The following is a 72,089-nucleotide window of genomic DNA, read 5'->3' on the forward strand; positions in this document are numbered from 1 at the left end:
TGTACATAGCTGCAATTAAACATCTTGTAATGATTTTTGTCCAGTGGAGCAAGATTAGTAAAGTTGTTGTCTAATCATTTATAGTTTTAGTAAGTATTGAGTTTCATTTCAATATCATTAACATTTTAGTTCTCTGCATTCTGGTCCCTAAATGATGCTAGAATAAAGCTATTCAGGTAAACCTGAACAAATTCAGATATCTCTGCATGTGCACTTGTGTTTATAGCTTTCACCCGTTTTTTTTTTAATGCCACAGGGAGCCATTAATAGGGCTAAAATAACATGGAATCTTTTCTTTTGATGTTTCCACTATGTAGGAGGTGAAATGCTGTCAGAAGACAAGATTTCATATTATGTAGGCCACTTTTTAGGGTGTCCCTGAAGCAAGAAAAAAGGCTGTGAATTCCAGAAACTGAAAGATATATATTAGACCCCAGCAACATCCAGTTCTTTATTTAGTCCTCGCATTCTTGCTTCCAGTGAAGTCAATGGTACTTCCTGCGGTCATTAACTTTAGCTGTGACAAGATTAGGCCAACAGTAGCTATTAATGGCTTGAGTTGTTTGCAATATTATTGGGAAATAACCTAGGATGTAAATTTGAAGATCTCAGTGTTTAGAATGAATTCTTATCTTGATAACTAATAAATCTCAATAGTGTAGTGAGTAGTCAATAGTGTTTGACTTTTGAACAGTTCCTTACCTAAGAAATACAGTTCCAGGATTTGCACACCAAAGTTTGCTGTATCTTAGCGTGTATTTTTGTAGAATGCTCTAGTTAAAGTTGAATTACAGCTTCCGTTGTAACATCCCTCATTTCCTCCAAACATGGCTGGACTGATTTTGTTGTCTTGGTCTTTTCTTTGGCAGATTTCACATATGCACAGAAAAATGTAGAATTAGCTGTGCCGTTTGTTTAGCGCAGTCTAACATGGCTGTTACTGGGATCACTATGAAGCACATTAGCTCAGTCTGAATTTACAGGGTTTCATTCCATTTTAAATTATAAGCTCAAGGGGACAGAATTAGGGTGGAGTTTTCAACCTTATCATTGACTTTTCTGACTTCTAAGTGCTTAATTTTGCAACCTTAGCACGGAATGTTTACCAGCCATGCACCATATATGTATCATATATGTTTTCTAACAGCAATGAATGATGGTCAGCTGGAGCATAAGGGAGTATACAACAAGCAAAGGTCATGATGCAGCTAGCAATGTATGCATTCAACTTCTATTGATTTGCACAGTTGGGACCAAGTCTTGGTGTAGTTTAGAGATCCTTAACCTATTTGCTGAGAAATGTGCTGGCTTCTTTATCTTCTGAGGGTCATCTGGCAGTATATATTACATTAAAATGTGTTCAACAAATGTTGTTTTGTTCAAGATTTCAATTTAACTTTAAGTGGAAGTTCCTTCTATAACCACGCTGATATTTAAATGCCCTCCGATTTTGATATAAAAGGCTGATTTTAAACACGCAGATGAAGCTTTGTATATGCAGGTGTAAGTGGGATCTTTTTTCCAGAATTGCGGAGAGGCAATTTCCCCTATATAGCTTTGGCACTCATTTTTATGCATGGAAATGTGGAAAAAAGATCTGTATTTTCAAGCTTATTTGTAATATGCCTCCATTTGGTTCAGAAATGTCTAGTAGTCACCTCCTATGCTAAGCAAAAATCACTATGAATGTGCATATAATTTCTTTAGCCTTAAAGGTAACTTATTTTGTAATTAAAACAGAAAAGTAATGTAATACTGTGATGCTTCTTGGGGTCCCCAGTATGGTGAATCACTTAGTTACCGCCCCTCTTCCCACCTCCAATAAGAGACATATTTGCTTATACTTAACTGGGTTTCATCTCCCTAACACTACCAGTCTGTTAGCTGGCCAAACAATCTCCGGGCTATGCCAGCCCTTACTTTGCCTTACAGGTTAATAATACTTCAATAACAATAACTTCAGTATCTGGAAAGATAATGGATCAAATAATTAAGCAATCAATTTGTAAACACCTAGAAGATAATAAGGTGATACATAACAGTCAGCACTGATCTGTCAAGAACAAATCTTGTCAAACCAACCTAATAGCTTTCTTTGTCAGGGTAACAAGCCTTGTGAATAGGGGGAAGCGGTAGACGTGGTATATCTTGACTTTTTTTAAGGCTTTTGATAGTGTCTCATATGACCTTCTCATAAACAAACTAGGGAAATACAACCTAGATGTTGCTAATTTATGGTGTGTACGTAACTGGTTGGAAAACCATTCCCAAAGAGTAGGAAGAGGGCTTGAAAGGGGGGTGGATAGCTTAGTGGTTTGCACATTGCCTGTTAAACCCAGAGTTGTGAGTTCAATTCTTGAGGGGTCCATTTAGGGATCTGGGGCAAAAATCTGTCTGGAGATTGGTCTTGCTTTGAGCAGGGGGTTGGACTAGATGACTTCCTGAGGTCCCTTCCAACTCTGATATTCTAAGGGAAGGAGATTTAGGGCACAAGTGTTTATGTGGAGTTTACAAAGAGGATGATGGCTTCAAGACTTGCTCCCACTCACCCACTGAAAGCCCCTCATCTAGCGCCCATAGGTAGGAAGGGGACAAGGCTGACCTTGGCATCATACCTTAGTGAAACTAAAGCAATTCAGAGCTGAGCCCATGACAAAACAATATATGTTGGCCCAACAAAATAAAGTTGATCCAGAAACACTGGACAAACAGCAGTTTTGTTCATGAGTTCCCAGACATTTAGGTACTTCAGCATAGACACAACTCTAGTTTTTTCAATGTGCATCAAATCTATGTAAACCTAGGAACATCATACTTAACATGATGTTCAAGGGGAAAGGCCTACAAAGGCCTGTACGGTAGCATGTGATGAGAGGTGAGGTATATTCAACAGAGGTACATCAGGACTTTTTTTCTCTTTGCTTCTTTCTCACTGAAATAAATAGCCATATGCATTTCAATGGAAGTTTTCCTAAAAAGAGATGCAACATGTGGCCCTGGGGAATATGCAGGTTAACAAAAGGCCCACGAATTGACAGTTGCTGCCATCGTAGTGCACAACTCTGTGAAACAGGCCTAGTCCATTTTTTCTCTATATTATATTTATTGACATGTCATTTGACCCTTTTTTGGTTTTGTTGCTTGAAATATTCATGGTAAACATGACGGAAATTAGTCTGATCTCCTGAATAATCTCCAGCCTTCTCATAAAATATTATTTCTATAGGTTCCAGTATGAGAAATTCTGGTGAGTTAATGCGGTTGCAATACTCTAATGCACTCAACGGCCAAAGCAAAAATAAAATGAGGATCTTTGAAACACGGGTTGGGGTAATAGTAAGAATAACTGAAAGTAATCTTGCCAGTCCGTTACTATTTTCTTCCTTTTTGAGTCTAAGCCCTTTTTATTCACAAACCTGACTCAAAGCAGATGGATCTGTCAAAGATCACTCTCACAGGTGAGCTGAATTGAGCTGATTAGCTGCTAAGAGCTAACAGCTGTAAAGCGAAGCATTGAGGAAATTGTTGGAGACCAGGCCCTACAAAAAGATGAGATTTCCATCAAACACCAAAAAGAAAAACATAGAACTGCTCTGAGAAGTTGTACTATAGAAATGTTAAAGAAAAAGTTTTTAAAATCTTAGAAACTACTTGAACCCCTCTTTATGAATGTATTATATCTTCATGCTGCAAAGAGTTGGAAATTTTCTTTAAAAAAATACATCAGGTTCTGTTGTTATTAACAAACTATCCGCTTTAGAGATCCAGTATTGCTGTTTCTGGGGATTTTGCTGTTTCTGAGCAGTATCTACTTTCAAGTCCACAGAAAGGTCTTAAATTTGATTTGCTGCTTTATGCTTTATAAACATAAAGGGTCCTGTACAAAGTATGGAACACTTACTTTCCTAAATTGCAACAAAAACTTAAACCTTGGAACTTTACCTAGCATTTTAGGATGTGAAAACTACTTCATGGAAAGGGAAACTGGTCTGACATATGGAAGTAGAGGGTAGCTCCTTCCTGTGAATGTCACTGAAAGGACATGGCAAAGGATGGATACAGCAGTTCTCAAACTACGGGTTGGAACCCCAAAGTGGGTTGTGACCCTGTTTTAATGGGGTCAGCAGGGATGGCGTTAGACTTGCTGGGGCCCAGGGCCTACGTCCAAGCCCAAGCCCCACCAACTTGGACTGCAAGGCTCAGGCTTCCGCTCCAGTCCTGGGCAGCGAGGCTCAGGCTTCGGCTTCAGCCCTGGGTGGTGGGGCTCAGGATACAGGCCCCCCAATCTTGGGGCTGTGTACTCATTTTTGTTGTCAGAAGGGGGTTGCAGTGCAATGAACTTTGAGAACCTTTAATACACAGCTATCAGAATGAGATGCTACCCAGGCACAACGAAAAATAAGCTGCATGAAACATGAACAGAAAGCTAAGGAACACTGATATAATAGCCAACATGTGTAAAAACCTTACGGCCAGGATTATCCTCAAGAATATTTAGGGCCAGATCCAATCTCGCTTATACCAGTTTTCTCTGAGGTAGCTCCATTTAGTTCAGTAGCGTTATTCATGATTTTCACAAGTGTAAGGAAGGAAGGAATTGGGCTCAGCGTTTAATCATGAAATGGCAGCCCTAGCAGAGAGAAAATGTGATATCCTTTGCTAATAAAAGAGTTCCAAATCACAAATAAGTTGTTTTCCTATTCATGTTTATATTACTATAAATTGTGGACAAAAAATAAGTAATTTTTTTTAACTGTGTGATTGCAGAATCAGTGCAGTGTGGCTGTTGCCGAAGTAGCAAAGTTGTGTGACGTGGCTGCAGAAGTAGGAGGGTTGTGACTCAGTAGAGTAGTGGTTTCAAACTGTGGGTTGCAACCCAGAATTGGTCGCGGAATGGAAGGCACTGAATCACTGCGGCTCTCGTCAGCATTGCTGACCAGGCAGTTAAAAGTCCCATAAGTGGTGCTGCCCAGCTAAGGCAGGCTAGTCCCTACCTGTTCCAACACTGCAGAAGCAGCCAGCAGCAGGTCTGGCTCCTAGGCGGGGGGACCACAGGGCTCTGTACACTTCCCTCGCCTCGAGCCCTGGCTTCACATTCCCATTGGCCGGTTTGTGGCCAATGGAAGCTGGGGGCGGGACGGTGCCGGCAGGTGAGAGGCATATGGAGCCACTTGTGCACTTCTGCCTAGGAGCCAGACCTGCTGCTGGCTGCTTCTGGGGTGCAGCACGGTCCGCGGTGCCTGCACCCCTGCTACGCTGCTGACCAGGAGCCGCCCAAGATAAGCCTGTGCCCCAGCCCCATGCCCCAATCCCCTGCCACAACCCTGAGCCCCCCTAAAACCCAGAGCCCCTTCCTGCACCCCAAACCTCTCATCCCAGCCCCACCCCAGAGCCTGCACCCCCAGCCCAGAGCTCTGACCCCATCCCTCACCCCAACCCTCTGCCCCAGCCCTGAATACCCCCCAAACCTGGAGCCCCCTCTTCCACCCCAAACCTCTCAGCCCTGGCCCCACCCCACAGCCCTCACCCCTGCACTCCAAACCTCTGTTCCAGCCCTGAGCCTCTCCCACACCCCAAACCCTCATCCCCAGCTCCACTGAGTCATGGGCATCAACAATTTTCTTCAATTGGGTTGCCAGAAAAAAAGTTTGAAAACCACTGCAATAGAGCATAGCTGCTGAATAAGGACAACTTTCCATAACTGGACGTCGTTTTGGCATGTTAGTACCTTTTGCAGACATCATGGAAGACCTTGGCTCCAAAATAGATTATAGTTATTGTAGGTGGTTGTGCTCTGAAGAGTTCTCAGGAATGACCTGAATGTCATTTGGAGAGAGAGTAGAAAGAGCATTATTAAAATGATCAGACTACTTTAACGTAGGACCCAAGCTCAGGCCTCACAGCTGTACTTCATTTTCAACTCCCGCTATCCTTTTCTTTCATAGTTAAGTTCAGGGATGAAATCTGGGAGTTACTTTCACAGGCATGAGGTGGCTGGCAGGTATACTTGCAAGCTGTGGTAGTAGAAGCTTTCCTTCACTGCTGTGGCAATGCATCACAGTTATGACCTACAATAGTCCCTTAATTCAGGCCTTTGGCCTTTCTTGAGCAAAGGCTGTCAGTCAGTCAATCTGTTTTTATGAAATGCCCAAATGGGGAATAAAATGATACATGCAAATTCATTTTCATTTATGAACTAAAACAGGATTTGAACTCATTTCTTCAAAATTGAATGATTAGCCCACTGAGGCACTGAGATGTATGTCAAATATCCTGGGTTCTTCTGAAAATAAAAGGAGCCTTGCCTGGAATCATATATTGAAGTGATTTCTTCACAAAAGGCACCTACAAGATCCTAAATCCTAATCCACTTTGAAATCAATTTAAAATCCACTTTACTTGAAGTTTAAGGATCTAATTCATGTTCACACACAAATTTTATTTACTATGAAATACCTAGCTAGCCCTTTAGCTATTACATCTGAAAATCAGAATAGATGTGAGGCTCAGGTTAAGAAGTAAAGTCTTATTTCCTTCTGAGCAGCTCTACCTTGTGCTATTCCTGTCAAAAACATGCACACTGGGCCCAATCCTTGCACTCAGCCTGACTAAATAGACTGTGGGCAATGAAATTACACAAGGGGTTGGAATGGCCTGATTTCTTCTCCCCACTCCATGAGCAGGGTGCTGAGTACCCAAGCCCTATGTGTTATGTACATTGATGTTCATATCTTATATACTTTATTTTATATTTTATGTAATTTTTAATTTATACAAAACAATGGAAGCATCGGTCCAAAGATCTAGGCATTTCTGGCAAATATTTACAGCACAGCAAATATTTACAGCAAATATTTTAAAGCAGAAATAAAACCAGCAGCTTCCACTCATCCTCAGCCAGAGCTTGCCAACCAGATAATAAATATCTAAGCTAACAAAACACCACCCTACTCATATGTACCAGTCTTCATCAAATTGCTTCCACCCTGAAAATCCAGGGGGAAAGGGCTTTGCGGCATGCCCTCTACAGGCTGTTTCACATCAATAGGGGAGCAAATTCCAGAGCTGGGGTTCCTCCCAGAGTAAGCTTTGCCAGAAGCCTCATCTCTTTGAAACCAAAGGAGAGCCTCTGCTCATCACAGTTCTGTCAGTATCACCAGAATAAAAAGTGGTCCAGCAAGTAGGGAGATGCCCAGCTATACAGAGATAAACAGAGCTAATCAGAGGGCTAGGTTGCTTTAACAAATTCTTTTTCAAAAGAGAAAAAACCTAAAATTGAAATAAAAATCCACTCCACCCCCAGCCTATCTGCATGCTACCTATAGTCTCCTATACTATTAAGATGTCAGACCCTGCCTTTGCTCAGCCAGTAAAGCCAGCTATTACTGACCTCCTATTAAATATGCAAACAAGCACCTTTGTGCCATTTGTGCCATTTCCCATGCTGCCTCTCAGACACAGGTTCCCCTTGAAAATCTCCAAAGTTACATCATTGTTCTCCTTCAAATCCCTTCATAAAATTCTCCTTTGCAGTTATTTCTACAGAAAACTTGCTAATGGTTAAGCAGTTGGTATCCTGAGACCACTGTCAGTCATGTAGGTCAGTATTGTCTCATTGTTTCCTGGTGCTCCCCATCTGTCTGGATCCACTTGTTGTCTCTTGTCTTATATTTTGAGCTCTTTGGGGTAGGAACCATCCTTTTTTATTGCAAATTTGTACAGTGCCTAATACAACAAGGCCCTGGTCCATGACAAGAACTCCTTCATGCTACTGCAATACAAATAATTACTAATAATTACAACAATATATAGTACCTGCATATTTAAGTGTCAGAAAGGCCATTTCATTTTGTGAAATAATATTTGGGTTTGTTTTATGGCTATCCTTTTCAGAATGCTCAAATTACAGCGCTTTTTCCCATATGCACCATACAAAGGTTTTGTTTCTGTTTGGTGAAAAGCATCAGTATTGATCATTACCCTTGTCAGTACACACGTTCTTCAAACTGATATTGAATGAAAATAAAAAAATGAGGCCATATAGTAGACAAATAAACGACCGCAATACAAGAAAATTAAAATAACAATTTAATGTGGTATGATTGCGCTGGTTTTGCATCCATATTTTTTTAAATAGTCAGTACATCTTTCAGGTGCTCTAAGAGACTAAACCAGCATACATATATGAAGTAAGAAGAAAGAACATGTAAATTTTGTATCTCCATCTGTTCCCAATACAGTATGTTTACATATTAATGTGCAGTACAAATTTGTAAACATGAACATTTGAAACTTTTGGAGGAAGTGATACTAGCCCTTTTCCTTTCTATAACTTTATTGGAACAGCATGTCTGAAATGGTCCAAACCACACATGCAAATATGTTTAATACTGGATATGTTTCAAGTGTTTTATACATTTATTTGTCTGTTTTATATTCCCATCCAATCCAGGTTTGTATATATCATTTTAATACAAATTATCATCTAATTGCAGCCCAAACCTCAGAAGATTAAACATATATTAAGGCACTTATATCAAAGCAACTACCACCAATATTCAAACGATGCATTTGGCTTATTTTAAACATAGCCAGTAAACATATTAAATTCTGGTGAAACCAACTGGTAAACTATGGCTGGATTCACAAACACTATTGTTGTTTTGTCTCAATGAAGAAGAGGTTTCTAAACACAAATGTAGCATATTCCAAAGCGGAGTACAAAAACAGTGCTTAAGTATTGTCAATTCAATTCACTGAGTACTGTAAATATAATCAGATATTTCTGAATAGCTTTGAATCTGAGGTTGGATTAACATTTTAAATTGTGGAATAAGTTTCATCTTTTTAGAAATCTATTCCCCTCTCTATTTAATTCACCCACACAGTATTTTTATGTTTATTTTATTTTCAATCCACTGACCGAGGCTAGAAAGTTGGAAGTTTTGCACTTGCCATACATTTCCACATAATAGTAAAGAAAAGAACTTCATTGGTACAGTATATAGACTATACCTGAATGTTATGGACATATTGTCCTTTTGAAGTTGTCTTTCATTCATCCCTTTTGCACATTTAAAAAAAAATTACTATTATGAATATTTGAAGTAATGGTGGTGATTCATTTTCTCATGTTCTGTTACTCAGTTATCACTGCTGGCAGTTTAACAGTAAGACTAAAAGGAAACTTGTTAAGTCATCACTGATCATTTGGACATAGCTTTTCTACTATAACTAAACCCATATATACAGTGGTGTTCAGATTCTGGCAAACATACCATCATGGCTACTACAAATGTAGCTCTTAGCTCTGCTTGGCACTCTCCCAATTTATCAAAAGTTGGACCCTTCGCATCCAGATAGTGTCTCCTTGGCTAGCTATTCACAGCCTGATTGGAACTCTGGTTTCCTGACCTGCATGGACCCCACAGATAATGAAATGTCCTTCAGCTGTTCACAGGGAATCTCAAATCACATCCTTTCCAATAGCTATACCGTACACGGAGTAAGCCCAGCATGTGCCATGTTAGTGGACTTCACCAAGCACCTTCATTGATATGGGGCCATAATTCCCAAGGCCGTTGTCATAAACTGGTGACTCTTTAAAAAGAATCATTATGGAGCTGGAGAGAACAGTGAAATATGGATAAAATGGCCTTGGTGCTGTTCAGTGAAATGGAAAAAAAAATGTTATATGTTCTAAAATCAAAGGACCTGATACTCTTGATTTACATTGGTATAAATGAGAGGAGAAATCCCATTCAAGCCAATGCTGTATAACTGATGTAAGAGAGAAGAAAATCAGACCTGGAATAGTTAGTCAGAGTTTTGCCACCTAAGCAGAAATGTCTAGCCACAGGTCGAAAACCTTGGGTCATTTATTTCAGTCTGGTCAGCTGTTAGGTTTTTGAAAGGCCTATATAGTGCTTGCTATATAAATCAAAATGTGGCATCTCCCTCCACCCCCCCGCCGCCTTCACCCTCCTCCCCTGGTACCTTGCTTATTTATGTATTTCTCATTAATCACTTGTCCAGCAGCAGAGTCAAAATCTGCAAACTTCCATAGAACGTTTTGGTTGAACAGTGACGATAGCAGAATTACATTTAGAAACAGCTCAACAGAGCTGTGTTAAAAAGTATTTCATATGGTTCTTGAATCATACGTTCAATATCACGCCAGTCAGAAGACTTTTCTCCTTCACTTTTGTAATATGTGTAAAGTGCGTAATATTCTCCAGACACTTTCACTCAAAGTGTTGATTCCTTTTTGGATAAGACTGTTTGTACCAATGTCTGGTTCTGTAAGTACCTCATACCTGTGGCCCAGTGAATTAGAACCCCTGAAACCCCTTCATAGGCCTTCCACTGAAGTCAATGGGGGTTTTCCATTGTCTTCAGAGGGAGCCAGATCAGAAGCCTCGCTCCTTTCATTGTCTACAGTGATACCACCACAGCCCAATGGTAGAGAATGCTCCACTCCCCTTTGTGAGGTCTCATGAATCAGAGAACTGGTCTGAGTCTGTTCCCATTTAAATTCCTGGTAAAACTCTCTTTAAGTTCAATAGGAGCAGAACTGGTGTTTGAAATGATACAATTAAGAGCTAAGCGCAAGGGGAGAGAAAAAACAGTAAAATAAATGCATATCATCTACATCCTAACATCTTGCCTTCATATTATTTGCCTTTTGATACAGAGTTTATTCTTCTTATTATTATATCCTTTATACATCTAACAAATCTACTTTTTCCTTCGGCTTGGACCTGAAGGATAAAGCCAGTGGAGTTCCACACTTGTAGCCAAGAACAAAATTTGGCTCACTGTATTGAATATTCACTCTGTGGGCCAAATTCCTCATGCTGTACCACTGAAGTCGCTCTAGGAGGGAGTAAGGTGAATAGGTTTGGCTCATACTAGATGTTGCCAGTTCACAATGAAATGTACATTTGAATTGAGTTGAAGTATCTTACGGCAAACTCTCAGTGACTAACAATTGCACCACCACATTGAGCTGCATGAGCACAACAAAAATGTCCCATAAATATTCATTTTAAACAATTGATTAGCGATGTTTGCATTCTCTTTTTTGCTCTCTGCAAATAATTGCATGATTGGGTTTTCCTGGAATGCTCAAGGAACACAAATGTTATGCTTGCCTGCTTATGAAAAACTTCATTTTAAATTTGTTTTCTGTTTGTATTCACAGCAGGAACCTGAATTATCCATATCCAATCAGGAATCATAAACAATATAACATGACTCATAAGCATGATCATAACTAAACAATACAACTCCAATATTAGATTGCTAATTTTAAAAGTAAAAAGAAAAGTGGAGAAAAGTTAATCAGATAACAAATACATTTGAGGAAGTCATATTCTGTTTACATCATACATTCTGCGAATGGAAAAAGAGGGTGATTTTGACAAATAAATTGTTCGCTCAGCTCTAGGAAATAAAAATGTAATTTATTTGATCCAGATTTAAATGATACTTTTTCATGAAGTCTTCTATGCCAAAAATGTATAGCTTAGGTTTCAACCAATTCTTTTAGGTGGACAAATACCAATTTTGTTCCACAGCTTCAAATCTATCTTGATTGTAATATTTTATTTAATCACTGCTGTTATTGTAGAATTTGGGATTTACCATTTGCATCCACCCAGAAAGAAATGACTAATATAGAAGAGCCTCCTCCTGCTCCCCCAGTAATATATCAAGATTTAGGACCATGTCTTGCTCCTGTTATTCTTGTGAGCAGATCTGATGAACAAGATTCTGATCTCTGTGATACCAAGGTGCAAAATCTGGTCCATTGTCTTCAATGGAACTACTCACATGAGTAAAGCAGTCAGGGTTTGTCCCATTTTGGGTGAAGGTGGTTGTAAGACATTTGGTTATAAACAGTGCTTGGTTGCAATGTTTCACTTTTAATTAAAAAAAAACCAACAACCCTAGACATTGCTAAAAAATAGCATTAGATTGCAGATATTCTCCTTTTTCCAATATTACTAACTGTTTTTATATCAATTTAACAGAGTTATGTATAACCTAAGCACTCATCTCTTATTGATATATATGAGAGGTGTGTGAATAGGTCACAGGCAGCTCTACCAGCAGGAAATGTTAAGGCTACCAATCTCTGAAATGCAATTGCATTTTAGAAAAGTCCTATGACAGTAAATCTTCAAATTGTGTTATTTAAATAGCGTTTGCTCCTGTTTTGGTCTAGTTTCACTAAAATTTATGAAAGAGAGTAAAAACAGAATTTTGCCAATAATTTTTCATTCTTAAATCCATGTGTATTTGCAGTGTAGTACCACTTTTATGTTTGTAAATTCAGGATTCTCTCTCGTTCTAATTCCACATCCCGTCTGATTCCTGTCAAATATTCTCTGCAAATGTCTATTATATATCGAGTTAGATGTACAAATCAACTGACTTCAGGAAGGACCTGAACATACATCAAATAAAGAAAAATAAATATCATGTCTCCAATTCTGGATTACTGTTAGTGTTATATTGTGCCCTTGCATGGTGGAGAATATTTACATGGATAACAAGACTATCCAGCATTAGAACAGTTAATGCTAACAGAAAAATTGGGAGGGAATTAAAACCTCATGCTTCAGAATTTGTCAATCGCTAGCTCTTAGGGATCAGTATGAGATCTCTATGGGGGACAGATTACCCCATATCTTCCTGCTGTATGTTTTTATACCTTTCTCTGTAGCACTTGATGCTGGCCACTGTTAGAGACAAGATAATGGACTAGATGGGCCATGGGTCTGATCCAGTCTGGCACTTCCGATTTACCTTCATGCCCCGAGGGGTTGGAGGAAATGCAGATGAGCACTCCCCCAGCAAGTGCTTCAGGAAAAGTTTTGTCTCACTTAGGCTCAATGTTTCCTGGAGCTCTGAGATCTGCATCCTGAGCTCCCCTTATATGGGACCAGCTGGCCAACACAAAGGGAGACATGGCCCTGCCCTATCCTCCCTGCCCACTTTGGGACAGGCTAGTGCCACTCTCAGCATTATCTACTGGAGTCCTTAGGAAACCACAATGAGCAGACTGTGCTGTGTAGAGGCACAGGCACAGGAAGGCACTTTAAACTCTTCTCTCATCAGACGCCCTTTCCCCACCACTCTAGGCCAGGAATAATCAAGCCCTTGGACTTTTGGTCAGTCTTTGCTTCCTTCAACATCAAATGTTTAGATTTGGGACCAAATCCTGCTAAGCTGGTTCATTCAGGTCGTGAGTCAGCAAGATGCTTGCTTGGCACTAAGTATGCCCCATAAAGTCAATAAGTCTTAAGCATGGGCTTAAACAAATAGCTGAATAGGGATGGTCTGCTAAATCAGGGCCTCAGATAGTCCCATTAACATCAGTAGGACAACTCAAGTAAGGTGAGCAGAAGCTAGCCCTTCATCTTCAAGATAATAAAGGGGAAGCTAGAGAAAGAGTTTCATGAAAATGTTTAAAGTACTGTGCATTTATTATACGTAGTTGCTCCTTAACACTGAGGATTTGGCTACACTTGCAGCTGTACAGCACTGGGAGTTACGGTTGTCTTCGTACAGCTGTGTAGGGAAAGCACTGCAGTATGGCCACACTGACAGCTACCAGCGCTGCAGTGTGGCCAGATTTGCAGCGGTGTTGGGAGTGGTGCATTATGGGCAGCTATCCCAGCATTCAAGTGGCTGCAACGTGCTTTTCAAAAGAGGGGGATGGGGTGGAGTGTGACAGGGAGCGTGGGGGAGAAAGAGAGAGTGGATTTTTGGAGACAACGCTGTGTCAGCTCCCTGCCTTGCAAATTCCGACCACTTCCTCCACCCCTCTCTCATTCCTGCTTCCAAGTGCAAATATTAGAAGGGTGAATGTAAAGTTTGCGCCTATCCTATGAACATTACATAAATAACTCTTACCAAAAGGCATCTCTCTGTTGTTGGCTATTTTGTTGTTCCCCGTGCTCAGAACATTTTTTACAACACAGTTGTATATGAAACGCTAAATATCGAGGCAGGTCACTCCTGTATTATGAGGCACTTTATATACAATAATCAGCAAACCTTTGGGAATGATTGAAGAAAAGACTTGCTTACATGTCACTGCATTAGAAATGTTATGTAGTTCCATTAGAGGCAATGGTTAATTGCTGAGTGCCAGATAGAATGATTACATCTGCCATCTCTAAAAGAAGTCGGAATGCTGTCATTCACTTTGAAATGGCTTGTTGCGTTCATCAGTCTAGATGGCATAGAAAAGTTATAACCACACAAGCCATATGGAGAATGTAAAGAACAATTAAGTGCTTCCCGAGCAATGGGACTTGATGGGAAAATGTTTCCAGATGCATGTAATCCATACAACATTTGATTAGCAGAATTGGGTACTTGTAGACACTGCCCAGTTAAGTCTTCAGATTTACCATTTTTCAGATTTGTTATGCCAAGGGAAGATAGCACAGGCATATCCATCATGAAGTGGGGTAAAATATGTGGATTGGTGCCTCCCAGTTTTTCGTGGCTTGGAAATACAAGTGACTGTTGTCTCAAAAGGCTTGTAGGGCAAATCTTGTAATAAAGGGGCAAATTGAGATTATGTAGATATGTTTCAGGGCATGACCCTCCAATGTTGCTTGCTGACAAGTGAAATGTAGGAGGTGAGCAAGATGGAGAAAGCAAGGAGTTCAGAGGAGATGGCGTCCCACCACTTGAGGTTGCAGGTGAAGAACCAGAACTCCCATCTAAAAAAGAAAGCAAAAGTCATCAAAATGTTGCTGTTGGATGTTAACAAATGAGAATTATGGGTGGAATCCTGACCACACTGAAGTCAGTGTAGCCTGCTATCATTTTCATCTAAATATCTACTGACTCCAAAGGGAATTCTGCAAGCAGTTCTATGGCAAGATCCATCCATAAATTATGCATCAAATCTTTGTTATTTAGGCCCCAGTTCAGCAAGGTAGTCATGCATGTGTGTGTAAACATGTGACTACTTCCATTAACGTTTTTGCAGCAGGAACAGAGAAAGATTTTCTTTATTGATATTTGGGTCATTTACAATAAGACATTACAATTACATTCTCTTGACATGTATAGGTACATATCTTAGTACAGAATTAACCGTATTAAGCAACATCCTGAATATTGATCATATCTTGTTATATCATTAACATATCTCTTTTTTTTGTCCCAGTAACTTGATTGGAACTTCTTAGGTGCTGAAACTCACACACATTCTTAAATACCTTGTTGAATCAGGCCTCTATGTATAATCAATTCTCTTCATCTTTTTATAAATGAGCAGTGTCACATTTAAGGTGCTCTATTTTCCTTGTGATTTGCAGGGGTTTTCCTTGCATATAACAATAGAAATACTTCTTATTCAGCATTGATGGAGATTTTTGCCTTGCACCCCCGATCACAGGAATTGACTCATTTTATTTAGTTTCCACTGCAGTTTATAAGACACCTTTAATCACTGTTTCCAAAACAACTTTAAACGTTCTTTTCAATTTAACATCCTATTTTCTGACGCAGATCAATGAGTGCTTTCATAAATTTATTAGAAAAACAACATCCACTTATTTTACATTTATTAGGTCACTGGTGTATAATGCCATTGTTCAGCACAAGTTTTCAGCAATGTGCATTCCTGTTACTAAGCTGACATTATTTTAAGATGGCATCATTTAAAAGCCCCATTCTTCTGCAGATGTATTAGCACAGCTCCATTGCACTTTATATCACAAAATTTTGGATCTACTTTTTTTCTCATTTACTTATATGTATTAATGCTGTCATGGAAAAAAAAAACAAAATATCCACAGTTGCTTTTTGTCACATTTGTAAAATGGTTGTGGCATGTTTAGGATCTTTCTTCATTTACACTATAATTCAAATTCATGTACGCAAGACATGATCTGGTCAGGTTTTATGTGTAATGGTCTATAAGGAATCTTTTGATATTCTATACTTTTTGCTGTCAGTATATGAGATTGATATAATGTGAAAGTTTAAGAAATGATGCAATGTAGAAACTATTCTTGTTCTCAGATTAACTGCAGACCATATCATGTATGTATATACAGGAATGATGGCATTTTTTGCACATTAAGGGCTTCATCTTTTTCACATTGATGTCAATTGCTGTTTTAATATTGATTTCAATGGGAGAGGGAGCAGGCAACAGAAGGGACCCATTCTCCTCCTCCTCCCTAATTCTCATTAATATTATAGTGTTTTAGGGGCAACTTAAGCAATGTAAGATCACATCTGTGAGGGCAAGTTCATTATCTAAACTTGCACAAGTCGTCTCAATGCAGCTAAGTCAGGGACAGTGTGTAGAATATTATTATAAACTTAAGAAGCTCCTTAAAATGTACATAAAGTGGTTTCCAATAGATCTTTGGATTTTGTGGGGTGCGAAATTAATAAAATAGCATTGCAAATCTGGTTCAGCATTTTTATTAGGTACCATCAATACATTGTTGCTGAGATTTTTTCAGCATCTACAGCATTCATTTTGTCTGCGCTTTGTGTGTGTCATTATCAGTAGTGCACCACTCCTTGGAAGGTCTGTTAACTTTTAGAATATGAAAATTCTTGCTCTTCCATAAGCTGCTCTAAGTTCTGATGGATTTATGTAGGCATGTTTAGACTAGATGGCCTTGTCATGTTCTGAAATTATTTAGTTAAATTATTAACAAAAAAAATACAAGTCCTGTTTAGGAGTAGCTAATGGACACATTGTCAGTGTTTTACAAATGCAAGCAGAGCATAGCAAATCATTGCACCAAGTCACTGAAAATTTTCCTGGGTCCCTTAACTTTCTTTGCAGTACAAATATTTAGACCTGATCTTATTCCCGTTGAATACAATGGATATTTAGACCAAGCTGTGCGTACATGTATCATAGTGTGTGTGTGTGCCCATATCATTTAAATGAAGGTGATATCAGTATTCTCAGCCCAATTGTTCAAAAGTCGGTTGGACCCAAAAAAGTCATGAAATTGTCTTGAAAAATCATGAGATTTTTTTAAATAAATCATCTGCCTTCTAGGTTTTAAGCCCTTAGGATGTGTGTTTTCAAACTTTTCTCCACCACCATGATGTCCAGAAACTCACTTTTATTTAAATGAAAGCTGAGATTCAGATATGTTCATATGGCCAGGAAATTTGGCCTTTAAGAAAAACACTAAATATCATGGGACTAGCAATAAAACCCAGGAAAGTTGGCACTTCTATGAAATGCATATCATAAATGGCTCTCATCATCCACCTTTTACTATCTTGCCTGCACTCTGCCCACTTATCCATCTCCTCTAGGACTATTTCTAGCATTACAAACTTCTGAACAGTATTAGCTATATTTTGCTTACGGCCGCTTATGCAGCCATCCAAAACTCATGCTGAAAAAACTTTTATAACATCCCACACCATCATTAATTCTATACAGTATTTCTGTGTGTAGCCTCTGTGTCCATGTATCTTGAGTTCTTGATCTTATAAAATAAGAACTATTCACTTTGAAGATAGTGTGGGATATATATGCCACAATATAGAAATCTTCAAATTTTTCATAAGATAAATGACTGTGTTAAATTAGTAAGTATAGTGTTTTCCAATGGTAGAGTCACAGTTTTTCATCTGGCTCTATGAGCAGTGATTCTTCAAGCAAAACTTCCAGTGGACATTTTGCCTGTATAAATTCTGCAGGATTGGGCTCCAAACAAATAATTTCTCAGTGGAGATCATTTTTATTTGAAAAATCTTGCAACACTTATTTGCAACTTTGCAGCAGTTAAATGTCATATTATTGATAATTTCTAGATATTGTATCATCTTCTTTACTATTTAAACATTGGATTTTGTTTATCCAAAAAAAGAATAGTAGCAAACCATAGAAAATATAATTAGATATTATTATGATCCTATTTCAAAATAATTTTCTAGAATGGAGTGGACAATCACAAGAAATTTAAGGATTGTGTAACAAGATAGCAAAATAACAAACCTATTCTAAATATCCCTCCAAAATAGCTGAATACTGTTTTCTCATACAAGTTATAGGTGTGAATCCTGTTTCAATATTCTCAGCTCCAGCTGAATGGTTAGTGTACATTAAAGCATTACTAAAATGTTCATGGGGCAAGTTTCATGCTCCTTAAATTAATTTCTACAGGAGTCTTTCTTTCATTAGGTATGTGGAATTGGGTCTACAGAACTGTTGTGTGGTATCTACTCACTTCCTCTGTGTAATATTTATTTTATTGTATGTACTCTTATTTTTAGATTTAATACATGGACTTATCAAAATCTTTAAGTTTATGCACAATGCTAAAATACATTAACTACAGCACTTAATAATTAACTAATTGACACATTAGCATGGAAAGAATACAGGCACAGCCTGTATTAGACCAGCAGAGGGAATGAATTTTATAGCAAAAGGTCCTTCACTGAAAATGCCCCACCACCAGATGTTCAGATATGATGGCGTTAACTCAAGCATCTCAAGATGGCCTTTAGTCACCAGATAAAATATAATGTGATAGATGGTCTTTAAGGCTTCAGACCTACAATAATCTCCAGGAGGGTGGAATTTTGTACCTCTATGGAGCCCCACTGAAATGGTGCAAGGACCCTTCTGGGCACAGCTCTTTGCAGGATCAGGGCCTGGGGTAACTGTCCCTAAACTAGTTGTTGTTATTGTTGATTTAGTATGTTACTTTTTTGTCCTTTTTAGATATTTGTTTATTCTTCAATGTCAATTGATTTGAGAATTAATAAAGAGTTAATGTAAAAATATTGTCTCGCTCACAGAAACAATCAACTAGGTAGTTGTTATTAAGCATAAACATCAAGAAAGGACAGAGGCAGTAAATTTGAATTCTAATCCTTTTGTCACAGTGCCGTCACCTAGAATGGCATCCTGCTCCTGTCATGTCATTTCACACATGCACAACAGTTAGATTATCTCTGTTTTATGCTTAATATTTTATTTACATCTTAGAAACCACTGGAACATTCAAAACTCACCTTGGGTTTCTGCACCAAAGGTCTTAAAATCCAGAGTAAGTGGTGGCCTCCATGGATATGTTTCCAAAAGTCCATCCAGCACTCCCCTATAAAGTAGAATTTGGAATTCAGTGACTTGGTGGATATGGCTCCTGCAGAGAATTACATTTGCGGACTTCCTGCCTTACTAGATATCTTTCATAAAGAAAGATTACATAAATATTCTAAAGCATTCTCTCTTTTCCTTCTTTCTTTCTTTCCAGTCAGTTAACTAAGTCATTTCAAATCTAAAATTAAAATAGTAAATTAAAAGTAGTAAGAAATAGAGCACAGATCTGTTTACACACATGAGAATGTATAGAATTTGTGGTTGACAATTTATAAAAATTACCTGTTTCTCCCAGGATCTCTAAATCCTTTAGCAAAGGGATTCCTGTCTATTTTCAGTTTGGTAATCTAGAGATTAAAAAGTTACAATAATCAAATAATTGTAGTGAGTAAATAAAGCCAGGTGAAAGTAGGATTAAAATTATATAATGGGTGTATAGTTTATATTGTTTAGATTAAAATCTGTTTTCCTGGATGCTACACATAGCCCTGTTATCTTCAATGGAAGGCCAGGACAAGATTTGGCCCAAATATGGCTATTGTTGCTATTATAAATATCCCTCCCTCCCTATGCACTTTAAAGCAGCACTTAATTATTATGATGATTCCTTAATCTCAGGCAGATTGAATTCCTTTCCCTTTGATGTTTTCTAAACAAGTTTCCCTTCTATTTATTTTATCTGCAGTTTTGTGCACATGTTTTTAATGCTATTTCCATAACACTGAACCACTGTACCTAGTCCATAGGACTAGGACTCAGCACCTTGCAGCATCAGGCCTTTTCTAAATACAATTAGTATTTATTATTATTGTTGTTGTCAAGTCCCCTGGGGAGAGCAAATCTCCAGGGATTTCTTACTGAAAATAGCAGCCCTGCGTAAACTTGCCACAATATATCCTAGTGTGTGTTATGGAACATGCTCAAAATTAATAATAATAAAAAAGTTAAAAATCCAGGATTCCAGCTGCGGTTCTGTTTCCCGGGAATCCAGCAAAGGTGAACGTCTCCCTGTTCCCTGGGCCGCTTTACCTGCTGGTTTTGATAAGCCGTTACAGTGGTGAATTCGGTTTCCTTAAATGAAAAGGTTTTAACCCCTTCCGCTGGCAGAGACTGGATCTGGGCCAGATCAAATCTGGAATCCTGCACAATCACGTGCACTCTGGGTTTGTACTTATGCATGGACTGCAGGATAATCTGTAAATTACAAGGAAAAGAGGGTGAGCAGCTCTTCCCTCCGCACAGAAAGGGACAAGAACCCCTGTGTCCGACTGAAATTCTTCTCCCATTAGCAATAGCCGAGTAGCTCCCGTCTGCTCCTGTTTTCCGAGCTGAACCAACTGCCTCGAAATCAGTCCTGACTCTGAACACCGCGTTAGTAAACTCAAATTTGTGTTCGCCTCTGGGAAGATTCAGGGGGCTTGTGGTGTCCATTTTGCTTTGCTAAAGCCCCGCTTGTTTTATTTTGCAAATACCAGCAAAAACACACACACACACACACACACACACACACACACACACACACACACACACACACACACACACACACACAGAGCTTAAATCAACGGCTCGACTCTCTGGTGATCGTTTCTCCTCTGCCCCAAATCCCCATCAAAGGGCAGCACTGGCAGCGCCTCCTCCAAACTGCTCTCTCGATCTTCGTACAACATTTAGGGCGGAAAACAAGCCCCCGCGCCCCACATCAGGATAGGAACTGGGGGCTCGAAAATCCAGTTCGTTTAACACAAGAAGAAAGGGACAGATTGTAGCTGAGTGTGAGATATTCCCTAAAATCTACCCTGCCCCCCCCCCACACACACAGCCGTGCAGGATTTAGGCGCTTTCTGTCACAAATGACTGCAGTGGAAAGGCTGTAAGATTGCGGCTCTTGTGTGCAGATACAACCCCCCTTCCCGATCTCTGCTGCGTGCTGGGCACTTGGAATAACGGGTCTCACTCAGGCTGGTGCTTATGGATACCCACTGATTCCGCGTGGGGCTTCCCTGGTTGGCATCTGACTTGCCTGCAAAACGCGATGCTTCTTTAGGGTCCTGGCCTCGCACCAAGGAGGGCCTGGAGCCCGCAGAGCGGTTCCTGGTCAGTCCCTCTTTCCTCAGTTTCCCCTGGAAGCATGTGCCCCAGATCCAGCCACAGATTGGAAGCGGGATCCCCAAGGGACAAGGAGGCCCAGGGACAGCGAAAGAGAGCCCCATGCATTTATGCCACAGCCGGCACTGCGGCCGGATAAACCCCTTCCCACCTCTGCCCCTCCAGGGGCACGTAACGATTCTCCCCAGACAAGAAATCAAACTGAAGGGGCTGCGGGGGAGCATGGGGGGTCCGCCTCCCCGGGGGGCTGCCCCTGCCCGCCTCCCTCCCCCCTGCCGGAGAAGGACCGGGCTAAGTCCACACCTACATGCCCTTTGTCGTCCATCTCATTGTTGGTGAGTTTCACCCTGTCGAAGCTGATGATTTGCCTCATCCAGGTCTCTCCCGAGCAGGGGGAATCCGGGTGGATATAGAGCCTGGGCGTTATACAGGAATGGTCTGTGTTCCCAGCCACCATCCACTGGGAGCTGTGGTAGACATACCTAGAACGGGAGGGCACAGCGGGGTCAGCAGACAATAGCAGGACCCCGGGCCGGCTGCGAGGCCTAGGGAAAGCCAGTGGCTCCCGCCCCAGGGGCGCAGCAGGGAGGGGTAGGGCCAGGGCAGTCGCTGGGGCTGGCCTGTATTTCCAGACGCCAGCCGCAGCGGAAACCGATCTGCGCCGCAGAGTGAGATCCGCGGAGCCCGAGCGCTCTGCCTGGTCCTAGCCGGGACTGGGTTCCGCGCAGGGCGCCTCAGCTCCTCAGCGGTGGGGCTTGTTTCCCAGGCCAGGCTGTGCCCAGCCGGGCATTGCAGGGAGGTGTGTGCGCCCTGCACAGGGAAACCCAGCAGCTGGGTCGGCCTCACCCAACCCTTCAGGGCTGGCAGAGCGGGGGATGTGGGGAGTGTGGGTAATCCTGGCCAGGAGAAGCAGGACCCCCGCGGGTTCTCGGCGCTGCACAGACACTCTCCCTGTGCGCACGTGCGGACGCTAAAACAAATGTGTTTCTAAAGGGCTGCAATTCAAAATCGGAGTTATCAGTTGCTCCCGCTGCTTTGTCGGCCTCTGCCTCGTCATCTGTGAGGGGGAGGTTTTAGGTGAGAAAAAAATCCCCCCCTACTCCCCCCGCACTCCCATTTCCTTCCTGGGTTTAGGTTTCCTGCCCGTTCTCAGCTCCTCTCCCTGGGCGGTGGAAGTGTCCCTCGGCCGGCGCACAGCCCCGGGGGCGCTAGTTTCATTGCATCCCCAGGCCTTGCGGGTTGATTGCGCTGGTGGGAGGGGGGGTGCCCTGGGCAAGGCTGCCTGTTGTGTCTGTGTTGGGTCATTTCGCTGTTGCACGCAAAGCAAGGCCGGCTCTGAACCTCCCTCTGCGGTTTACACCGATAATCTTTGCATACGCATTCCCGAAATAGCCCTTGTTACTCGGGAGCCAGGGCCTGTCCCCCCCGGGCGGCGATCACCCCCTGCCCCGTGTCCCTTTTCACACCCCTGGCATTCGGTGACTGCTGGGCAAGCCGCACAGACCCGGCGGGCTGGCCTCTCCTCCCCGCAGTCCCCAGCACCCTCGGGGGCACCAGGCCACAAGGAACCTGCTTAGGGGCTGGGGACTGGACGCATTGCCCTGCCCGGGGGGGGGGGTGTGCGCGCCCGGGGCAGGGATGGTCAAGGGCCACAGGCGAGGCATCCTACGGAGCTGCAAGATGCCTCGGTCAAGCGCAGAGACGCCCTAGGCAAGAAAACACTCCCGGGGTGTTTGCTGCGCGCAGGCAGCGGGGCGCGCTTCGAAACGCGCGAGTGAGAGCCGCCGCTCTGAGTCTGGGCGCTAGGGAGTTTCACCGAAACGAGGTGGGGAGAAGGCTCTGTTGCTTGTCGCAGGTAATCAGCTAGTTATTGTAATCAACTTGCGTGGTGCAGGCTGGTTTGGTTTCGCTGTAAAACGCGCGGCATTTGATGGATCCGCTTCTTTACCTGTATCTTTTGGAGTCCACTGGGACCACGTCAATGGCGACGTAATATTGTTTCGCTGGCTCCAGACCCTTCACTTTCACCCTGACAGAGGGAAACATTCTCCTGCGGGATAGAGAAAGGAGCCCGTTATTCCCCCTCTTTCGTTTGAAGCTTGTAAGGCGGGAGTAAAAAGTTTCAGGACAAAGCTCCCACTTTAAAAGTCGAAAAGGATTTGTTTTTAAAAAATAATCCTTTTCGAGGAATGGGAAACGGGATTGCACCGAATATATGAGGAGTGAAATTCTGTAGGGGTTGTCGCTCTTAGCACAAAACACTACACAGAACATGCGGAGTAAAATATCTGTTAGGCGCGGGTGTTCCTGGAGATAAGGAACATTTAGCTGTATATAAACAGTTGCCGTAAGATCTACTATGTGGGAAATATTAAAGTATATGCATGAACAAACGATCGCTATAGGAAAACAGAATTCCACTGATCGCGGTTTCTAACATTTGTAATGTTGTTCATATCGATATTGCTAATACTTGTGTTGATTACAATATTTAAGAGAAAACACACACCAAATATAGTCTGTAGGAGATATATTGGAACATTAAGTTTGAAGATTTTATAGGCTGCTATTCCAGTTATCCTGCATACATTTATACTACCCTCTTTCTGAACGCATGGCTACTGGTTTGCTTCTGGTCCAGTTGCCAAATCTGTGACAAAGGGGTTTAATGAATGGATTCAGTTTCATATTTTACAACGCTCTCTAGAGCGTCCCGTAGTTTCTGAATCGTTAGCACAAGCAATCGAAAGCACAACACGTATGTAAGAACCTGTTTTTCTCTTGGGCCAAAAGACACCCTATGGCTATCGCCCATGAATTACATACAAACACCCAGACCCCAAGGCTTGACTGGCTCTGCCATACCTGCCGGCTTTGGTAATAATCATTTCCGTGCCGATCTCATGAAATCTTTTCCAGAGCTCAGATCCTTGCAGTTCCACGTGGATATCATCCTTCGCTTCTCGGCTTTCGGCGCTAGCCGAGAAGGAAGCCGATGTGCCTGCTTTAGGTCGCTTTTCTGCCAGGAACAGAAATGAGAAGCGTTTGCATGGTTGCTGTTCAGAGCAAGTTTACATGTACAGAAATGCCCCCCGCCCGAATTAGCCTGCAGAGCCCCCTCCCTCCCCCTCAGCCCTGGGCATTGGGCAGAGGCTTTCCGGATACGGGCTGCAGCAGAAGGGAAAATATTTAATCTATTATACAAAATATTTCGTCTTACTCTAAATCTAGACTAACCATCCCTGCGAGCGCCTGGAGATTAAAGGAAAGCAAGGGTTATTTTCCGTGGCAGGCACAAATCCTCTCGTGTCAAACCTGAGCCGAGGGCAGCGCTCCCTTCTCTAGTTAGGGTTTGCAAAGGAACCGGGAAGCCGCTCAGGTGAGACAGGGCGTTCGGGGACTTTATTCCAACCGCCGGGAAGTTTCGCGTGCACCAGCCGGGCAAGTTCTTCACTCTTTTTCTATGAAACCTGCTGCTCTGCAGGGCGGGGGAACAGCTGGATGCGGCTCAGCTCCCGCAAGTCAGCCAGAGAGCTCGGGAGGTTTCTTTCACACATGGCTGTGGTTTTGCACGTACGCAGATCTCAGGCTCCCCGCAGCCTCTCCCTGTGACCTGGCTGCGGAGTTTGAGGAACTGAACCCATCTTGCGTGAGTTCGCGAAGCCTTTAGCCACGAAGGAATCTCTGCGCCAGCTCCTGTCAGACATTATTTCAAGAGAAAAACGGGGGATACTAACCAGGTTCCTGGCTTTTTCCGATCCCTCTGCAGCCGGTCCCGTCCTCCTCTCCCTTTTCTGCGCGATGCGATTGTTTCTCATCTCTGAAGTCCTGCAGTTTCCTCTTTGCGGATTTCCCCACTAAGGCTTCCACGGAGAAAGCGTGAGCTCGGGAGCTTAGAGCCATCCCGGCGCAAATTGGATCCTCCCGAGCAGAACTTCAAGCCTGATCCTTTAAAAACGGGGAGGAAATCCCCCAAATCCTAAAATAGAGCGAAAAGCCCCCTCGGGCAGGAGCGGCAAGATTGCTCCTGACAGCCCCTTCCCTCGCACTGCCTCCACATCGTGCATGCGGGCACCCGCGGCAGGTTAAATCCCTCGATTTATTCCTCCTGCTGGTTCTACGAGATTGGCAAGGGGAGGATTTTTTAGGGAACAGACCTGCCCTCACTGGCAAGCGGAGCAGCTCCGATTGGGGAGCAGCCGCGTGAGAGAGATACTGTTGCATCCAACTGAATCAATAGAAGGCTGCAGGCACCACTGTTTGTTTTGGAAACTGTTGGGAGCGTAAAAAACATTGAGTGACAGTTCCTAGGGCTAAAGGGGAAAAAGGGGGGAAGACAGAAAAGGAGGGAGGGAGTGGAGAAAAGAGGGAGTCTGCCCCGTCTAGGATAAATCAAAGAGGTCACTGTTCTGCATTCAATTGTAAAAGCCAAAGAAATGTGACATAATTGCACACTAGGGGCCACTTTTCCAACAAAAGTGCAAATAATGTTTAACCAGAACCAGCAAAAATCTCTCTAGGCTTTTGCTACCCCAATTAAGACACAACGTGTGTGATTCACTTCAACTGTCTTGTTTTCCCTCCTCGGAAACCGAAACGGTGCTATTAAAGCAAACCGACTTATTTGGGGATTTTAAAGATCATCGAGTCACACTATAGTCCCCTACCCCGAGGTGTAGGCGACTCCTTCGTATGTGAGAATAGGGGCAAGACGAAGGATTTTTTTAACAGGATCAAGGATGTAACATTTACACGTTTTCACTCCCAAGGCAGGACAAGGACACTGCATCACCGCCACCCAGGAGCCAGCATCTGCAGCAGATTAGAAAGGGAAAAATCCAAATATTTGATTCAAATTGTTCATTTCAGTTACTAATTCGAATAGCTTCCCGGTGTTGCAGATGTCCATATAACAGACAAAGGCAAGGCTACAACACAAGGCTTCGGAGGTTTAAAATAATAAAAATGCAACGATTAAGTTACCAATTCTCAGAACAGATCTTCCCCTCATTTACTGATGAACAGAAATATAACCCGAGCTCTGCAAAACCCGGTCATTCAAAGGTATAGTTCCTTTCCCTTGAAGCGATTTCAGCCATAACTCCAGTGACTAGGTTTCCAAATATTACAAATCTCTTCTTTCTGCTTGGGAATGTTATTGAAAAGTGCCTTAAAACAACTTCCATCCTTTTTAAAATGTGACTGAAAGGGAAATAACTGTATATTTATCCTTGCCAACCAATTTATACAAATATCATTCACTCATTGTTGAGGACTACTGAGAATGTCGATACATCATTCGTTCCCCCTTTCCTAGGATAAAAATGCTATGTCGTGTATTGAGAATATTTGTATAATTAGGGAAAGTAGATATTCGATACTATTGTTTACATTTCAGCCAGTATATTTTATAATAAATATAATACTTCTCAAAATCAGCAAAGTTGATTCATAAAGAACCTCGATTTAAAAAGCAAAATCAAACCAAACAGTAGGATTTACATCCTGCTCTAAATCCACATCCTCTTATTTCTCTCATTCAATAGCCACTTACATTCCGGGATCTCAAAGCGCTTTTACAGACATTAATTGAATTAACCTCCCAGACCTCCTGGGTGATAGGTAAGTGTAAAAAGATACGTACAGTCCGGTCTTGATCGGCTAAGGAAGTCCTGAGGATGAATCAGAACTTGACTATTTTTTAACCTCTTCAGAGGTCAACACCACAGCAGTTTCAATCCGTCTGATCGAATATTTATTGATTAGTTTTTATGCACCCATCACACTTGTCCCTAGGGCGCGCACACACGTTCTTAAAAACAAGACAAAATGAGCTGCTGAACAACGAACAGACCCGCTCAACCCTAGTCCCCCTCCAGCAAAAGCTTTGGGAGATAAAATTAACGTGTCCCAAGCAGACTGAGCAATCAGGCCCTTTTGCCAGCCATGTGCACAGATGCGTTTGGGGGAGAGAGGGCAGAAGCCACTTTCCAACCGGGGACCTGGGTGCAAAGCTGTGGTACAGCCCGTTCTCGGTCACTATCCGTGGGCTGGAGCAGCGAGTGCACTTACACGTTAGCCCTCCATTTGCATCTTAAATTGCTCAGGGGCATTTTGTGGGTGAGCTCCATACAGAGGGCAAAGTCACTCCGAGTGAAGGGATGGCCTTTATACCACGCCCTGTGGCCTTGATCTCTCCCAGACAAACGGGAGAGGGGAGTTCCAGACCTGAGTCTCCCACCCGCTCCGGACCCCTTGCCTAGTGGTCCCAGCTGTTCAAATCCAAAGGCTTTTAGTAAGAGTGTTCCAGCTGATCTAAACAGCCACAAAGACAGGTAGTTTCTCAGGTAGCAGGGGCCAAGCCCCTATATACATCTTGATCAGCTGCCACTGAATTCAGTGAACCAGATTATTCACCTTTGGTGCCAACCTATGTAAATCTCTGTCTCCTGACTGGCTCAACAGAGGTGTATTAAAAGCTTTGTTCCGGACCTTGGTCTTCACCTTTCCAATGTGTCAGTTGCTCTTAAAAAATAAAAAAAGGAGAAGCAGCTGTGACTCTTATGCCACTCTTTATAGCAGGGAGATTTCCAGACATTTCTCATGAAGACACTGGGAACGGATGTACCAATTTCTGTGCTGATTTCATGTTTCAGCAAACTCGTGGATATTTGAACAGGCCATCAAGGGAGGTTGTGGAATGCCCCTCACTGGAGGTTTTTAAGAACAGGTTGGACATACACCTGTTAGGGATGGTGTAAGTTTACTTGGTCCTGCCTCTGCACAGGGGGCTGGACTTGATGGCCTGTCAAGGTCCCTTCCAGCCCTACATTTCTATGATTTCTATTTCTATGATTGATTGTCACAAATATTTTCAGGTAAGCCACTCATGGAAATCAATTGGCTTGATTCAGCCCCACTGGTAGAGTGGCTGCAAATTGTACTCCCCTTCCCCAGCAATTGCTGGCAGGCAGGGTTTGTCTTCCCGTGCTCCCTGGGTTTCTACGGGAGGAGGGCTGCTCCATATTGTGGCTAGGCCTCCATAGGCGCCCCACCAATGGAGATTGCCTGGAGACCGCATTGAATCAGCAGCCCCCAGCAACTTGGCGAAACCCCTCCCACTTTTTGGAGCTGTGCTGCCTGACTCCGGGGTCCAGCCAGAGCAGGAGTTGCAGGCCCCTTGCACCAGAGCAAGCCTCTGGGTGGCCTTTCTACCCTCTGAATCCCAGCACTGGCATTGGGCCTAGAGTAAGTCAGTCCTAATTTGGGGGTTTTACCCTATACCCAAGGCCCCATAGAAGCCTTAGGCCTAAATGAGACAGCAGCTCCCACAGAGACACACATGTACATCACAGGGTTCATGAGGCTGAGCTGTACCCTAATTATGCAGCAAAAAGGAATTGTGCAGCCATTTATGGGAGCAAAGCTTTGGCTTGTTAGAACACAGGATCCCCATCTGGCAACTAGATCCCTAAGTAGCAACTGCCTCTGCTGCGTCCTCTCATCCCCCAAATACTGAAGCCCCTGTTGTCACTGCTGACCTTGCTCCCCCACTCCTTCAGCTGGTCACAGTCTCCACTCCTGCAGGGCTCGTAAGACCCACTGGCAAGGGGCAGATTATAAATTGTTGATGCTTCTCCTTTCCCCAGCTGGTAAAGCTTAGAGTGGAAAGTCCACAACCATCCCTGAGAGAAGGCATGGACAGACTGGCAGTTACTTTTGCCTTTGTTGGTGTCCTCACTCTGGAAAGATCATCTTGCTGCCTCTCGCTCTGTATTTTTAAGGACAGCATTCTTGGAATAGTCATAGGAAATCCATCCCCTTCTCCTGCTGGGGAAAGCACAAAACAAAGAAAGACACAGGGAAGGAGAGAGCAAACAGAAATAAAGGCCGTAAAAGAAACTTCAAAGCAGAGGTACGCAGCATGCATATGCATTCATGTGCCACAAACAGGGATTTATGCTGCAGTTTGAATAAAAGGTAACATCCACAGCCATTTCTAAGGTTGCCTAATTATATTATACACAAAGCTTGAACAGGCCCATTTTACAGCTGGGCAAACTGAGGCATAGAAAAGCTTAAACAGTTTGCCCAAAAAAGTGTAATTCAGTTGTCAAGGGTGTTCTTGCATAACCACTTCCCTACTCTACCTCTTGGCATCAGCCTTAAATATACACAATAGAAGGCTTCATGGATTACAAAGGTGTAAGAGTCTAATTTTATTTTCGTATGCCTTTTAATCATGTCCCCAGCATTTGGAACATTAGTCTAGTGTCACTATCAACTTCTAGAGCGAGTTGGGATAAATGTATAATATTCTGACTGCAGCAATAGCAATGAAATTTCAGGACTGTCTGAATCCTTTGCAAGATGTGGAACATTTCTTGTTCAAGGGCATAGGCAGCAGCTTCTGACTCCAGCTCTTACAAAGCCAGACACCAAAATGGAATTCTAAATTACAGGATAATCTATCTATATCTATATATAGAAAGTAGGATATATGGCATGTACTGCTGTAAGTAGAATACCGTATGTGTGGAATGTGCCTTGTCATTCTACTTCTTAGAGGTGGCCTAGCATGTGGTTTTGCTACTTCTGAGTTATAAAATTATCTCTAACTCAGAATAATGGAATATGCATATGACTTGAAGGGGAACATGACACATTTTTGCAGAGAAATGGTGTGAAGGGTGCAACTTGTACTGAACAGAACAGAGTACACAACACAGCAAAATGGGTCTTAAACATGGGGAAGCCACAGTCACTGACCAGGGAAAATCTCTTGAACCAAATAAAGCAGAATCCAAGTGAATCCACTGTTCCAAAAGCATTTGTCTCTCAGCTTCCCAGATCCATGCATGATAGAACATAAGAACAAAAGAATGGCCACACTGGGTCAGACCAAAGGTCCATCTAGCCCAGTATCCTGATTTCCGACAGTGGCCAATGTCAGAGGAAATGAACAGAACAGGTAATCATCAAGTGATCCATCCTGTAGCCTATTCCCAGCTTCTGGCAAACAGAGGCTAGGGACAGCATCCCTGCCCATCCTGGCTAATAGCCATTGATGGACCTATCCTCCATGAACTTATCTAGTTATTTTTTGAACTCTGTTATAGTCTTGGCCTTCACAACATCATCTGGCAAGGAGTTCCACGGGTTGACTGTGCATTGTGTGAAATAATGCTCTGCTCCAGTAGAAAGTGCAAGAAGCATTGTCTTTACTGATGTGTTTCACAAGTGTCCTATATGTGAAAACTCCCCATATCTCTTCTGCCCAGCTCCCATTATCTGCCCAGTAAAAACAAAGTTTCAACAACAAATTCATCACTAGAACCAGAAGGGATAATTTACTTGGGACTTTTTAACAAATTGGTATTCTCGGGATGAAAAAAAAAATAGCTTGTGGGATTACAATGAACCCCACTGTGAAAAATATAACCTGATGCATAGTGCGAATTAACAATTGTACTGACTACACATTGCTCCAGCAGATGAGTGGATAGCTGGGAAAGGACTCCCACCAACTGGGAGGCAGAGGGCAGAATGGCTCAGTCTCATGGAGCCCCCTCTACTTGAAGAGACTGCTCCTCAGCCAATCAGGGCCCATATTTACAGTGAGGAAGTCAATAGTAAACCACTCAGTAAATAGTAGTCAATAGTATGTAATAGCAGTAAATAGTAAAGACATTGAAGTCTTTGAAACAGTTAGAGCTCTGCTGATGAAAAGTGCTATATCAGAAATAGGAGTTGTATTATTAAGAAAGAAAGACTAGTGTAAGTCAATAGTAAATAGTAAATCTGCTGGAAAATGCATTTTGGGGAACACCAAAACTATTTGAAAATTTGAGTCAAATTGGGTGAATACTTTTGGTAACAAACAAACAAACAAAGAAAATCCTATTTAAAAAATGGGAAAGTTAGTTTTGACCGTTTGTTTTGAAACCGTGTTTCATTTCAAAATTTAGCTGTGAAAAAAACAAAACAAAAAGGGGTGAAAAATACCCCATAAAATGACTGAAAACAAAGTGAAAAACTGAAAGAATTAATTTCAAGTCAAATGAAACATTTAATTCAAACTAAACTGGGTTTTTTTGTTTTTGTTTTTTGTTTATTTCATTATGGTGAGAAATAATGAAAATAATCAGCAAAGGTTCAAACTGATTTTTTTTAAGTATTTTTCAGGTCAGCTCCTGAACCAAAAAATCAATTATTTACTCAGCTCTGTTCAAAACCTAGATCTTCTATGTGTCAGGACCTTCTCTGCCAGGAGGGATCTGAGGTTATTTAGTGTTTGGTAATGTAGCTCCTGCTGAAGATTACATTTTATATATTAATATAATGGGGAGTGCTGCAAGACCCTACTACTCTACAATGGCTGGCTGCACTCTAGGGGGAAGATGAAAGACCTACTTACAGCTGATAGAACTTGGGTGCCAGAGACCTGTGGTTTGGGAACTGAAGGTCCTAGGTTCTTTTCCTGACACCAAATATGTCTGGCTTAGATTGCAATTCTGCTATTTTTACTTATGAGTTCCTTACAATATCCAAGCCTGTTATTGTAAGTACTCCACACATGGAATTCCCATTTGAATTAATGAGAATACTGTGCAAGATTAGGCCATGAAAGAATTATTGTTAGCTGTAACGGGAGAGAGGAAGGAACAGGAAAATTTCAGATTGATTTGGAATTATAACAGAAGAAGAGAAGCTTCAAATCAGCTATCCAGGAGGTATTATGAAGTATAATATCAATGTAAATTCCACAATGCATTTCAAAGAATGCTTTAATCTTTTTTGTCTAAAACATAAGGTCATAATGGGTCTATTAATATTTTCACTTACTCCAATGTAAATTAGGAGTGACTCCACTGAAATCAAGGGAGTTTCACTGACAGAAATTGAGTTAGTGAGAAGAGAATCAGGCCAAATAACTTTGAAGTGACAGGAAGTGCTGAGTAAAATACTGAAGAAGTGCATGTTGAAGGTGGAAATTTAAATGATCCGCACTGGTTGCCAACTAGCTAGTTGCTGGGCAGGCTTACACTAGTCTGTCTTTCTTTCTTAATAATACAACACCTATTTCTTAGATAGCACTTTTCATCAGCAGAGCTCTAACGGCTTCACAACCTTTAAAGTCTTTACCCTCTCATCAACCCTGGGAGATAGGGCTGATTTACACTAGTTCTTAGTGGATCAGTGGAATCAGTTGAAAGTCATGCTGATCCTATTTCTGAATCTGGGTATGTGCTGACTCAGTGATCACCCCCCTTCCCATGTGTTTTTTAAATGATATCAGAGGGGCTGGGGTTGTCCTTAATGTCTACCGTGTGGTCTACTCTGTCTACCCTATGGATCAGCCTAAAGGCAAGGCCTTCTTGGTTCAGGGGCATGACCTGCACAGCTCAATCCGGAGTCATTTAGGGGCTGTTTTCAATGCGCAGTACCAGGCTTTTCTAATTGGGTCAGTAAATCAGTGGCCATTTTTGCCTCCTTCCTGGTGTTAAATTATTTAAATATTTACTCATAACTCTGGATACTCTTGTTACCCGTATACACCTTTAATACTAAGTGAATCTGCTGGATCAAAGAGTATCATACTTCTTGCTGGCGTTCGGTGTATTTATTTCCCTCTTTTTCTTCTAGGATGCCCCAGCATCTCCCTCCTGCTCCAGCCAGAAACATCCTCAGAAGTGGCCTAGAGTACCAGGAGAGGGGTCTGCCTCGCTGCCTTTTCATGAGCAGGAGGATGGCAGATGTTCTTACGGAGAAGGAAAATGCTTTGATTTCCTGGCAGTCGGCCCCAGAGGGATTGGTGTGTGGACCGGGACGCACGGGGAAGGGGTGAAGTGGGTGGCTAGTGCACCCAGGCGAGCCCTGCCGGGGTTCGGCGCTGAGCTCCACCCGAGGCCCTGGGAAGGGAAGCCGGACGAGGCGCCGCGCTCTGTGTTTGTAGGGAAAGGGACATCTGGATAGCGGGACTTTCTCATTCATTCCCCCTACGCTGGAAGGTCAACTGACCTCGATACTGGGGCTGAACCGAGGAGCACAAACAGCGCCGAAACCAGTTAGAAGCCGCTGCTTTCAATGAAACATGGCGGGGGGAAGGGCGCATTGCACTGCAAAACATCCAGGGCGACATGTGCGTTGCCTTGCAAAACACTTTCACCGTTAAGAACACGTGGAAACAAACGCGTTGAGCTTTCCACCGAATCCCTGTAAACAGAGCTACGGAGAATTCTGTCGTTTCCTTCCCCCGGTCCTCTTTGAAAAGCGGGCGGTGTGTAACCACCCAAAATACTGTGAGCGATTTCCTCCTTCCAGGGAGAAACACATGTGCAGGAAGCGCAATACACTCATCACAATCAGGGAGTTACTGCACTTCTAGTCTCAGGATTGCCCTGTAACATACACCTCCCTCCCTGCTTCTTTCTCTACCAGGGTTCAAGCAAAAGGATTGACTTTACAATCCTGCTGTAATCCAGCTGCTCACACATGATGAGATCTGACATTAAAATGTCACCTGTTAGATGCCGTCCGAGGTACTCAGGTGCTGAAATCTTGGCCGTTCCTCTGGGGAGAAACGCGGCTTTCCCCAGAAGATGTGACCTGCGGAGCTGGGATCAGAGTCCATGTAAAAGAGAATCCCTCCTCGACTCACTGCAGCAGGTGCCTGGGGCTGAGGAGCGAATGAATTATGGAGGAGAGAGGAGAGTACATTTCAGCGCAGTCCCGTTCTCTGTAACGTGGCTGGGCTGCAGCTAGAACCAGACCTGAAAATCGACACTTCAGCGTCTCTCAGCCACTTCGAATCCGTTTCTCTAAACCCGCCTGACCTAACCTCCGACCGCGGCAGCAGCAAAACTTCCCCGAGCTGCACAAAACCCAGGCATCTTTAAACTGAACTCAAAGCCATTTCTACCAGGGGGACGTTCCGCTCTCGCCCCGAAATCTTCTGGGGAAGTTCTGTTTGCCAGACGCTTTACAAAGAGGTTATTGGGGTGGGGGGATTATGCATCAGCTCGTTTTATTTTCACTTGTTTCCGATATTTCATTACCTCGCCCTTGCTTTCCCTCATTTCAGCCCCCATTGTCCCAGGCCTGATGCGCCACAGTTAGCACCCACGTGATAAATGTCGTGTCACAGACCAAGCGCACATCATCCCAATCCCCCCAATGGTCACACATTAGTCCAGAGCCAGGTCTGGGGCGCCCCATCTGCCGCCAACCGATTACCAGGAATTTTCCTCCCGGGGTTACCGCTGAGTAGGGTTATAATCCGTGGGGGTGGAAATATTTCCCCGCGCTTCCAGTCAATCTGTAAAGAAAACGTTGCTTTACACCGTGACTCGACGTGCCAAGCTCTTAGCGAGCGGAACTGGCACCAACACAATCGATCTGCTCCTCTCCTGCCGCGAACGGAACCTGCCCCGTCAGTCCCAGCGGGACTCGGCCGCTGGGAATGGACAGGCGCCTTCGGGTCTTTGGCCAGCGCCAGGCAGCTGCAAGGGGACACATGTCACAGCCCTGGCTCGGTTGGGGAGCGGAGGGAATGAAACAAACAGAGCGGCCTAGTGCCACAGAAATGGATGCGGGTATCGTACCCGGGGGGGGGTCTAAATTAAAGGATGGTTTAATGGGTTATTGCAGGAGCTGGGATGCCAGCAGAGACGTCGCCCCCGACATCGGTCAGTTGGGGGGGGCAGGGTTATTTGCCCCCAGAAATCGCCAGCTCTTCGCTTGGTTTAACCCTCCCCTTGCCTTTTGGATGGCGGCATTTAGGCACCAGGGACGGGAAGAGCCAGCGGTGTGTGCAAGGAGGTTTGTGCAAACGGATCCGACAAAAGCCAAGCATCGCAAATGAAAACGGGTCGGCTGCTCCCCTCGGTTACACAGCGTCAGTGTAAACGGGGGCAGAACTGACTCCGTTCTCCCCTACCAGCAACATGTTCCTTTCAGTTGCTTAAACATATAGCAGAGAAGGGGTTCGCTTTTGATCCAAGTCAGACGCTTCCTTTTCACTTTACCTCCAACCCCGAATCGCAAAGCGCCGGTTGAAGGTGCTGGTTCCAATCGGGGTTTGGCGAGAAGTCAGGAAAGGGACTTTCATCAACCAGCGAAAGCCGGCGGCCGGGGGGTAAAGCAGGTATATTTGCAAATGAGAACAATGTGCGGGGTCTGTTGCGCGGCCGCCAGTGGAACAATGCAGCGCCGCGGCCTGGGTCAGTCCCACCCTTTCATGTGGGCAATGTGTTTCCTGTCCTTATTGGGGCTGCGCCCCTCTTGGAGCGGTTTCGAAGTGGAGCGGGCGGAGATTTGCTTCACCGGGAAGGAAGTGGCTGCTGATCAGAGCCAGGCGATTGCCCCAAACATCGGCAATCGCAGTGATTTGTACCCGGGCGGCTGCAGTGCTGGGAAGGCGCCTGGCAATGATTTGTGAATTGTTTCCATCGGGGGCGGCCCCAGCGTCAGACCAACTAACAAACCCCTAAGCAAATAAACAGGCGAAGAAGTAGGGAGGTGCCACTGCCTGGTAATGTGTTGGGCGTGTAAATTCAGACACACGAACCTGCAGCTGTTAGGCTGATCCTAAGCCTCAAGGTGAGCATTCGGCGGCAAACAATTTCCAAATGCTAGTCAGCATGGGTCCAGGGCCATCCTAGGGCTCATTCTCAAAGCTCCACTTTTCCAGGCCTGAACAGTGCAGGAGACAGAAGAGGTGAAAGGACTAAGTTAATACTAAGGACAATATTAACAAGAACCAAGAGGCCGGGGCTTTAATGGCCCTAGAGGAAGCCCTGCAGACTTCCCTAGCAGCTCCTTGGCTTGACTGGTGGTTTGTGATCTGAACTCTTGTCCATTTTTATTTTGTGATTTGTCCCATCAGTAGTATCCTCTTCAACTTCTGGTTGCTTCTTTATTTTAAATCTAAGATTGCAAGCAAATCACAAGCCACTTCTGTTGCAGGAAGGAGGTTTCCTGAAAACCTGCAATATCCCAGAACTATACAGAAGCAATCAGATAGTTCAATTTCCCCTTAAAGGGGACTCATCTATTCCGTTCTCACTTAGTAGGCAGAAAAAGGGCCTGAGATAGCTTTGGAGAGAAACTGACAGTCCCCCTATTCAATCAATCAGAGGAGGAACAGTGAGGCCTACTGAGATACAGCAAAGCTTCCTGGCAGCTGGGCAGGAGAAGCAAGATCAAAGCTGGAGCATGAAACATCAAATCTGCAGAGAAAAGTTTTCCCAGCCAAAACATTAGAAAGGGTATTCAGCAGTGTGTGTCACCACAGTCCTCAGCTGATGGTGCAACCTCAGGACTGCAGACAAAGGAAGCCCAAAGTTTCACTGGACATTCCTCAGCCCATGCAAATAGCAGAAGTCCTGGGGGTATTTTAGGAGACCCTTTCTGTTGCTGATGGGCAAACGGAACTTCCATGTTGTCCCTACTCCCACGACTTAATCACAACACCTGAAGTTGAAATCAATCAGTGATTCATTTTTTTTTTCTACTGAAGCTCTGGCTAAATGGTTATCATTGCAATTAAAAGTCCCTGACTTTTGATTGGGTCTGTGCTTTCTGTCATTTGAAACACAATTATTTGAATCTAGGCTGGCAGTAGAAAGGACTTTTGTGAAAAATCTCTTCTTTCACTTCTTTTCCCTTCCTTCTCTGGTGTTTTTGATTTTCACATATACACCGTGGCTGTGGTTCACATACACATCTGTATACACACGCAGAGAAAGAAAGAGTTTTTATTTGGTTTTACATATAGGAGACATTACCTACTGCAGGTACACGGTTACATAATAAATATAAACAATAACATCCTGATATGATAAATATTGGGAGGATTCTAGATTTGCAAATTGTCTGGATTTTTTCCTTATTAATACTAAGAACTACAGCATTCTGCATCTCTGTGTCACACACATAATGGACTGAATGGGAGGACAGGGTGGTGAAGAGAGTTCATATCAGACAGGCCTGTCCTCCTCAGGCAATACTTTCAAAACAACATAAAAATCAAACTGAAAAGAGAATGAGCAGTAAAGACAGAGGGCTCCACTCTGCTCTGCCTACTGGGGCTTACAGGACCTTATTGAGCTAGTGCTCTCAGAGAAACTCTGTCTGATCATCTTGCAAGGACACGGCATCTGAGGCCTTGGCAAATAACCTTTGAAGACAATGTCAGCCCATGGATGTGAATAGGTGGGTGTGGAGCAGGAGGTAAAATGATTAATTCCCATCAATACTTGTGATGTATCATGACTGCTTCTTTATAACTATCTTTTACATTACAATATGTGAGCCTAGCAGTCACTGTACTGTACAGTCTTTGGAGCAGTTCCAGACAGGAAGGTCCAGATACCCAAAGATGTTTAGGCACCTAACTCGTATTAATTTCAGTGGGAGTTAGGGGACCTAAAAATCACTGGCAATTTTGCCTGAATAAGGAGTGGAAGCTCAGAACTCACATTTGGAATTGCTGGTACATTTGTATGGTCTTCCAAGCCAAGCTGAGAATTCCCTTTGATCCTATTGTCCTCAGGAGACTACAGATGCCTGCTTAATCCAGGAAAACTGAGTGATGGTTGTGAGCCAGTCGCAAAACCCAGTGGAGTTTACTAGTGTTTCTGCTGAATTTTAAATGCATTAGTTACTTTAAATGGACCTGCAAAAATACCCTCTTTTGATCATTTGTGTTACTCTCCTTCATCCCACATGTTCCTGTCCAAAGGAGGCTGAAGTGGGCTTTCATTATAACAAAAAGATGGTAACAGTCTTGTTATCAACATACAAGGCAAAATCCTGCTCTCTTTACTCAGGAGATTAATCCAATTGAGGTCAGTTAGCCCTAAATCAGTTAACACTGGCAAATGTGGCATTTTCTAGTTGTGATATGTATTCCGATAGTCATGATGTTGACAAATATACGTTGTTTTGAAATGAGAGTATATTTTATCCATTTAAAACCACTAGTATGGAGCAGGATCTGGATAGACCAGATGAAGTTTAATGAAAAATGGTATGAGAGAATGAAATTCACTGGTCAGCTCAGATAATAGCATGGTTAAGATATAGGATGCAGAATAACCTTTTTATGCACTATTTGCTGCTGATACTTTTTGGAAAAGTGGAACTTCTTTTATGCTGAATCTTATGTCATCTTTCCTTTATGCTACATTTCCAAGCAAACCTACAATTTCTGATCAATCATGTAATTTATTCAAGTGCTTTACATTTCATGATTTATATCAATGTTCACTATGACAGGAAGAATAGTCAGAGGGCAATATGGCTTCATCACCTGTAATGACCTGAAAATCAAAACGTAATTCTATAAAAAATGGAAACATGGATGAATTGCTAAGGAGGAATATAAAAGAACAGGACAAACATGTGGAGACAAAATTAGAAGGGCTATGGCACAAAATGGATTACACATAGCAAGAGACATAAAAAGCAATAAGAAGAGGCTCTTTAAATACATTAGGAAGGAAAGAAAGATGAAGGAAAGTAGACTCTGCATAGAAGGGAAGGAGAGCTAACAGCTGATGATATCAAGCAGGTTGAGGTGTTTAATGCCTATTTAGCTTTAGTCTTCACTAAAAAAGTTAATGGTGACCAGACACTCAACACAATTAATATTAACAAAAAGGGGGAAGAAGGCAAGCCAAAATTAGGAAAGAACAGGTTAAACAATATTTAGATAAGTTAAGGATATTCAAATCAGCAAGGCCTGATGAAATTCATCCTAGGTACTGAAGGAGCTAGCTGATGCAATCTCAGAACCATTAGCAATTATCTTCAAGAACTCATGGAGGATGGGCAAGGTCCCAGAGGACTGGAGAGGGGCAATCATTGTATCTACCTTTAAAAGGGGGAACAATGAGGACCCAGGAAATTATAGACCTGTCAGCCTACTTCAATATCTGGAAAGAGAATGGAACAAGTTATTAAACAATCAATTTGTAAACACCTAGAGGATGTTACAGTAATAAGATATAGCCAAAATAGATTTGTCAAAAACAAATCATGCCAAACCAACCTAATTTCCTTCTTTGGCAGGGTTACTCTTGTAGTGGATAGGGTGAAAGCTGTAGAGGTGATATATCTTGATTTTAGTAAGGCTTTTGACACAAAACTGGGGGGTATTGCTAACACGGAAAAGGACCGGGATATCATACAGGAAGATCTGGATGACCTTGTAAACTGGAGTAATAGTAATAGGATGAAATTTAATAGTGAAAAGTGCAAGGTCATGCACTTAGGGATTAATAATAAGAATTTTAGATATACATTGGGGACACATCAGTTGGAAGCAACAGAGGAGGGGAAGGACCTTGCAGTATTGGTTGATCACAGGATAACTATCAGCCGCCAATGTGATATGGCCGTTAAAAAAGCTAATGTGGTTTTAGGATGCATCAGGCGAGGTATTTCCAGCAAAGATAAGGAGGTGTTAGTACTGTTATATAAGGCACTGGTGAGACCTCACCTGGAATACTGTGTGCAGTTCTGGTCTCGCATGTTTAAGAAGGATGAATTCAAACTGGAACAGGTTCAGAGACGGGCTACTAGGATGATCCAAGGAATGAAAAACTTGTCATATGAAAGGAGACTCAAAGAGCTTGGCTTGTTTAGTCTAGCCAAAAGAAGGCTGAGGGGGGATATGCTTGTTCTTTATAAATATATCAGAGGGATTAATATTAGGGAGGGAGAGGAATTATTTAAGCTTAGTACCAGGAACGAATGGGTATAAACTGGACACTAAGAAGTTTAGACTTGAAATTAGACGAAGGTTTCTAACCATTAGAGGAGTGAAGTTCTGGAACAGCCTTCCAAGGGGAGTAGTGGGGGCAAAAGACATATCTGGCTTTAAGACTAAGCTTGATAAGTTTATGGAAGGGATGGTATGATGGGATAGCGTAATTTTGGCAACTGATCTTTGATTACCAGCAGATAAGTATGTCCAGTGGTTGGTGATGGGATGTGGGATGGGACGGGATCTGAGTTACTGCAGAGAATTCTTTCCTGAGTGCTGGCTGGTGAGTCTTGCCCATATGCTCAGGGTTTAGCTGATCGCCATATTTGGGGTCGGGAAGGAATTTTCCTCCAGGGCAGATTGGCAGAGGCCCTGGAGGTTTTTCGCCTTCCTCTGCAGCATGGGGCATGGGTCACTTGCTGGTGGATTCTCTGCAGCTTGAGGTCTTCAAACCACAATTTGAAGACTTCAATAACTCGGACATAGGTTAGGGGTTTGTTATAGAAGTGGATGGGTAGGGTTCTGTGGCCTGCTTTGTGCAGGAGGTCAGACTACATGATCATATTGGTCCCTTTTGACCCTAAAGTCTATGAGTCTATGAGTCTATATGGCATTCTCATAAGCAAACTAGGGAAATGAGGTCTAGATGAAATTACTATGAAGTGGGTGCATAAGTGGTTGAAAACCTACCCAAAGAGTAGTTATGAATGGGTTGCCATCAATTTTGGAGGATGTATCTAGTAAGGTCCCACAGGACCCTAGTACTAGGCATGATATTATTTAATATTTTCATTAATGACTTAGATCATGGATTGGAGAATATGCTTATAAAATTTGCAGCTGACACCAAGGCAGAAGGGATTGCAAACACCTTAAAGGGCAGGATTAGAATTCAAAGCAATCTTGAGAAATTAGAGAATTGATCTGAAATCAACATGAAGAAATCCAATAAAGACAAGTGCAAAGTACTTCACTTAGGAAGGAAAAAGCAAAGGCACAACTAAATAAGGGGGAATAACTGGCTAGGCAGCAGGACTGCTGAAAGGATAGAATCATAGAATATTAGGGTTGGAAGGGACCTCAGGAGGTCATCTAGTCCAACCCTTTCCTCAAACAGGACCAATTCCCAGATAGATTTTTTACCTCAAATGGCCCTCTCAAGGATTGAGCTCACAACTGTGGATTAAAGCAGGCTAATACTCAAACCACTGAGCTATCCCTCCTCCATGAGGGTTAAAGTGGATCACAAATTGAATATGAGCCAACAATATGATGGACTTATGAAAAAGGCTAATATCATTCCGGGGCATATAAACAGGAGTGTCGTATGCAAGACACAAGAAGTAGTTGTTCCTCTGTACTTGGCAATGGTGAGGCCTCAGCTGGCATACTGTGTCCAGTTCTGAGTGCCACATATTAAGAATGATGTGGATAAATTTGAGCAAGTCCAGAGGAGAGCAACAAAAATGACAAATGGTTTAGAAAACCCGATCTATGAAGAAAGGTTAAAAAAAGTTTAGTCTTCAGAAAAGAAGACTGAAGGGGGACCTGATAACAGTATTTAAATATATTAAGGGGTTTTATAAAGAGGATGGTGATCAATTGTTCTCCATGTCCACTGAAGGTAGAGCAAGAAGTCATGGGCTTAATCTGCAGCAGGAGAGATTTAGGTTTGATATCAGGAAAAACTTCCTAACTATAAGGGCAGTTAATTTCTGGAATAGGCTTCTAAGGGATGTTTTGGACTCTCCATCACTGGATGTTTTTAAGAAAATGGTGGACAAACATCTGTCAGGGATGGTCCAGGTTTCCTTGTTCTCTTCAGCATAGGAACTTGGACTTGATGACCTCTTGAGGTCTCTTCCAGTCTTACGTTTCTATGATCAGCATTCAAATACACTGATGATCTGATTGACTTCACTGGCAGCAGATTGAAATCCATGATATAGTTTGAGACCTAAACATGTATGTGAAATATTTATGTTTCGGTGAAACGTTGTTATTATTCTGATTGTGATAACACATGTTTTACATGTTGCAGTATCATGCTGTTGGCTTTTTAAAATTGAGCACCCGAAAGAAATTCCTTTTCTAGCCACAGATAGGTTTGCTATTGTTTAATTCTCTGTTCATTTGCTTTAAATACACTGATTTTTATTATGCAACAAAGCAGCTGGCCATACCTCAGTGAGCTTTAGATAGCTAATCCAGTGATAAACGTCAATATTCATAGTTACAAAATGACCCTGAGTGAGATTGACAGGCCAACATTTTCAGACCTGGGTATCTAAAGTTAGTCTCCTAAATCCACACTTAGGAACCGGAATGAAGGTGACCTGATTTCTATGAGTACTAAGCACTTGCAGTTCCCATTCACACTGGAGTTAGTTTCAGGAGCCAGCGAACAGAGCTGCTAACAGGGGAGTTTCATTGGGAGTGCTGTTGGAGGAGCAGTATTTTGTAATTTGTGGATTGTATTGTGGAGTTTGTGTGTGAGTGAGTGTGTGTGCAGGCTGCTAGGGGCTGTGTGCTGGGAGCGAGGCTGAGCCCTGAGTTGGGGGCGGGGCTTACCTGATTAGGGGTCCTATATAAGGAGCCAGGCACTCAGGCAGCGGCACAGGAGGCGGCGAACAGAGCGGCTAACAGGGGAGTTTCAGTGGGAGTTTCCAGGGGGAGGTTACAGGGGAGACCAAGGCAGAGGAACCAGGAAGGCAGACCGGAGAAGAGGCAGGGGTCTGCCAGCAGCCCAACACTTGTTGGTGGCCTGTGGTGCGGTGTGAGGCGTGGATTGCCAGGCACAGAGTTGGAGCGCTACGATGGAGGCGGAGGTAGCAGGTGCAGACACACTGAGGATGACCGGAGGCGGTAGCTGCGGCGTGTACATGGTCCTAGAAGGAGCACCTGAAAGGAGTTTCATCTGCATGAAGTGCCGCCTGATACAGCTGCTGGAGGAAAAGGTAAGGGGACTGGAGATGCAAGTGGAAACTCTGGCTGAGTTTAGAAGGGGATTTGAGCAGTTGATGGAACACAGACATGATGAGGCACAGGGGACAAGCTCAGACGAGCGGATAGAAGCAGGACCAAAGGACTCTGAGGAGGGGCTGCTGGGTGAGGAAAGTGGACGGTGGAAGCATGTGACTAGGAGAACCAGGCAGAGGAAAAGACGGGCCAGCGATGGAGAAATAGAACTCAGGAACAGGTTTGCTGAGTTGGGAAATGAAGATGGAGCACAGCAGGCTGCTGAAGGAGAAAGGGCGAGGAAGAAGAGGCGAGCAGCTAGTCCTGCAGAAGGAGGGGAGGAGTCAATGGAGGCGACACCAAGTACGAGCCCTAGGAGGATTGTAAGGGCGATTACAAATCGAGAGGAATTGCGACCACCTGCTGTGGGGGATAGACCGCAGAATCGCACTGTCGCCAGGAAAAGGCAAGTCTACGTGATTGGAGACTCTATACTGAGAAGAATAGACAGGCATGTAACTAGACCTGATCGGGAGAACAGAAGGGTGTGCTGTCTGCCAGGGGCTAAGATACAGGATGTGGACCTGAGGCTGAATAGGATCCTAGCGGGAGCGGGAAAGAATCTGTTGATTGTCCTTCATGTGGGAACGAATAATACGGCTAGTTACTCGCTGGACTGTATCAAGGAGGACTATGCCAGACTGGGGAAGACGCTCAAAGAAATCGAGGCTCAGGTGATCTTCAGTGGGATTCTGCTGGTTCCTAGAGCAGGGCGACGAAGGAGTGACAAGATTATGGCGATCAACAGATGGCTCAGGCATTGGTGTTATAAGGAGGGCTTTGGGATGTACGGTCATTGGGAAGCTTTTACGGATAGACGACTGTTCGCTCAGGATGGATTTCATCTAAGTAAGGAGGGAAATAGAATTCTAGGATGGAGGCTCGCCGACCTCATCAAGAGAGCTTTAAACTAGGAAGTTGGGGGAGATGGTTGGGAGATGTTCAGAAGATCTCCACGCCGGAATATAACCTGGAGAGGGAAGTAAACAAAGTGAGAGGGGATACCCTTGCGGACCAAAGAATTGATCCAAGGAGGAATAGTGGAGTGGAAACCAGAGTAACGGGTGATGCTGGTGGTAGAAGGTCTGTACACGACGGGGGAAAGAATGTCACTGACGCCAAACGCCAAAAATTAAAATGTCTGTACACTAATGCGAGGAGCCTAGGTAACAAGATGGAGGAACTGGAGCTACTGGTGCAGGAAATGAAACCGAATATTATAGGGATAACCGAAACCTGGTGGAATAGTACTCATGACTGGAGTACAGGTATTGAAGGCTATGTGCTGTTTAGAAAAGACAGGAAAAAAGGCAAAGGTGGTGGAGTAGCCTTGTACATCAATGATGAGATTAACTGTAATGAAATAAGAAGCGATGGAATGGATAAGACAGAGTCTGTCTGGGCAAAAATCACACTGGGTAAAAAAGCAACTAGAGCTTCCCCTGAGATAGTGCTTGGGGTGTGCTATAGACCGCCAGGATCTGATTGGGATATGGATAGAGACCTCTTTAATGTCTTTAATGAAGTAAACACAAAGGGGAAATGTGTGATTATGGGAGACTTCAACTTCCCGGATATAGACTAGAGGACGAGTGCTTGCAAGAATAATAGGGGTCAGATTTTTCTGGAGGTGATAGCGGATGGATTTCTTCATCAAGTAGTTGAAGTACCTATGAGAGGGAATGCCATTTTAGATTTGGTTTTGGTGAGCAGTGAGGACCTTGTAGAAGAAATGGTGGTAGGGGATAACCTTGGTTTGAGTGATCATGAGCTGATTCAGTTCAAACTAGATGGAAGGATAAACAAATGTAGATCTGGGATTAGGGTTTTCGACTTCTCGAGGGCTAATTTTAAAGAGTTAAGGAAATTAGTTAGAGATGTGGATTGGACGGAGGAACTTGTGGATTTAAATGCAGAGGAGGCCTGGAATTACTTTGTCACAGCTGCGGAAATTGTCGGAAGCCTGCATCCCAAGAAAGGGGAAAAAAAACATGGGCAAGAGTTGTAGGCCAAGATGGATGAGCAAGCAACTCAGAGAGGGGATTAGAAAAAAGCAGAAAGCTTACAGGGAGTGGAAGAAAGGCGGGATTAGCAAGGGAAGCTACCTTGGTGAGGTCAGAACATGTAGGGATAAAGTGAGGAAGGCTAAAAGCCGCATTGAACTGGACCTTGCAAAGGGAATCAAAACCAATAGTAAAAGGTTCTACAGCCACATAAATAAGAAGAAAACAAAGAAAGAAGAAGTGGGGCCGCTGTACACTGAAGATGGAATGGAGGTTAAGGATAACCTAGGCATGGCCCAATATCTAAATAAGTACTTTGCCTCAGTTTTTAATAAGACTAGTGAGGAGTTTAGCGGTGATGGAGGGATGATAAACGGGAATGTGGATATGAAGGTGGATATTACCGCAATTGAGGTAGAGGCCAAACTTGAACAGCTTAATGGGACAAAATCAGAGGGCCCAGACAATCTCCATCCGAGGATATTAAAGGAACTGGCGTGTGAAATTGCGAGCCCATTAGCGAGAATTTTTAAGCAATCGATAAACTCGGGGGTTGTGCCGTATGACTGGAGGATTGCTAACGTAGTTCCTATTTTTAAGAAAGGGAATAAAAGTGATCCAGGTAATTATAGGCCGGTTAGCTTGACGTCTGTAGTATGTAAGGTCTTGGAAAAAATTTTAAGGGAGAAAGTGGTTAAGGACATAGAGGTTAATGGTAATTGGGACGAATTGCAACATGGATTTACTAAAGGTAGATCGTGCCAAACCAATCTGATCTCCTTCTTTGAGAAGGTGACGGATTACTTAGATAAAGGAAATGCGGTAGATATAATTTACCTAGATTTCAGTAAGGCATTTGACACGGTTCCGCATGAGGAACTGTTAGTTAAATTGGAAAAGATGGGGATGAATATGAAAGTTGTAAGGTGGATAAGGAACTGGTTAAAGGGGAGACTCCAGCGGGTCGTATTGAAGGGTGAACTGTCAGGCTGGAAGGAGGTCACTAGTGGAGTCCCTCAAGGATCAGTTTTGGGACCGATCTTATTTAACCTTTTTATTACTGACCTTGGCACAAAGAGCAGAAATGTGCTAATAAAGTTTGCGGATGACACAAAGCTGGGGGGTATTGCTAACACGGAGAAGGACAGGAATACTATTCAGGAAGATCTGGACCACCTTGTAAACTGGAGTAATAGTAATAGGATGAAATACAATAGTGAAAAGTGCAAGGTCATGCACTTAGGGATTAATAATAAGAATTTTAGATATACGTTGGGGACGCATCAGTTGGAAGCGACAGAGGAGGAGAAAGACCTTGGGGTATTGGTTGATAACAGGATGACTATGAGCCGCCAATGTGATACGGCTGTTAAAAAAGCAAATGCGATTTTAGGATGCATCAGGCAAGGTATTTCCAGCAAGGATAAGGAGGTGTTAGTACTGTTATATAAGGCGCTGGTGAGACCCCATCTGGAATATTGTGTGCAGTTCTGGTGTCCCATGTTCAAGAAGGATGAATTCAAACTGGAACAGGTCCAGAGACGGGCTACTAGGATGATCCGAGGAATGGAAAACCTGCCTTATGAAAGGAGACTCAAAGAGCTTGGCTTGTTTAGCCTGGCCAAAAGAAGGCTGTGGGGGGATATGCTTGCTCTATATAAATATATCAGGGGGGTTAACGTTAGGGAGGAAGAGGAATTATTTAAGTTTAGTACTAATGTAGGCACGAGGACGAATGGGTACAAACTGGATATAAGGAAGTTTAGACTTGAAATTAGACGAAGGTTTCTAACCTTTAGGGGAGTGAAGTTCTGGAACAGCCTTCCGAGGGAAGTAGTGGGGGCAAAAGACTTTTCTGGCTTTAAGACTAAGCTTGATAAGTATATGGAGGGGATGTTATGATAGGATAGTTTAATTTGGGCAATTAATCTTGGATTATCACCAGATAAGTCTGCTCAATGGTCTGCAGGGAGATGTTGGATGGGATGGGAACTGAGTTACTGCAGAGAATTCCTTCTTGGGTGCTGGCTGGTGAGTCTTGCCCACATGCTCAGGGTTTAGCTGATCGCCATATTTGGGGTCGGGAAGGAATTTTCCTCCAGGGCGGATTGGCAGGGGCCCTGGAGGTTTTTCGCCTTCCCCTGCAGCGTGGGGCATGGGTCGTTTGCTGGTGGATTCTCTGCAGCTTGAGGTCTTCAAACCAATTTTGAGGATTTCAATAACGCAGCCCTGGGTTAGGGGTTGTTATAAAAGTGGATGGGTAGGGTTCTGTGGCCTGCCTTGTGCAGGAGGTCAGACTAGATGATCATATTGGTCCCTTCTGACCTATGAGTCTATCTCGGATGGGCAGGCTATTTTTATTTAGGTGCTGTAAGCATGCGGGACTTACCCCTGCAGCGCCTCCTGCTGGTCTCTGTCAGGAATTAACTCTCCAGCCATCGGAGCACCCTCTGCAGGCCAGTGATCTGCCTTACCGCTGGCCCCATGTCCATCCCAGGACGCTGGTGCCTCTTTCTCTGGTCTTATCCTAGGCCTGCAGCCTGGGGCTTTCTTAGGCCAGAGCTCCCCAGCTCCCTTGGCCTTTCCCCAGCCCTGCTCCATTTCAGATACCTGGTTAAGCTCCCTGCAGCCAGGCCCTTCTCTCTCTCAACGCAGAGAGAGACTGTTGAGATCCTGGCTCCCAGCCTCCTCTATAGGGCCATCTGAGGCCTGATTGGGGCATGTCCCAGCTGTGGCCACTTCCCCAATCAGCCGTCCCCAGCCACAGCCCTCTCCAGGGCTGCTTTCAAGCCCTTCCAGGCAGGAGTGGGGGACCTCCTGCTACAGGTGCCTGAAAATAGATTTCGGTGCCAAACATTAGTCTTGGAAATGGTGGTCTTAAAGGCTCAATCCAACTCCCCTTGAAATAATGTGATGTCAATGGGAGTTGGGTCAGGTCCTAAATAAGTTGCTCGAGCAGAAAAAAAGAAAGATTCCCTGAAGACTCTTCTGCTGGAGCTTTTCTTCAAATATTTATAGACTGTCTGATTGAGAGATTGTTTCTGTTGGGATTATGTGCCTCAGTTTCCCCCTTTGTAATATTGGGACAGTGATACTTTCCTACCTTTGCAACATACCTTGACAGTAAGGAATGAAAAGTTTTGTATTCTTATCAGAATTCTTTATTTTTTTGTATCCTTTATTTGCCTTAGTTCTATTCTGGGATCCTCATCTCCTCTGGAGTTCAGTGGGAACTGGACCTGCAGAGCCCCCAGCTCCTTTTTACACAGTTTACCTTAATGTAGTCTGGAATTTTCAAAGGCACCTGAAGGTTACATTCTTATTTGCACTTGGAGCTGGGTACCTAAATCCTTTAGGCACTTTTGAAAGTCCTAGCCCCCTTGTGTTTTAGTGTTGATCCAGTTTTGAAGTCTAGAGGTGAAATCCTGCCCTATTAAAGTTGACAGGGCAGATTGTCGGCAATGTAAATTATCACAGCTCCACTGACTTCTGTTACGCCAGCTGAAGATGTACCCCAATGGGAGTACTCCCATTAATTTGAATGGGGCCACTGATTCTTTATATCTCCCTAAAAAACAGAAATTAAACCAATTTAGTGGAACACGATCATAAGTGTGACATGAGCTCATGAGTTAACAGTATGATGAACTATCGGTCCTTCTCTCAATGAGTACAAGATTGACTTTTTGTTCTCATATCAATATTGATAGAAGACAGCTGAGGGGTTTTACGTATAAACTTTTATCTTTGTTGAGATGACATATTATTGAAAAGTATTTCAAGTAATCTTTTATTTCCTTAGCATTGCCATACATTTCAAAAATTTGGACAAGGATCAACCAAACCCTTTTAATTTCCTAGGGTGAAAAATAAAACAAAAATACAGCACAATTGGGATGATATAATCAGGAACATTTTGGAGGTTTAGGTCCAATTAATACATTAGCATAGTTTTTTTCAATGGATTTGAAGAACTTTAGTTTGTCAGACTGACTCAAACCATTCTTGGGGTTTGTAATTTTATTGTCTTTAACAAATTATTTGATGGTATGTAATGTGCTCTCATCATCAGAAAGTAGAACAAATAATCATTGACCTAAAGTGAGGAATAACTAATTTAATTTTAAAGTGAATTCTATATTTATGCCCAGAGAGTCACATACTTTTTGTTTACCTTGAAAATGATCTGTTAATACTGTTTATTAATCTCTTAAAACATGCAGGTAAGTCTAAAACACAGGCTTTACTGCACACTAGCCAGCCAGCCCTTGGAAGATTTAATTTTGTTCAAGACACATTTGCTTCTGCCAAGATTACTTTGCATTAAAAAAAAAAAAGATTTACGGCTTATGGCTAATACTTCAGATTTACAAATCACCTGCACTCAATTAGGCATCTAATACTTTTATCTTTTATATCTACATCTGATATCATGTCATAGAGTTATACAAAGCTGCTTATAAATTTGATACTAACGCATTTTTAGTACTAAGATGTAACTTCCATACATTTTTGCACGCTTGAAGACTTGTTAGCAAAGAAAAACATTTTTAGCATTTCAGAAAAAATTTCTAATGCAGCAGAATTTATACCATATGATTATGATACTCTTAATTAGAAAGATGTTTTCAGCTAAAAACAGCTTTGCCTGAATCAGACATTTTAAATTGTATTTCAGAATATAAACCAAAATAAAATATTGCTATCTTTTCACATGACAACAAAAACACGAGAGTCCAAATTCAGTTAATCTTGACTATATTCTGAGACTACAGCCCCCACATTATATTGCTCTTCTGGGTTATTCATAATAAGTGAGCCTTTTCAAAAGAGTCTCTTTAATCATTTCAAACTTATACCTTTGGTATTCATAGGCAATGAATGCTGTTTCCTATAGTAAAAAGCTCTGGTGCATCCTTTTTCTTCTTTTCTATGTGCAACTGGATGCATCCTTACAGACAGATTCTATGGCACTGGAGTATCATGTATCTTTTAAAATATCTGCTATTTCATTGTGTGCTCAAGTGGAGTAGGGACTTTTCCAAGATATGTGCTGACGTGCACTTCATATTGGAGATTAAAAACTAGCTGTGATGTGTATAAATAGAGCATCAGTAATTGGTCTGCCAGATAGTCAAACTCTGGCAACAGACGTTGTAGGCTTACAAATCTGTGATTACCCATCATTGGTGCCCATTGGGTTCACAGTAATGTACGAGATGCTCTGAGGAATTTGTTCCTGTGTTTTAATTCTTTCTTAAGTGTCCCACTAAGGATAAGGGCCCAGATTCAGCAAAGCCCTTAAGCACATGCTTAAGTTTAAACATTATGTTCTGTGAGTCTTAGGCATATACTCAAGACTAAGCATAAGCTTAAGTGCTCTGCTTTACTGAGGCCATGAGAAACCAATGACAACTCATACAAGGTGAATTTAATACAAGAAAAACAGTCTTGACTAGAACTGGGCAAATGCTGCCAAAAAGATAATTAAAATCCACGAATGCTTGTTTAAATAGGTGCATTCCCCCATGGCCCATCCAAAATATGGCTGCTAATATTATCTTCTTCACCTGTTGCTCTAACCCTGTCACTTCACTCTTTGTATCCCTCCACTAGCTGTCCTGGCACACACTGGTAGCATTTCAACATATTAGCCATGCCTTCAAGGCCTTGCACACTCTGTCGTTATTTATTTTTCTGTCTCTTATCATTTTCCTCTGCCCCCCTCCACTGTATCAGTGATGCAAGCCACAAAGCTCCATTCACTTCCTCCTTACACTCCCATCTTCTTGTCTTTTGTCATGCTGACCTCCTACATGTGGAATAGCTCCCCATTCCCACTTCATCAAGTCATCACCTTCTTACTCAGCTCCCAGCTAAAACACACACCTCTACCACATCACCCTGCAAGGTGTGTCTTCATCTCTACAGCACTCACCTCTGCCCCCCCCGAAAATGATCCTTTATGCTTAAGGTTCCTGTTCATCCTGTCTTTGCTGTGCCTGTCTTTTAAATTGAACAATCTTCAGAGCAGGGAGGGAATGTCTTTATTTTGTGTCTTGTACAACAGCGAGCCCATCACTAGCATTAAATAAGGATTAAATAACTAACAATAATAGACTACATAGGACACATTCACTTCAACTGCATTAGTGACTCCATTTCTCAATGGTCACTATTCAGTAACCATATACTCTCTCCCTCACCTAACATGTTTGGAGGGAGAGAAAGTGTGTGAGCGTTCATGCAAAAATGTATTTCTTACCAGTGTTTGTACCAGATGTGTTCATGTGACCATGTTGAAAGGTCTTTGAGGTTTTGGGAGCCATGAAGTGACGGAGCAGAAACAATATCATGTGACTGAGGTACCCAGTCACACAGTTAGTATTACACATCAGGCAATTCTGTAATAGTACAGGCTTGTAGCAACCTGCATGGGACTGATTTTCTGTCCTAGTTTGAAAATGCATTATTTACACAGAATATGTAATTTCAGAACATAAATGATGATGACACATTGGGTATAATGTCTATGTTTCTCTGCAGTTTGCAGAGTACTTGGTTTTTGTTTTGTTTTTGGTAGCTGTTGGTTTAAATTGGTGAAGGACTCTTACAATCAAAAATATAGCTAGAGGAATTGGAAAATAAAATAATCTCACCCTGAAGAAGAGGTCATTTATTCAAAATATTTTCTGTTACACATATCAGTCTCCTCTGTTAAAAAAAGTATTTTCAAATCTATCTATTCATACTGCCATATTTATACATTTTACTAGATCTTTCTTATCATTTCCACAATGTTCTGCAATTTGTCAAACTTCCTAAACTCAATAATAATAATAATTTATATAACTCAGCTAAATGTTTTCAGAGATTCTGTATATTCACTTGTAATGATTTTGAATTAATATAAATTGTGGTGGTTCCTCAATATTGATAAGATTAAACCTAATAACTGTAAGAAATATAAATGAAAAAGCTATTGTCATGGACCAAATGTCCTTTAGTTGATAAAAAGTAAATGTTACAAATGATCGAACACAGTTTGCATGGCTACCGCTATCAACAGAGGGACAGAAAGTTGTATGCAAGGGAATTTTACAGCTGTAATGTAATAAAAATGTCCTCTAAACTTTTCATATGGTATGCAGAGTACAACTGAAGTGGGAGTAAGCAACAGAACAACCCTTCTATATGGTGAAAGGTCTTGGTATAACTCACTTAAAGTCTGGATTCTTTGAAGAGTTTGGAGGACTTTAATTTGAAAATATCAAGCCTTTATTTTGCAAAATGTTACTACCAGTTTATTTGGACTATTAATTGATTGCTTATTAACACACTAACAAATGTTTCTTTTTCAAAAAGCCTTTTTTCATAAAAAGCTCCAAAGACTGAGTAAACCTTGACAGACATCAGCCATAGTAGCCTATTCTATTATTTACAAGATTATTATCCCTTATGTTCTCAAATGTCAAGTCCCACTGCATAGCTTTAATTTCATTCTCAATTTTATCTGGCCCATAAACCTCTGGTCTTATATCAAGTACAGTAAGTACATGTACACTAAGGCTGTCCTGTAGCACTTAGCAAAAGCAAGATAAAAGTCTGTGATGAAATCTGTCCTGGAAAGCAGGTTGAAATTGTGTGCTGATTGTGAAATCATGTGAAATCAGGATTGTGTAAATGGCCAATGTATTCTATTGAAACCAAAGAGAGTTTGCTGTTAACTTTAAAGGACCAGGAATTGGGCCCCAGTTAATTAAGTTCCCAGCCTTTTATTATACTTCTAGCTATTTACACCATAGAAGGGAGACCTACCTTGCATTTTAAAATTACGTTTTCTTTTTCCCAGGGTTCCTCTTTAGTTCAGATCTTCATCCCAGAGAACTTTGCTTCAGCCCTCTCTTCTGCTTTGAGGCATTGTGTTGGAATCCCTATCATGCTAGCTGGATGGGATTTCCTTTGCTAATAATTAGGCTCGGAAGGATTAGATTTTTATCGATAAATGTTGGTAAATGTCAATTTCAACACACACACACACACACGGAAATATTTCCATCGATCAAAGCTGAAATTTACAGATAGTCAAAGTAAGAAAAATCATGCTTGAGACCTTCTTAGAGTTTAAGGATATTTACTTTGTATATTTTGACATGGGATGTTGACAATGTACCCTTTAATGGTTATAAAGCTTTAATTTTGTGAATCTCAGCAATCACTGTCATTAAATAATTGTCTGATTTACTATAATTTCCCACAACTGTGAAAATGTATTTAAAATAATTAAAAAATGCTTAAAACCCATAATTTTGTGCAGCTGTGACATTTTAAATTGATAATAGAAAAAGATGCTTAAAAATAAACATCAATGTTATCTGCTGAAATGATAAAAAAAAATCTGCCAAGCATAGTCATAACATAGCTGTAAGATTCCTTAATTAGAAGGAGGAATCTCTGTGGAACAGAATGAGGTTCTCTCTTTCATTCCGCTCTAGCTCCCTCTGAAGCAACCGCTGCCTCCTCTGGTCTTGGGAGCGAGAGGCAGGGACCAAGATACCTAATGGCAAGGTTCCTACATGGCCATTACTAAGAGGAACTGCACATGCACTCTTCTCGGCCTGAAGAGCATGGAAACAGCAAAAGGTGCCACATTGTTTCCTCTAATGTCCTAGCTCACCCCAGTATATAGAACTGAACAGAAGAGCAGCTTCAGAGCTGTTAGTAGAAGGATGTTGGTTCTAAGCTTATTAGACTGCTATTTGGAAACCTGTCTGTCTTTAAATGAAAGTTAAGTAAGAAATCCCAGCTGTGTCTGTATCATGATTCTTCAATCCACAAGTAGTAGAATACACAACAAGCTAAAAAGTCGAGTTAACACTTGTTAATGGTTTCCTTTCAAAGCCATAACACAGCATAACGCAACTGCCGCCATAAAATGAGCACTTGTTCCCCTGCTGTTCTCACTATGTAATGCATCATGAGGCCCAAACTGATCGACTGTAGGTTTTTGTTACTGGTTAACTCAAAGAAGGAATTTCTGTTCTTCCACAACAGTGATACAAGTGGAGGCAAATCCCAATGCAAATCAGGTGCAGTTGTTGGTTTCCTGGCAAGTTGCTAGCAGGGCCTTTGATGGCACAAGCTTGGATTATAACAAGACAGCCAGATCGGCATGTGAAAGTACAGTCTGAAGTTCCCAAGGAGTAACTGAACAAGCAAAATAGGCCAATATAGGCAGGGGACACTGAAGCAGGGGAGTGCAGTGCTTAATTTGTGCCAGGGCTTGCCAGGGCTGAGCCCCGGCATCTCTAGGCTTGGCAGTTCATAGCCCCGGCAGTTCTAGGCTCGCCACATCAGTTATGAAAGTAAAAAAATTGCTTGAGTCCCAATACCTAATTGCTTGAGCCCTGGCACCTCTTTCATTAAAATTAAGCACTAGGTGAGTGTGTGTGTGTGTGTGTGTGTGTGTGGGTACATGTACACGCCAGCAATGGTTAGGGTATTTGTAAATGGCAAAGCCCCAGTGACTTCACTGGCAAGACTATGAGGGTAAGAACATTCAGAGCTAGGCCTGAGAGTTTCCACAGAAGCTACTGATAACTGTGAAGGTTCTTAAGAGATTCTTGGGTGCCATTACCTGCCAGATGCACGACATTAACATTATATTGAAATAAATGTCAACTATGTTATTTTATGCATAGGCATACAAAAGCCTATATAGGCAATAGGATAAAACTCTAAGGAAATGATTCAGTGATACAAAAACAGTGTATACAGTATTTGGAGGTAGCTAAATCAAATTAGTTGACTCAGAAAACCTGATTTTTGCTGAAGGAAAGTTCATCAGACTGATGTTTCTGTTCTCCATTACTTTAAGAAGGTTAGTTATTATTGTAAAGACAAAAATCAACACCTGTTGGTAGGCTAATGATGCACCAAGTATATGCATTAGTGGTGCCATTATCAAGCCATAATGCTGTGTCATTAATGTGTCTCTTTACAACATCCCTTGACTATAATAATTCAGTCCATTGTGAGGTTTCACAAGACATTTTATATGACTACAGAAATTGAATTGTGTCACCATTATACATACATACGGTTAGTATCTCCATTAGTATCTTGATACATTTTACCAGATTGCCTTTCATGAACTAGCTCCTTGATTCTAGTTTACATTTGAGGGGAACTGAAACAAGAAATACATGTGAACTAAAAAGCACCCATTCTTTTCCAATACTACTAACTTACAGAACAATTCAGAGCTTCTGCATCTAAATAAGATTTTAGTCTGCATACTGCACACTACAGCTGGACAAAGACAGCAAGAGTATTTGAGAATATTCTTACAAATAAATCATGCTGATTCACTTACTAATATTTGTGGCTTCTTTTATTCAATACTACTTGTGGAACTGTTTTTATTTTCCCAAATAGTCATGAAGGCGAAAGTGTCTTTAATCTTAGCATGACAACACAGTAACTTTATTAAAGAGTGTTCATCTTGATTCTGACAGCTATGATTAATAATCGATGGGTTGTGATCTTCGAGGAGCTTTGCCATAAACTCAGGTTCTTTTACTTCAATTAAAATCACCTCCATGAACTGAGCCCTTTAGGGGAAAATTCATCCTTGGCACAAGTGGGTGTATTACATTTTGGCTTCAATGGGAGTTGAGTTGCAGCTGCTAATGGTAAGGCTGAATTTGGTCCTCAATTTCTAATGCAAAATGTTCTCCTGATTCCTCTTCAGTTTGGCCTCTCTCAGAAGCAAATCTCAACTCTTTTTGCAGCTACTCTACTAACCTTTACTGGGAGATAATTTGGAAGCACATATAAAAGACCCTTTCTTTAACAGAGATTTCTCTGTAGTGGAGAAAATAGACATAAGAAACTCCCCTTCCTCCACTAAGTAAAGGAAAAAATTTCCAACATATGTTGAACTTTTCTCATAATACTTAAAGAATGTGTAATAATAGGGGATTTAGAGGGCGTAAAATTAACCACATAGATAAAGTGGGAAAACTTTTTGAATGGCACCAAGCTGTATCCTGTCCAGATTTACCCCAGGGATGAGTTGTGAAGCTGGGAATGACAGACAGTGCTGCAGGGCATTGTGCGTATGTGTGTAATAGAAATAAACCTAATCCCCCATTTCTGCAAGTGAAAAATATTTTTAAGGGCATTTGATGGTTTTCTTACCTGTCACATGTAATGAGGAAAATAATCTATCATTTCTCCACTTAGCTGCCAGAGAAACAGCCTAGCACAAGTGAAATTAAAAATACAGTTCCAGAAAAAGCCATCTTAAGTAACGCTATATACCCATCAACTGAGAGATACAGAGCAGACCTGAGGCCAGTTTTTCCTTCAAGTTACCCAGTTATAAATCCAGAATTCCTTCCTTAGCTTCAGTGGAATTACTCTGGATATACACAGGTGTAAGTCACAGCAGAATGTGCCCTCATGACTCTAATGCTAAGAAACCTGAGAGTAAAGGCTATTTTAAAGGGAAAGATGATCCTCTGTTCACAGAACATAGCATATGCTCTGATTTGGTTCACTTCAAATAGTAATCAGATACCTCAGCAAGTCTCTCTCTAACTGTAATCAATACAGAGGTGAAGTGTCTTTGTCAGTTACTGTTAACCACAGATCATCTGCATTGTGCATATAAAGGGGAACAAATTCTTCCATAGGATCCAGGCACACATGCAGATAAGCCATTTATTTGATGCATTTTTGACAAGTATTTGTTGCTGGGGATCCACATGATTATGACTAACTCCAAATGAGATAAGTAAGTAAGGAAAATCCATTTATTCCTGTCTGAATATTGGTGACATCATAGCAGAATTTTCTGAAGCTTTCTTGATCCATCACTAAATTTGCACATACAGCAGCTGGACCTCCCTTTGAGCTGCCACACTCTCTGTGTGCACCTCCTTGCTGGCCATCCCCCAGTACAATAACCTTCCACCATTCATCCATTTCTCCAGGTTATTTCCATCTCTAAGCCTGTTGTGACAAAAGTGCGTAACTTTGCGTCTGTTGAGTTCTGACAGCAGGGTCTGCTTCTCTCCAATAATATTCCTGATATAAGCATTGGTCTTCTTTTCCATCCAGGAGATACCCAAGAGTCTTCACCAGCACCACATTTTAAAGATTTCAGCTTTCTTCTTGCCAAGAGCACTAATTTCCCATGAGTCACATTGATAAGTCCCTATGGAAAAAAATAAGTTTTCACCATTTCACATTTCAAGATTTCCAGACTTTCATAAGGGATGTCATGGATGAACAATCCATCCCTAGCAATCTTCCTATTTCATTGGAAAAGACTTCTTGGTTGGATATGTATTAACTGAATTTATCTACTGCATCTACAACTTGACAGTTAATTGTGATGTCTACCTGCATCCTATTTTTGTTATTCCTGTTAAAATGCATGCATTCAATTTTTGCCACATTCAGAGGGGAATCCATGTTGCTCCATTACTCTTTTTACAATCTCCAACACTTGCTGCATTGCATTGGTACCTGTAGCAAAAAGCATTGTGTCATTGGTGGGTCTGAGGTCAGTTAAGATGTGTCCAACAATAGAAATTCCAGCTCCTTGCATTTTGTCAAAACATTCCTGGGCTTGTTTCAGAATAAATTCTGTGTACATGTTGAAAAGGCTTTTGGACAGAATATACTCTTGTCTCATACCCTGCCCAGCAGAAAACCACTCAAAATGGGATAATACACCAGAAATATGCCATCTAGTTTGGGGCATGCAGGTTCCCAGTGATGAAGTGCTGAAAACCAGCATTTGAGCCAACATATTGGTCCCGACAAAGTGGGTATTTGCCCACAAAAGCTCATGCTCCAATACATCTGTTAGTCTATAACAGAGGTTGGCAAGCTTTCAGAAGTGGTGTGCTGAGTCTTCATTTATTCACTCTAATTTAAGATTTCACGTGCCAGTCGTACATTTTAACATTTTTAGAAGGGCTCTTTCTATAAGTCTATAAAATATAAACAAAACTATTGTTGTATATAAAGTAAATGAGGTTTTAAAAATGTTTAAGAAGCTTCATTTAAAAGTAAATTAAAATGCAGAGCCCCCCCGGACCAATGGGCAGGACCCGGGCAGTGTGAGTGCCACTGAAAATCAGCTTGTGTGCCGCCTTCAGCACGCATGCCATAGGTTGCTGACCCCTGGTCTATAAGGTGCCACAGGACTCTTTGCTGCTTTTACATTGGTCCCTGTCACTCCAATTAGTTCCATTGGTGAGGGCCTGATTGAGGAAAGGAGTGGCTAATTTCCAAATCAGCCTTGGCTGAGGAGAGCTAATGAGCACACAGGAAGGAAGTGAGAGAGAGAGAAAATGAGGCTGGATAGAGAGGGAAAGGTGCTGGAGTGAGAGAGATGGCTGGGTGGAGAAATCTCTTCCCTCCCCTGCTTTGGAAAGCTGAATAGACTGTAAATAGCATTGCTGCACTAGTATGTAAAGGTGGTTAGAGTAGAGCATTATAAATAAACTGCACAATGATACCTACAAACTGGAGGTGTCAGAGTAACTTGTGGAAGAAAATAGGAGCAGGGGGGCACCCTCGGTATACTTCCAACCTGGTTTTAGATGTACTCACCAACAAATTGAATTCTATTGATCTGACACTGGATTAAAGGAAAGTTGATCAGATAAAACATTATTTCAGCTTTTCAAGTAAAAACTAAACAAGTCTGGAGTCCCACAGATGGGCCCTAGATACTGAAAAGTTCAATTTGTTTGGTTAGGTTTTAATTTACTTAGAACATGAAAGGTTATTTATGCCCTCAGGCTTTCTGTGGCCTTAGCATCCTGTCACCAGGTCTAAGGGAATGTTTCCAGACCGACCCTGGGACCGCCTGTTTCATTCACACAACCGCCTGAGCTGCTACATTTTGATCTGCAAAGTTTCTCCCCACCTATTCCCTCATACAAATGGGCTCTTCCAGCACAGCTGTGTGTGGTGATGGGCACCCATGGTTGTCAGGAATGTGCCTAGAACTGTGGGTGTCAGCTGCAAGAGGAACAACTGTGAGGCACCATTGTGGCCATTGCCAAGGATTCTGGAGCATATTGGGCTCAGTTGTGCAAACAGAGATGCCTGTTAGAGGAAGAAGCAACATGGAGAAGTGGGTTAGTGAACAGAAGTGAGTATGGAAGAATGGGGATGAGGAGTCTACTCCCATCTTTGGCTTAGTGTATTTAGGGCCATCCCTGGGAAGGAAAGCTTAACTCTTCCTCCAGGAGAAGAGCAATGTGTCCTTTAGGTAAGTTTTTGGAGTCTTGGGGCCAGATCCTGTCTGCTCTTGCACGAGTGCACAAGGGCAAGAGAAAGCATAGGGAGCCCCTTTGCCCTTTGGAAATTCCACAGGGGCAGCAGGATTCTTGGTGCATATGCTCTCCAGGCACAAGGTGAATGGCAGCGAGAGCACTGCCATGGTGCTAGGCATTTTAAGGGGTGAGGTGTGAGTGGCTGTAGACCTCTCTGCTCCTGCTGGCACTGGGAACAGCACCACTGAAAAGGGTGCAGTGCTGCTGTTTCTATGCGTGATCCCTTATTCTATCTGCCCCTGACCTGTTGCTGCTGGTGCAATGCAACTCCACACACACGATGATTGATAAAGCCACCAGCTAGCCCTTAGCCTTTATCTGATTGGTTGTAGGACCCTGGTGTACCACTTGGGGGAAACCCAGATATGTTTTTGCTCTTTGTTAATAGACAATGATATTTAGTGTTTAGATGGCTGTGATTTTTTTTTCACCATAGTGCAACAATACTTCCGAGTATTTGTGAATCAAAAGAAATGATCATCCTGGTTCTTCTAACAAAAACATGAGCAGTTTTATGAGACAGTAAGGAAAACAGGATAAAAATGTCACTGATGTGGTCTAGCACTGAACAGGACTAACATTTTTGTATGTGTCTTTTGAATCCTGGCTGTTGGTGTAAAAGAAACAATGGCTGGGTCTGTCGTTTTGTGTCCTTCTGCAGAAAGGAAGAAATGCACGTAAGGCAACTATAAATATAGCACATAATTGGACGGAACCTATGGCATAAGAAGGTACCATAACCATCAAGGTTAGCACCTAATGGAGGCCAAAGGGAATCATTTTGTTTAGAATTGCTCTCCAGCTACTCAAAGTTTGCAGAGAGAAAAAGTCATTTCAGCCTGGTGTGGGAGACAGGTTTTCTATTCATTTTGAATGGGTTCTTTCATTGTACATTAATTCAGTGTAGAAAGAGTTAATAAAGAAATGAATATCTGACTTGGTGTGTTCAATTCATGCTGTTATTTAGTTTAAGCCTCTTCTTCCCAGTACTTATGCCACTTTTACAGTAATACAGCTCCATTTTTTGATACAGAATTACTCCTGATTTACACAAATGTAATGAGGCTCTTTGTGGGTAATAATGAATACAGAGTCCACGTTCCTTGACAATAGGCATTAGAAATGTAGACTAACTCATCATAGAATTTGACAGCTGATGTTGTTCCTTAAGGAGACCCACGGGCTGTGGTTTTCATGGGAGACAACAAAAGAGTAATGCTGAGAGGGAGCTATTTCTTCTGTTGCAGCTTTGGTTCTTCGGTACTTTTTCAGAATTGTCAGGAGGAAGATTTTTGTGGACGATACATGTTGCTTAAGCCACCAACACTTCCAAAATTTCACTTTACCAGGGAAATAACACCTGGGAGGGGGGATGCTTTCTGGAATCTGGCAAATGGTTAGCGTGTTGTCCCTTCTCAAGCTCCTGCCTGTGTTCTGGAATATCTCATTTATTTTTAAGACCCCCTGGGACATGATGGGTGATGCTTGCAACTCTTTAAATCTCTAGTGGATTGGCCTGTATGACTTTCACTGTATAGCCAAGATTTTGCTTTGGAGATCAGAAAATTATTCCTGTCAGTGGCAATAATTCTTGTTTAATTATCCATCCAGAAATTTAAAGTTACTGGAGCTCTTTTCATTTCATTTTATTTTATTTTCAGATGGTCTCTGACCAAATCCCCAGATCCAAATTAATCTCTCCCTCTCACAAAACTCTGGCTCACATTTCACTGCTGACTCCTTTCTCTATAACAGGGTAAGCCAAAATAGTGGTGTTGAAAACTCCCAAATCTCGGGATGTTTGGATCCAAAACCAAACTTTATGGCTCATGTCCATCTCTCCAATATTTACAATTTTTATGCAATGTCTCTAATTTGACCAGATGCATTCATCTCAAGGACATTGAGTTCTATTCTATACTTTTCAGAGTGGTAGTCATATTAGTCTGTATCAGCAAAAAGAACAGGAGTACTTGTGGCACCTTAGAGACTAACACATTTATTTGAGCATAAGCTTTTGTGGGATTTCAGCTTGTGAATGATGCAATGCTAAAATCCAGTGGAACTGGTCAAATAACAGAAAACCGTTCACAGAACTATGTCATAAGTAAAAGCACCAAGTTTGCCTGCTGTTATTGGTAGGAGTCAGATTATTGGGGTTCCCTCAGTATTCAGCCTACTACCAAAGGTCTGTGAAAGTTTCCTAAAAGTGCCAATAAATAACACACCACCGTGGTGAATTTTCAGATGAAGAATCATTTGGGGTAAAATTCCTATTCACAACTCATGATTCTCCTGTTCAAAGTGTTTCAGTCACACAATCTGGACACAGAATGATTTTAGCACACAAAAGCTTATGCTCAAATAAATTTGTTAATCTCTAAGGTTCCATAAGGACTCCTCTTTATTCTATACTTATCAATGTAGGGCATCTGAAAAACACAAAGTATAGAATAAAGAGGAGTACTTGTGGCACCTTAGAGGCTAACAAATTTATTTGAGCATAAGCTTTCATGAGCTAAAAGCATGCATCCGATGACGTGGGTTTTAGCCCACAAAAGCTTATGCTCAAATACATTTGTTAGTCTGTAAGGTGCCACAAGTACTCCTCTTTATTCTATACTTTGTGTTTTTCAGATGCCCTACATTGATAATTATTTTGACGATAGCATGGAGAAATTTTAGTCCATGTCTAACTTACTGATTGGTTAAATACAAATGTACAACAGACTTAAACCTAATCCAGACCAGTGAAAGACCTGCGGGATAGGAAGAAACCAATCTTAGTTGAGTATGGCTCATGGGGACTGGTGTCTAGGTGGGTTTGATTTAACTCCTATTAAAGTCAATGGAAAGCCTTCCTTTGGGACTTCAGTGGGAAGTGAATGGGCCGATGGATGACCTCAATTAGACTGGTGGCAGTAGCTCTTTATCAGAAGGTTTAGTTGTCATAAAGTGGACAGAGATGTGAGTAACTTTTGGACATGTGGGGTGTCAGACAAATGATTGGCATCCTCAGTACTGGGAAGGAATGGACACTCATCTGCCTTGATCTTCAAGCACCATCTATCATCAAGTCCATGAAGTAATATTGATAGTGGCCTTTAAAGGTCTACTACACTCTGAGAAGCTTAAATAACAGATCTGCCTCAGGGAGGTGTTGGGAGGTTTATGTGATGAGTGCTTTGAGAATGTAAATTGAAGGGTACTGTAGACATTCCAAGGAGTATCTGTTAAAGCTAATGATAGTGGTATCTTGGACCATTAACTCAAAATCTTGAGTGATTTTATATGTTGCCATATGTATGGGAGGTTTGGGTCATAGCTAGGGTGACCAGATAGCAAGTGTAAAACATCGAGATGGGGAGGGGGGTAATAGGTGCCCATATAAGAAAAAGCCCCCAAAATCAGGACTGTGCCTATAAAATCGGGGCATCTGGTCACCCTAGTCATAGCAGTAGCCTTATGGTGGATGGCTGGAAGATGAGGATTCACTGAGTTAGAGAACACATACAAAAATATGTGACAAATTCCCAGACAGGGCTGTGGCCATAGTGTTTAATGCTTTGAAATGAGATCTTTGCATCAAGGATTCTGGGGGCCCTTGCATAAGGCATATTTGTGGAGGTGCAACGAGAAAAGGCCGCAACCCTCACTACATATTTCCTGCTCCCCAATTGACAGCTCACTAACCTGATTAATTGTCTCAGTAGAAAATAAAAATGTAGGGCCAATGTCAGCCTTGTTCCACTGAAGTTAATGGAATTACAGTAAAGATGAATTTGATCCAATGAATATAATTTAAATGTAATTATTTCAGCTTGTGAATGATGGAATGCTAAAATCCAGTGGAACTGGTCAAATAACAGAAAACCATTCACCGAACCATGTCATGAGTAAAAGCACCAAGTTTGTCTGCTGTTATTGGTAGGAGTCAGATTATTGGGGTTCCCTCAGTATTCAGCCTGCTACCAAGTGTCTGTGAAAGTGTATATGACTCCTAAAAGTGTCAGGAATTTTACCACAAATGATTCTTCATCTGAAAATTCACCATAGTGGTGTGTTATTTACTATTTCCAACTCTAGATTCTCCTTTTCCAAGTGTTTCAGTCACAGAATCTGGGCACAGAATCAATGTCATGACTTAGGTGAGGGGGGTCCTCCATCCTAAATAGTGACTAGCTGAAAAGAACAATCATTTTTTGGACAAAATTTACGAATAATGAATACACCTGCAGAATCAGGAACAAACAAAAGGGCTCAATTCACAATGAATATTATTCATGTCGTATAATTTGCCCTGCTCTAAAATATGAAATCTCCATTCAGGTAATACAGGCAATGGGCAGACTATGAGCACCAAGCAAACATGTTGAGCCTAAAGAGAAGAATTACAGCTGATGGGTTCCTCACCTCTTGGAAACCAACACTGCATAATACAAGAACTGCAATTGACAACTTTTGGGTTCTCCGCGTAACACATTCCTAAAGGCTAACCTCTATTTTCTACCCTGCTTGCCCTCTGAGTTCCTGTGAGATACTGGTTTGTTCTGCTCCATTCCTTTTCAGTTGCTCTTACCTGTGAAACCAGCTTCAGGAGCTGTTGAGCAGCTGTGGAATCACTGTAGCTCCGCTCTACCTCACAAACCTCCCAGGGACAATTGTTTCTGTGTTATCGGGGGAGGGGCATGAGGGGGTTGTGTGCATTGTTTTATTTTTTATTCCTGACAAATCTTTCTCTCCTGGAAGGTCTAATAGAATCTATTCACTGATCAGCTAATTGATGGTGCAGCTGGTCTCCTTTCTCCAGAGACCAGCTTGACACTTTCAGATTCTGAGTGAGTCTCCACTTACCCAGTGAGTGAAAGGTCCAGATCCACTCCCTATTCTTGGGTCTCCCACCTGGCAGTGCAGTGAACTGCTACTGCCCCATCTAGCTAGCAGTGCTGGAGAAGTTGCCATTAATATAAAATGATCTTGCCTTTGCAGCTGTGGCACATTTACACTAAGCTTCAGCGCTGGGTGGATGCCAGACTCCTGGATGTTCAACCTTACTCTTAATTTTCATTACTCAACTTTATTTTGCCATTCTATCCTTGGTTATTCTAATTATCAATGTAAAATGTAAACAATATATGGAAGAAAATGAAAGCTTGGAAAGGACAATGCATTTGGGAGCAGAACAATAAACCAAAAAGTTTGCAAGAAAGTTTTCACTCGTACTCTGAGTACTAATTTTAAAATTAGTATATTGGGCTTTGGTTAAGAGTTTCCTTCAAAAGTAACTTTTACATTTAAGCAGTTAAGATAAAATCTTTAATATTTCATAAGACCTGCCAATACAAATATCTGTCAACAGATGTGTAAAGTAATAGCTAAAAAAAGGAAAAAGAATCACATGACATTTTCTATAGAAGGTGATGTCAATCCAGTAACCAAGCTATATATTCTTTGTATTTGAAATTAAAACCGTATGAACTCTCAGCACAAAGCCGGGTGAAACTATGCTTTTTAAAGGATCTCCTTAGGGATACTGGATATTATTTTCTGGTTTCAATTTTAAAGTAATAAATAAGTGTAAGTGATTGACTAGTCACCTAATAACACCAGCTGCTTTGTACAAAGCAGGTAAATGCAATCCTTGCATATTAATGTGAGTGCAGGTAGTTTCTAAATGAACTCCTGCAAACACTGTCACTCTACAGTCATAATAAAAGAAACTCAACTCTAGCTTTAATGGTCAACAAGATTTAACTTTCATGTATAATTTCAGATCATAGTACAGGAAAATCTGTCTCCATGGTATTAGCTCAATTTCCAAAGTTTCCTTCTGGCTGTTCTGTAACTTATGCAGTGGATTTATACAGCATGGATTGTAAATTATACAGCAAAAAAATCAAATGATCTTTTTCAATAAGGAACAAAGTGAAACATGCAATGATTTAATATAAGGACCAGTGAAATTTATGGCTTTTTCTAGTTCATAAATATGCACAGTTTTTCTCAGATTTAAAAACCATTCCAACCCCTCCAAATTAGCAAATAACCATCTGGTCTGGTAGTTCAACACCTTCAGTGGCCATAAATTCAAATGCCAGTAACATTAGCAGGGGCTTTACTTCGGAAAACAAGCTCTATCCTTGGATAATGTAAAAACAAGGGAAGAGAGAAAATGTCTGAAGTGAGTTGCACCTCTGGGGTTAGCTGACTCTGACAGGGCACTGCTGTGCGGCACTCAATCTAGCTGCAGAGTTCCAGTCCTAGACTCAGCGAGAGTCAGTGCATTCTCTTGTTGAGCACTACGAGGAAATAGCTGAGATGCAGCTAGATAGAAGTTGCCTCCACATTACCATTTACCTAGGAATCTGACTGTGAGAAATAGTTCCCTTCTCAGGGAAACTTCCTCTCCTTTGTTTTCCTAGATGGTGGGTAACTGCAAGCTTCAGCATGTTTAAGTTACACAGAGCAGGGATTCTCAAGCTTTTTCACACCCTGGGTACCATCTTAACAAAAAGATTGTCTCAAGGATGCTTCACCACCAGTTCACACTCTCCCAGGCCATAGGGGATCACCTAGGTCTTACATCTCTGAGGCAGAAGCTGGTCCAGTAAAAGTGATTACCTCCCCCACTTGTCTCTCTCATCTGCTAGGACAACACTGCAGACAGTATTTATTTATGTAGGATGTAATATAAGGATATGATACTCTTGACTAGATTTGTCAGGTGGTAATAGAATTGTTGATTGGGAGGCCCTATAATATCCATAACCCATGCAACTTTAGGTACTATCTATGGGCCTGGGAGTAGCAGATACCCAGCATGTCTAAGATCAGACCCTATATTGCATCTGCCTTTATCTATAACCTACAGTACCAGTTTTGGCTGAAGGCCTGAGTTATAATGCTAATACCTCATACTCTCAAGACCTAGATTTAAGGAACCCAGCAGTGGAGTCTGATTTTGGATTTCCAACAAGTTTTATCCATCAAAAAGTTGTGTATTTGTCACACATATGGTTGTATTTGTGGATGATATTAACTTTCAGTGGTGCTCAAATCTGGAGTAAATATCCCTCTTGTGTACAGAAATAGACTATAAGGAACCTGGAGAATAGTTTACTGTTCAATATTATTGGTAATTCATTAGCATTTTTAAGTTTCGAGTTTTAGGGTTGAGTGTAGCATTAAATCAAACAGCAATACACTGAGAACATTAGTGCAGAACCTGCTGTTTGACAATAATGAAGTCAATGGGACGTCAATGGGACATTTTCTAATTTGCCAAGACATCTATGTTATTCACACAAAAAATCTTTTAAAAATATACTCCATCCCAGAACATAAAATATTCCATACAATTTTAAATAAGTGTTCCTGGAACTTGTCATATTTGTGTTATAGGGCTTCACGAGTCCTTCAGATCCAAAGAACCACAATTTAAATGTAAGTATGCTTAGCAGCAGAGTACAAGGATAATCCATGGTGCTGCTTTAAGGTCCCAGCCAAAGCACTGGCCAGTCAATGGAAGACTCCCATTGACTTCAAAGAGCTTCGGATCAGGCTCTTCGACCCTGCCCCTGAACATACTTAGGTGGATGCTTAACTTTAATTGTGCATGAAATCTAGATCTAAGTGTGGGCCTTATGTTAATTTCATGTTAGAAATCTCATAACCCCACAGCAGATAACAATTGTCTCGTGCAATAGAGAGGACATTTTCTATGATCTACCATAAGAGAAGATGGGAGTTTATTTTCCTGGATCCCCCTTTAAAGTTGCTGTATTTGTTCACTTCTATTATTTTTCATTCCATAAACTTAAGAGCACTTCCACATATGGGCTAATGTAATTACTCTAGTTCCACTGAAAAATATGATGGAGCCCAGCATTTATGAATAATAAATATATATGGTCTAAGTTTCTTTGATAGCCTTCGTTTAATTCATGACCTGTGGGAACTATCTACAAAATTGAAAATTAAATAAGTGACTCAAACCCCAGAATAGCTTGCAGTTGCAGTTTTACTTTGCCGTTGAAGGGAAGAGAACTTTGAGTGTTTTATTATACTTTCTTGAACAGGCTTTTTATTTTTTGATTTTATTTTTTTTAAACATAAATCACCTGACCCTGCCTACCTACTTTGCAGACTGTTGAATCACAAAACAGGGAATGCAACAGAAGCTATAACTCTCAAACATCATAATCACCATTTGATTATTTGTACAGTGATTGTTAATCATAGTGGCAAGATGCTTTAAAGAGGAATTTCTTTGCTTGAAAATTATGATGCCTGTTGGCTTTCACTTTTGTATTTTCCTCTCACATCCTAGAACTCTGGAGAATATTGGTAAATGGAAAACAATGTAACATTTTTTGCACAAACAAAAGAAGATGCAGCCTCCATTTTCGAGGCACTGTGCTATATTCACAGCTTGTTGTATAGGGCATTAAGCCATATGACTCCCTCTAATGCTAAATTCGATATATATGGCTAACGCCTCTTGCATTGTGTTAAGAATATATAATCAAATATACCATTTCCACAGTTCCCACCAATTCCTGAGCTGAGGAGAATAAACAGTGATATGAGGCCTATTACACAAGGTACTAGCTCAGTATATTTTGTATTATCCATTCCACACAGCTGGAGTTTTGAAGTAACAGGTCTGAAAACCTGTTATCCTCTAAGAGTTACAGTATGGACTGTAGCCATGTTACACAGAGTGAATCCATATTCCAGTGGAATATAGAAAATATATGTACAAGAAGGCCTACCTGTGATTTTTCTATAATTTATCGGAACAATAAAACACATCTATAAAATTCAATAGAAAATGAATAAGGAAAATATGTTGCTCTCTACTTTCTTTAGTGGAAAAATGGATTTGAAATATATTTGTGAATAAAATACTCATGTTTCACTCACTGCTATTTGTAGAGTTGTAATAGTCAATCTCTGCTAATATTTGTATGAATGCCAGTATCACAAATAGGTTTGCAAATCTCCAAAGCTCCTTGTATGTGTGAACAACCCATAGTTTGAAAAGGATAAACCCAAACTACTTACGTTTTGTTTGCATTTGCAGAAATCAGGACTGACTTGAGAATTATTTGTGAAGCAAATAAAATGGTCTCAATTAGTCAAATACTTGGCTTGACCAATGATATTCAATCAGTTTTACTAACAGTAGTTATAAACCATATAAATCATGCTTTGAATTTTAAATGTGCAAACACACTAGATTATGCTGTCCTGTTCAAAGGGCCTTAAAGCACAACTGTTTATTCAGTGGTTATAAAGTACTACATTTAAAGGGAGAAAGTCATCTTAAAAAATATATTTCTTCCTAAAAATATTTTGCCTTGTATTGTTACAAACAACACCTCAGATTACTGTTATTGAAAGAGATCAGAGGAAAATAATAATGTTTATTTTTTCCCATTTGTTTCCTTTGTTTTCTTCCAAGGGAGAAGAAAAACACTAAACACTCGATCCTCCAAGACAATATGATTGTACAAACAAAAATTCATAGGAAGATTGATGGATATGTACTTAAAATGTCTTTTAATTCATTTTTTAAATTATTGTATTTCATTTTGACTGCATCCCTTTAAAATAATCTTACTGAGTCAAATTAATTCCTTATATAATTCCACTGATTTAGAGCAGTTACATCAGGGATGAATCTACAGGATATGAAAACAAACATGAAAATCTATTCAGTGATAGTCCAATAACTACTGTTTGTGGAATATATATGTTTTAAATAACTCTGAGCACCATATATTCCATTGTTACATAGGAATACACTGATCTCCTGCAGATATAAGATACCTAAGACTTATTGGCCCAGATCTACAAATGTGTTTAGGCTCCTAGCTTCCATTGAAATCAATGGAAATTAGGTACTGAAACACCTTTGAGGATGTGGGCCATCATCTTCAGATCTGCCTACTGCTGATGGGTATATAACCAGCACCAAGAGTCATATTTTTAAACAATTTATAGTTCAATTTTTTTTTCTACAGTCTGTTAAACCCTAAAGGAGACATTTATTTATATATTTAGATTTAAACAATTTAGAAAGATACCCTATCCAAGGCTCTGGGCTCCCTAGCACATCATTAATAATACAAGAAACAGGTTCTCTTAATAGATTCTGCTACCCTTACTCATAATGAGCAGGACCATTCTCCTAGGAAATCAGTGGGACTACTTGAGGAGTAAAGTGGTTTATTCTGAACATAAAATACTTCCACATGAGCAAAGGCTTGGATGGCAGAACAGGAGAAAAAAGTCTTCACATTCATCTCAATTCCCAAAACCAACCAAGAAGTATTTAATGATTATCAGGATTTTATTTAGATCTTTATAAAAGAAAAAAAGGCTTATCTGGTTACATTTATAATGTTGGGATCATCCAATACTTTAAATCAAATTATAGCTGTATCACACTGCTTAACAATGTTTTCTTTTTAATTATGTTTACTAACCCCACATGCATTTTTATAGAAATAAATTAAACACACTTAATTAAATTACATCACATGGTTTAGATAAGATGGTAGAAAGTATGGTACAAAAATATAGGCCTGATAAATCCCTTTCTAGACTTACTCGCTTTTTGTATTGTTTCTCAGAATAGTTTCTCCTTTGAGAAATATATCTTTTTAAAGGGGTGAAAGTCACATTCATTGTATATATCTGCATTTTGCACCAGTTAAGATGACTAATATAAATGAACATGATAATATAAGCAATGTTTTCAATTTTGATAAATGGCCTTAGAAACTTTACAATTCTATTTTCATAGACAGTTTAAACAGCTCTGGGGTGTCTGTGAGTGAAAAATCACTGAAATTGCAAGACTTCATGGATCAGCAACACACTAGACTTACAGATGAAACTTTATACTTCTCAGCGGTTACAGGGGTTGACATAAATAATTGCTCAATACACCATCTGATAGAAAATTGTCAGGAGTAGAGATCATTGCTGGGGGAGATTGTGCATATATTCAGCCATTATAGCCTCCAATATAGCCATGAAACTCTCACTGGAGTCGAGCCAGATTTCAATGGATTTCCAATGCTTTCACTGAGATGAGAATCTAGCTCTTTGACTTTTAGTTTCATTTAGCGAAACAAGCCCAAAACAAATCAGAACAAGAATTTCTGTGGATTTCCTCATACAACTGAATTTTTTTTATGCTGTGATTTTTCAATTTATACAAGTCCTTCATTTTCATAAAAATATGCAGTATTTGTGCTGTATATCAATCATCCAAGTGAATTCCAGATATTTATATTTACACTTAAGTCATGCTAGTAACAAAGAATAAAACTGAGAGGAAACTAAATGGACTGTTAAAAGGGCTCTGAAAATGGTTAATGTGTGTCTTTTTTCACTATAGAAATATAAGCAGTTAAAAAGATATAACGTTGAAAGTAACTTCTTTTCTCATTAAGGTTTAGTTTAGTTTTTCTTTGGAGTCTCCGGAGGTTAAGAAATGTATCTAGAATGAGGTTATGGAAGGTTCACTAAAGTTCATAGCGTAGGGTAGCTTTAATTTTCCATGGAAAAAACACATTTTTATTGCAGAAAAACAGCTACGTTTCAATTTGGACAACAGAAGTCAATGCCTAAAATTAGTTTATAACAACATCATTATTCTGTGCAATGTTTATTCTAAATACAGGTATGGCATACATTAAAGAAAAGCTGCATACATTTATGACATTTTTTAAAGAAGAGCTATAGATGCACAAGCTGTGATAGCATTACATTTAATTTACACCCTGAGTAACCCACTAGCCCCCAGGTCACAGGAGGATTGTCATGGATTTTTTAACGAAAGGTTAAATTAAGTAATCTCCAGGATGAAGAACAAAACTGTGTATTCTCCTGTCTCCAGCTGTATGAAAAGTTCAGCTCCAAAAAAAGTAATCAGAGTTGGTTAGCAAAGTTCTGGAATGGCTAACTCCCAAAGATGATCTGTGGTACTATCCAGAGAGCACGGACCAGATCCATAGATAGAGCTGCAAATTGCCACTGAAAACCTCTCAGGATTATGATCTTCTTAGTAAAAATTTGACAGGAGCCCATCAAAGCAGACAGCTGTCACTGTGAAAACATTAACAGCATTTCAGGTCTATCAGTCATTCCCCTGGCTATGTGGGTTCAGCATCTGGGCCTGAAAAGATGAAGTCAGCCTCAGAGACACTATGGCCTGGAAATGATTTCACTAAGCTGCAATGCAGATGGATTAATTCCAGTACTATAAAGTCAACATGGTTGAACACTGGCTACATCATAGTCTTCATTACTGTGGTCTGGATCAGGTTTTGATGAAGTAATTTCCCTTGGGTTTAGCACTTAGAAAACATATAGGACGTCCTTCTTGGATTTGACTAGAGATCACTCTTCCCCTCCCTTCCCTGCCCGCCCCCCCCCCACTAAATTGGCCTTTATCAGTTGCACATGGACCTCTATGATTTGGAGAAGTTTCAAACGAGGCCCATATGTTCTGTGGCACACTATGCCCAAACAATCGGATGCATGAAATGAGATTCGTTTTTGGAGCATATGATGGATTTAATAACAAATGATATAACACTCCGTGTAAGTATCTTCAAATGGAATGAGGCATCAGATGACTACAGATTAGTGAGTCCCTGCTTCTTGCAGAAGATCCTGTC

General features: G+C 41.5%; 1 protein-coding gene across 2 annotated transcripts; it reads right to left on the reverse strand.

The window, feature by feature from the left end:
* Window positions 1-13,824: 13,824 nt before the first annotated feature.
* Window positions 13,825-25,459, reverse strand: TBX22 (T-box transcription factor 22). 2 transcript variants are annotated; one of them, XM_030575575.1, is made up of 9 exons: window positions 25,393-25,459; window positions 24,973-25,098; window positions 24,101-24,254; window positions 23,184-23,285; window positions 21,543-21,717; window positions 20,159-20,323; window positions 19,412-19,476; window positions 19,042-19,127; window positions 13,825-14,744 (listed from the first exon to the last, which is right to left on the reverse strand). In XM_030575575.1, exons 1-9 carry the CDS (start codon window positions 25,457-25,459, stop codon window positions 14,134-14,136), a joined length of 1,551 nt encoding a protein of 516 aa, XP_030431435.1. In that variant the 3' UTR covers window positions 13,825-14,133. The 2 variants fall into 2 exon arrangements, with proteins under 2 accessions (XP_030431435.1, XP_030431436.1); XM_030575576.1 differs by lacking the exon at window positions 25,393-25,459 and having other exon boundaries at window positions 24,973-25,138.
* Window positions 25,460-72,089: the final 46,630 nt, after the last annotated feature.

This window comes from Gopherus evgoodei, chromosome 9 (genome assembly GCF_007399415.2).
Source record: "Gopherus evgoodei ecotype Sinaloan lineage chromosome 9, rGopEvg1_v1.p, whole genome shotgun sequence".
Classification (NCBI taxonomy): Eukaryota; Metazoa; Chordata; order Testudines; family Testudinidae; genus Gopherus; species Gopherus evgoodei.

Excerpts from the sequence above, each read along its gene's own strand:
- TBX22 (XM_030575575.1), bottom strand. The coding sequence starts at position 25,459 with ATGCAACAGTATCTCTCTCACGCGGCTGCTCCCCAATCGGAGCTGCTC. Across the intron at positions 25,099-25,392 it reads CCGCTTGCCAGTGAGGGCAG|CCTTAGTGGGGAAATCCGCA; the intron begins GTCTGTTCCCTA and ends TCTCCGTGGAAG. Across the intron at positions 23,286-24,100 it reads ATTATTACCAAAGCCGGCAG|GAGAATGTTTCCCTCTGTCA; the intron begins GTATGGCAGAGC and ends TCTATCCCGCAG.